General features: G+C 42.1%; 1 non-coding gene across 1 annotated transcript; it reads left to right on the top strand.

Annotated features, from left to right (window-relative positions):
* The first annotated feature begins 8357 nt into the window (after nt 1–8357).
* Trnas-cga lies at nt 8358–8432 on the top strand. The gene has a single exon. It is a non-coding gene; the product is annotated as a tRNA-Ser (tRNA).
* Nucleotides 8433–64001: the final 55569 nt, after the last annotated feature.

Raw genomic sequence — 64001 nt, 5'->3', positions numbered from 1 at the left:
AAAACGTCGTAGCTTTCTGCAATAATTTCAAAACCTAAAAAATATTCTCTGCTCATTTCAGTAGTGTCATCTACCTCAAACATACCTTAAAAATCATGATCCCATACTAAATGCGCCATTCAAAGCTCTCATAGTATCACAATGGTTCCAAAAAATATGAACAGTTCACAAAGTACAGACGAAATACAATTTCAGAAGTGTGAAGTTTTTCCAACTGTGTAATTGTGTAAACATCTGTCACTGATGTAGTAAAAAATAATGTTTGTTTCTCTGTTAAATGATCAGATAGCTGTGTAATTCTGTGTTAGAGGAATATGGTACCGATGTGTAAAGTTGTATAAGCAAATACCATATTAGCTAGGGCTCCTTGTGCTTGCCAAACACATGGTACACAAAGTAGGCATGTACCCCCCTGAGGATTAATGCAATTATACCCTCAGTTGTTACAGATTGCAGCAATGGAATGAAATGTATCACAGAAAACTTTCTTTGTAATTCAAAAATCTTCAAAAAGTAAAAGTTTTAAGTACAAAATTAATCACTCAAATACGTGTACTGTAGCGCTAAACTGTGCGCATTGTTGTAAGATAATCTCTGTGGAAGTGTCGTAGTTATTGTCCTCTGTAAGCAAGTTCTGCTGAAATCAACGTACTTACCTCATCATAAACGAAAGTGAAATACTTTGCGTATAGATATCTTACTTATTACGCTTATTGCCGTGATGAAGAAAGCACTGTGCTGTAACATATTGTTGTGCTACGGAAAAGGCTGTCTCATTGTAGCTATACCACAAAAGTTACTACTAAAACATGTTTTACTTTCCAGAATAATACAGAAAAACTGTGCAGATATAAACCAGAAACACCGCAAAAGCAACATTGTAAATGTGATAAAATCGTGTAGCTGTCACATAAACTAACCACTGTGTCATCTGGTATCTCACAGAAAGTACTGTAAATCCAGAATGTATTTTCAAGTAAACCAAAATGTTGCATTAAAATCTCATTAGCAGCATACGAGGTGCGGCTAGAAAAAAACCGGACTGATGCTGGAAAAAAGATTTATTTACAATTATTTACAATTTCATGTTATCTCCTTCAATGTACTCTCCTCCTCGGTCTCTACACCGCTCCATACGAATTTTCCACTGTTCATAGCAATGCTGCATATCATTTTCGGTAAGTCCATACATTTCTTCCGTCGCTTTTTCTTTTACTGCTTCAACAGTCTCAAATCTAGTTCCTTTCAAAGCTGACTTGACTTTAGGGAAAAGAAAAAAGTCACAGGGGGCCAAATCAGGTGAGTAGGGTGGATGATCTAAGATGGGAATGTTGTGTTTTGCCAAAAACGTCTTCACTGACAACGCACTGTGAGCTGGGGCATTGTCTTGGTGAAGGATCCATGACTTTTTTCTCCACAAATCGTTCCGTTTTCTCCGTACTCGCTCACGTAGGGTAGCCAGGACGCTAATGTAGTAATGCTGATTCACTGTTTGTCCCTCTGGTACCCAATCAATGTGCACAATCCCTTTGATGTCAAAAAAAACAATCATCATTGCCTTGAATTTCGATTTTGACATTCGTGCTTTTTTTGTCGTGGAGAACCAGGAGTTTTCCAATGCATCGATTGGCGTTTAGTTTCGGGATCGTAAGTAAAAAACCACGATTCATCGCAAGTAATAACATTTTGTAAGAAGGTGGGATCACTTTCAATGTTTTCCAGGATGTCAGAACAAATCATTCTTCGGCGTTCCTTCTGTTCAATTGTGAGACACTTTGGAACCATTTTTGAACACACTTTGTTCATATTGAAACTTTCATGAAGAATCTGCCTAACACTTTCCTTGTCAACTCCTGTTAACTCAGACACTGCTCTGATTGTTAAACGGCGATCTTGTCGAACAAGTTTACCGATTTTTTCAATGTTTGCATCAGTTTTTGCTGACAATGGTCTGCCAGTGCGAGTGTCATCACTGGTGTCTTCGCGGCCATCTTTAAATCGTTTAAAACACTCAAACACTTGTGTTCGCGGTAAATAATCATCGCCGTACACTTGTCGTAACATTACAAACGTTTCACTTGCAGATTTTCCTAGTTTGAAACAAAATTTGATGTTAACACGCTGTTCTTTCTGTACACTCAACTTTTTCCGACGCACAGACAAAACGTCAACTACTTAAAACAGACGCCACGGGCAGACTGAGTGCAGGAGGCAGATGAAACTCGAGCAGTAGGCGGAGCGAGAGTCACGTGACAGGCCACGCGACTTTCAGCCTTATTGCATTCGTTTTATTGTTTCACCAGTACTAGTCCGGTTTTTTTCTAGCCACACCTCGTATGTTCTAAGTATGTAAGCCTGATAGTCGTTACGTAATCGTGCAACTAACAAGCAAGAATGTACAAATAACAACACTGTGTCGTCTGTTCACTATAACAATGCATTCTTAATTTCTGTTGAAATAAGTTCTCTTGGTTCTTGACTGGATATTTAACTTCAAACATTGTTTCATGTTAACAGATTCTAAGTCTGACAAAGTGTACTAGTAATGTGAAGTGAAAAATTTTATAGCAAAGACGAAGTTAAAAAAACATATTAGCTCTCAGTAAGCGGTTTTTCATGTGAAGTGTGGAGCAATCCTTTACTCTTCATAGTACTCAGAGTTTGAACTTGAATGCAATTATCATGCGGTATACGTCGGTAAGGAATGCTAAAATATATCTCAAGGTTACGTCTATGTCATTTTTCGCTGACCCAGCTGGCCACGTGGCTACCTGCGATGCGAGTCAATGTCTGTCTCTTTGTTGGCGCGCGCCGTTATTGGGATTATGAGACCTAACTTCTACAAATTCACGTTGTCGAAAGTGCCCTGCTCTGTTTGAATCCCGCCAGTTCTGATGCAATTCAGGTCTGTCGTTACGATCATATCGTCTTTCGTCATGTCGGTAGATTCCATAGTTTCTTTCTTGTCGGTCACGTGGTGGAGAATTGCTCCCTGAGTCGTAACTGTGCGCCGAACTGTTGCATCTGAAGTTATTCTGCCTCCCTTGATAATAATTGTTTTGGTTCCCATATTGTCTGTTTCTCTGATTGTCTCTGTGATAGTCATTACTACGAAAATGCGATCTTTCTCTGTAATTATTACTACTCTGCCAACGATTGTCGTACGGGTGGTGTCTATTTTGGTCACGATATACTTTATAAGAATAGCCTTGTCGTGTATTATTTCTGTCATCGCGGAATTGTGACGGATGTGACCTGTAATTGTTGTGTTCCTGTTTTCGCGTTCCGCAATTGTCAGTGTCAATTTCCAATTCTTGTAACAGTCCCTGAAAAGCTTCAATGTGGTCCTGCCAAAATAATGTGTCGTAAATGTTCAGGCAATTTGACTAAGCAAATGCGGATGAGTTCTGGGGGCTGTATGGGTTTGACAGGTACTGATTCTTCTGCAACATGTCTTCAAAATATTTCACAAGACTGGAAAATTCAGATTGTTCGAAATGTTTCATCATTATGATGCTATGTTTTACTCGGTCTTGTGTAGCTTGAGACCAATATGCTGAGAGGAAGGCGTGGTAAAATTCTCCTTCACTGTGACAATCGTGAATGATCGATCGCATTCTTACAGCTGGTTCATTCTCTAAATAGCCACACATAAATTCTAATCTGTGCACTAATGACCAATTGGGGGGGAAACAATGAGAGAATTGTTGAAGCCATGCTTGTCGATGAATGTCGTTGCCAGAATTCTTAAATGTTTTGAATTTACGTGTAGTAATGAACAGCTTATAGTCAAAATCATCGTGTCGGCGAGTCGCACATCGCTCGTTGTTACTTCGTTTCAGCGGTTCCATCTCATAATTCAATGCGCCTTGCCAATTTTTTTCATAATTTCCGAAGTGTCCTGTGTTATTATTTTGTGGTTGTTCCGTATTTCTGTGTCCCTCTTCCTGTACTGGAGCGTGAGTGCCTCTGAAATATGTAATTCTTGTATTACTTGTGCCAACTGATCTTGTACTTCCCGGATTTCTCTTTTGTACAGTGTATTGATTTGATTTTGATTTTGTTTGAATTTTCTAATTTGTTCATACTCTTTAGTGTCAGTGAAGGCTACAGGTCTTGTGTCATTCAGATCATCATCTACCTTTGTAGATAAGTTAGTGAACTGATCTGAAAGTTCGGCTACTTTATCCGATAGTGAAATTATTTCCACTGTGTGTTTTTCTGAACCAAGTTTCAGAGTGTCCATTTGCGTTGAAATCGTATCTACTGTGCCCTTTAAGTTTTCCTGAGATTTTGCAAGTTGCGTATCTGAATCAGTAGATGCAACTGAGTCAATTGTAACTTGCAAGGTGTCGTGATTTTCATGAACAATAGTTCGCAGTTCTTTTATGGCTGCTTCATGATTCTGTAATGCATTTTCATGACGCGAAAAAATAGGTTGGAAATGCTCACAAATTTGTGTCTTTACGTCATTGCAGACTTTTTGACATTTCGATTCGATTTTATGTAACTCAGTAGTTAAATCTTCATGTGTTTGTTCAAGCGTATGTTCCACTGAGTCTAACTTTTGAAGCTTTTGTTCCATTCCGTCTAACTTTTGAAGACTTTGTCCCATTTGTTTCTGATTTTGTTCAAGCATTCTGTCTAACTTTTGTAGCCTTTGTCCCATTTGTTGCATTAACTGTAATAACAATGCACTGGTGTCTGAAACATGTTCCTCAGTGCTATTCGGCAGTGCATTTGAACTGGCAATATTCGCAGTTTCAAAAGCAGAAAATGTGTCTTGATTTATTTCAGAAAATGGTGAGGACGCAAAACCTGAATCTACAGTATTTGCAAGATTGTGTCCTGTCATTTCGGAATCCTGAGGCGAGCTGTTACCGACCGATCGATCGATAATGCTTCCCTGTTCACTAATTGTTTCACTGTCTACGCCATTATTTGCAGCCCGCTCCATTTCCCTATGCACAATTATCAAATTACTACTTTGAACATTAGTTAATTCATTACACGGTGGCGCTAACACACTGCTTTCGTCTTCACTGTCATTTCTCAGTTTATTTTGGAGCCTAGTATTACGTTGTTCACACGCCATTATTGACACAATATTTCACACGATAACACAGAACAGCACAATTTGAAGAGCAAAAATAAGAGAACACATTAACATAGCACTGAAAATAATATCTAGTTAATTGCAAGCGCAACTGCGAAATACTTGGCGCGTATCTACATGAATGTCACAACTGTTTTACTGTACAACAATGAAAGACTGCAACTACAAAGGAGATTCTCTCTACAATTACGCACTAGCAATAAATAAAAGCTACACTAATTACAAGAACTCCAAGAAAAAATCAGAAGATTCCAGTGAGGTATCCTGGCAGGATGGCCGTATGAAACGTCCTCTTAGAAAAATTATACATGACTGTGCTTAAACTGACACACAATATTTTTAGTGTAACGCAATCTGACTTTCAAAAATCCCTACAAAAGAATGGCCCTGACTAACATTAACCTATACGTTTCACAAATCACTTACCTCACAAAAATCTTTGTTACTCGAACTACTGCAATAAAGCGAGCGCCAATACTGCCAGCTAAATAAAAGATTGAAACTACTGAAGGCACTAACTACTGATGGCACAGTTAGCAAAAGAAAGATTTTGATAGAGAACAAACAATGTATTTACCTTAATAGTCATAATATATATAGCATTTCATGACATCCAGTCTTACAAATGTACTGTTTCTGATGGACACACCTCCAGATTGTCCATTCTCAAAAATCCGCCATCTCACTTCTCCACATCCACCACCGCTGGCGGCTCACCTCCAACTGCACAATGCTACGTGCTGTTAACATCCAGCTGCCCAACACTACAATGGCAGACAACAATGGAAACTAGCCACAACTGCACACAGCACAGCCAGTGATTTTCGTACAGAGCACTACGTGGCGTTACCAATAAGAGAATCTAAACAGCCTACTTACAACATTGACAGGCCAGTCATTTGGTGAGGACCATACCCCCAGTGACCTTCCTGAAGTAATGTCAGCACATGGATTGGAGAGCTTAGGGAACGATCACTCTGGTATCTCCATTATCTTCTTGAAGCAAGAAGATGTCATTGAGAGTGCAAAACTCATATTGCAGTAGCAACAGGACTGAACATCCGGATGTTCAACAAACTTACGATCTGCAGACTAACATTCTTCATCAGTCACATGACTTCTCAGAGGACCAGAACCTCCAGTGGCTGGCAGGTGATGACTGGGGTGTCAATGGGTAAGCTGACCACCATTGCTTCAGTTATAGCATTAGAAGATTAAATTTCAGATGTCGCATAAAATTTAATATGTTGTCCCACTGGGAGTACTCATTGATATGTTGTACTGTACACTGATGCAGGATGACATAGTGGTGTCCCAAGGGGAACAGTAACAATCTCTACAGGCATCAGGCAGTCTTACAATATTATCGTGAACATTTGCTTGTGGTAACAGAGTATTGTGATATTTTATCAGGATAAACCGACATCCATACACATAATCTTCAATGCAGAAATGCTATCTAAGGCTTCCTTATCGATTTGTCTCTAATTTTCCTATATTTGTGTTAACATCTTGGAAAGAAATACAATCGATTGTTCAGCTCCATCAAAACTGTGAGACTCCAACCAGTAGTCAGGTCCATCTGCCACCACCATCAGGGACTTGGAAATGGTCATATGCCATGAGGCACATGGTGCAGAGTAGAGTCTGTTTGAGGTCTCGAAAAGCCTTGTTGCAAAGGAAGGACCATTACCATTAAACATTCTTCAGAAGGTGCTGATGCAGCAGTTTGACTATATCTGCCACGTAAGGATGAATAATCTCTAGTAGTTAACCCAATACTGATTTCAGTTTCTACACATTGCTAGGAGTGGGGTGTATGCCTAATGTCTTGGAGACATGGCCCAGATATTCCACTCTTGGCACAATGAAACAACATTGGAATCTGCCAAACAAGTACTCCAAATTGGTTGTTGAGTCCGGTGCATTTTTTTCCGATGGCGTTGCTTCTGTCCAAATTATTTGCTGTCCCAAGAACATCAAATATGAGGTGTTCCAAGCAGCTTAGGAATATGGCTGCGCGCTGGCGATTCCGAAGAGCAGACGATTACACCGAAAAAGATCAAATGGCACGTTGATGTCCAGAATGTTTCTGAGGCTTCATCCAATGGTAGCTGCAAATAAGCATCCTGTCGGTAAATTTTTGCAAAAATTTTACCCCTGGCAGGACACGCCATGTTATCCTCCTCTTTAGGAATAGTGTATGCATCGATGATGGGCTGTGAACTGATGGAGATCTCAAACTCCCATTAATTCTTAATGATTCACTTGATTTTTCCATGATCACAGTAGGTGTGGATCACAAACTCATTGTAATGGGGCTCTGAATTCCTTCTTCAGCGCAGTTCAAGATGAAGTTTTGATGAGCAGATCAAAGGGAACATTCAATGTCTTGAAAAACTTGTGCATCACCAGAGACAGTATAGAGATGTGTGCTTCAGAGTCAGTGTCGCTAGTTGATAGATGTGAGAAAACAGTCGTATTTGGAGCAAATATCCAACCCTAAAATATTTGTGGCCTCCATTGCATTGACCATGACGATGCAGACTGACAGGTACACTGCTTAGGACTGAACCCAAGTACTGAACTGATCCTTTATCTCAGTGGTGTCGTTGCTCTTGTTTTTCAGCTGCTTAGAAAAAGGCTGTAGTGTAGAGGAGCTCTGGTGGCGATATGTGTCCTAGTTTGCAGCACAGGTTGGAGAGGCAGAGTCAATTTGAAAAATCTCTGGGACAACACTGATGGGCACTTCCAGTGTTTATAACATATTGGTGACAGGGAGGGTGGCCTGGACATGGAGGACATCAGGACCATAGACTCATTCAGCATCGACCAAATCGGAATCCCCTGAGTCCAGTTGGGCACACTCAACAATCATCTTCATGGACCAGAATGGGATTTCCACTCTGCAGCGGAGTGTGCGCTGATATGAAACTTCCTGGCAGATTAAAACTGTGTGCCAGACCGAGACTCGAACTCGGGAACTTTGTCTTTCGTGGGCAAGTGCTCTACCAACTGAGCTACCCAAGCGCGACTCACGCCCCGTTCTCACAGCTTTACTTCTGCCAGTACCACGTCTCCTACCTTCCAAACTTAACAGAAGCTCTCCTGCGACCCTTGCAGAACTAGCACTCCTGAAAGAAAGGATATTGTGGAGACATGACTTAGCTACAGTCTGGGGGATGTTTCCAGAATGAGATTTTCACTCTGCAGTGGAGTGTGCGCTGATATGAAACTTCGTGCTCGGGTAGCTCAGTTGGTAGAGCGCTTGCCCGCGAAAGGCAAAGGTCCCGAGTTCGAGTCTCGGTCTGACACACAGTTTTAATCTGCCAGGAAGTTTCATCTTCATGGACGATTGCCACACTTCAGCTTTGCATCCATTTTTTTCTCACAGGTTGACCATTTTGCCCTATGAGAGTAGCACTACCGGCGTTGATGCATTACAAAATAATTACTGCATGAAGGTAATTGCTGGATGTGCCATCAATCTGCAGCATCTTTCCCTGAGTCAGAGCTTGGTCAGTGAAGCAGGTCAGCTTGGGGGATGGAATTGAGGCAGGATCTGGCGAGTTGGATGGATGGCAAACACCTGCCATAGGTTCTGCAGAGCTGCTGAAGACCTTACGGACTGGTGAAACCCCTGGATGAGGGGAAGGTGCGTAGCTAAAGATGGGTCGGTGAGCTTTAAGAGGTCATCTGCAGAATGGATAAGAACCATTGGCCCTATCCAGTGATTCCATGTCATCCTCTGAGCTAAGGTATAGAACATTGGAAAGGCCTTCCAGCTGAGGCATCCTCTCGCTGTACGACTTCCCACTTTGTTTATGGTACTTGAAAACCTTATCCTGAGTGGCTGCCTCATGCACTTGGGCATCAAAATTTTTCACCAGCAAGGAGTTTAAACTTTCATAAGGTGAAGCCTGGTGCTCGACCTCAGGATTGAGCTGCTGCGAAAATTCTCCTCCCACACAGCCCAGAATAAAAGCGCGCTGCTGGACACCAACTGAAACCACATGGACGATGAAGCGCTGTTCAAGGCAGGTCACATAGATGGCACATGGCTCTACTGGCTCTACCTTTTTATCGAACGCCTGCAAGTGGATCCCTTTGCCAATGAGTCAATGTGAGACAATTGTGTGGAGATTTCCAATGTCTACATCTACATCTACATCTATACTCCGCAAGCCACCTGACGGTGTGTGGCGGAGGGTACCTTGAGTACCTCTATTGTATCTCCCTTCTATTCCAGTCTCGTATTGTTCGTGGAAAGAAGGATTGTCGGTATGCCTCTGTGTGGACTCTAATCTCTCAGATTTTATCCTCACGGTCTCTTCGCGAGATATACATAGGAGGGAGCAATATACTGCTTGACTACTCGGTGAAGGTATGTTCTCGGAACTTCAACAAAAGCCCGTACCGAGCTACTGAGCGTCTCTCCTGCAGAGTCTTCCACTGGAGTTTATCTGTCATCTCTGTAACGCTTTCGCGATTACTAAATGATCCTGTAACGAAGCGCGCTGCTCTCCGTTGGATCTTCCTATCTCTTCTATCAACCCTATCTGGTACGGATCCCACACTGCTGAGCAGTATTCAAGCAGTGGGCGAACAAGCGTACTGTAACCTACTGTGGTGGTTAAGGCAGCCACCTTGTTTAACATCAACTCCTGAACCTGTTGTACGTTTTGGAGAAGCAGTAAGACTTGAGCAGTCATGTCTACAGGTGTATGCGCACCAGAATGAATAAGAAACGTTAGTCTGCCAGAAACTTGGAAAATAGACAAAGACACATTGAAACGTCCCCTTTGGAAAATTATGAATTACTGTGCTGGTAAACTTATACATTATTTGATACAGAGACAGCTGAGTAAAACTCAGCGTACTCAGACATTTTTCTCTTTACTTATTCTGATCATCACTAAACTGACACACAATATTTTCAGCGCAACGCAATCTGACTTTCAATAATTCCTACAAAAGAATGGCCCTGACTAACAATAACCTATCATGAATCACTTACCTCACAAAAATCTTCGTTACTCGAACTACTGCAATACAGCAAGTGCCAATACTGCCAGCTAAATAAAAGATTCTGTTACTGAAGACATTAACTATTGAAAAAATTTTGATAGAGAACATACAATGTATACCTTAACAATGTTCACCTCCAACTGCCCAACGCTACGCGCTGTTCACATCCAACTGCCCAACAATACACTAGCGAATATTCCAACAATGAGTCCAACCATCCACAGACTGCACACAGCACAGTCAGCGATTTTCATACAGAGCGCTACGTGGCGTTACCAACATAAAAACCTAAACAGCCTACTTACAGCAGACAATATCTTCTTCGTAGAAGGATAAAGTCATGGCATGTTAAGAAATTTACACACTGTATGTGATTTATTTAAAAACACTATTTGTCAATTTAGAATAACGAATCACTCCTGTGTATATCTTGCGCTAGCAGCAACGAGTATGAATAAAATCCTATATAAAAAACATTCAAAAAATGGTTCAAATGGCTCTGAGCGCTATGAGACTTAACATCTACGGTCATCAGTCCCCTAGAACATAGAACTACTTAAACCTAACTAACCATAGGACATCACACAACACCCAGTCACCCAGTCATCACGAGGCAGAGAAAATCCCTGAGCCCGCCGTATAAAAAATATTACCTGTAAGTTTATATATATATATATATATAGTTGTTTTTTGGGGAAGGAGACCAGACAGCGAGGTCATCGGATTAGGGAAGGACGAGGAAGGAAGTCGGCCGTGCCCTTTCAGAGGAACCATCCCAGCATTTGCCTGGAGGGATTTAGGGAAATCACGGAAAGCCTAAATCAGGATGGCCGGACGCGGGATTGAACCGTCGTCCTCCCAAATGCGAGTCCAGTGTTTAACCACTGCGCCACCTTGCTCGGTCATATATATATATATATATATATATATATATATATATATATATATATATATACATATATATGTATATATATATATATATATATTCCATGGCATGCGAGATCACCTGACCTGCATCCTCTCGATTTTTAACTACGAGAATATCGAAGCTCACTTGTGTATGAGCACCAGTGGATACGGAGATGTAATTAGTTGCCAGAATTGTAACTGCCTGTGATGTGATCCCACCAGGGATATTCGTCAGGCTGCGTCAGAGTTTTGAAGTTCTGGCCGCATGTAAAATCAGTAAGTGGGTCAAAATCATCTACTGGCACCGAAAGATAACAGAGAGAAGGGCGAAATACTGAATCCGGTCTTCCGAAATTGGTTCACTAGGGAAGATCGTAACATGATCCCTCCTTTCAACCGTCGTACGAACGTCGAAATGGCAGATATTGAGATAACCGATCGCGGAACACAAAAACAACTACAATCGCTTAGCAGTGGAAAGGCGTCAGGGACAGGTGACATGCATATAAAACTCTACAAAGACTGCCGGCCGCGGTGGCCGAGCGGTTCTAGGCGCGTCAGTCTGGAACCGCGGGACCGCTACGGTCGCAGGTTCGAATCCTGCCTCGGGCACGGATGTGTGTGATATCCTGAGGTTAGTTAGGTTTAAGTAGTTCTAAGTTCTAGGGGACTGATGACCTCAGAAGTTAAGTCCCGTAGTGCTCAGAGCCATTTGAACCATTTTTTTTATGACAAGCCACTGGAAACAGTATCTGCCGTAAAATATTTAGGTGTAAGTATACTTTTGTGTTAGCAGAAGAGCCAACATCGTGTTCCGAGTGGAGGCCGAAATGCACGCGTTTTAGCTCACGCAGGCTGGCGTGAGGAGGGAAGAACTATACTGATGTGAGGTCTGGAACATGACGAGGAATTAGAATTCAGAAAGCGGACGTAGCTAGTTTGATACTTAACTTTAATCCATTTATGATGAACGTCGCTTTTGACGGTACATGCATGATTCACAATATTATCTGTTCAGAAGACATATAGTAATTGAATATGGCGCCTTGCTGGGCCGTAGCAAATGACGTAGCTGAAGCCTATGCTAAACTGTCGTCTCTGCAAATGAAAACGTATGTAGTCAGTGAACCATCGCTAGCAAAGTCGGCTGTACAACTGGGGCGAGTGCTAGGGAGTCTCTCTAGACCTGCCGTGTGGCGGCGCTCGGTCTGCAATCACTGATAGTGGCGACACGCGGGTCCGGCGTATACTAACGGACCGCGGCCGATTTAAAGGCTACCACCTAGCAAGTGTGGTGTCTGGCGGTGAAACCACATATACAAAGCAACCTTAAGCGGAATGACCGTATAAAATAGTGGGAGATGCCGATGCCAGACTCACATTCATAGGATTACCCTTCAGAAAATGTAACTCATCCACGAAGAATCATAGGAAGATTCATAGGAAGAATCTTCAGGAAATGCAGCTCAGCCACGAAGGAAGTGGCTTATAAGGCGCTTGAGTACTGTTCGTCTATATGGGATCTCTACCAGGTAGAACTGATAGCAGAGATTGAGAAAATCCAACGAAGAGCTGCACGTTTCGTCACGGGACCGTTTAGTCGGCACGAGAGCGTTACGGATATGCTCAACAGACTCCATTGGCAGACGTTACAGGAGAGGAATTGTACATGACGGAGAAATGTACTACTGAATTTTCGAGACAGTGATATGTCTCGCGTAATGACCGCGAGAAGAAAATTCGAGAAATTAGAGCTAATACAGAGGCTTACCAACGACCACTCTTCCCACGCGATATTCGCCTTTGGAACAGGGTTGGAGGTCTCATTTAGTGGTACAAAAAGTACGTTCCGCTACACACCATTAGGTGGGTTGCGGAGTATGATGTACATCTACATCCACATGTCTACTCTGCAATTCACATTTAAGTGCTTGGCAGAGGGTTCATCGAACCACAATCATACTATCTCTCTACCATTCCACTCCCGAACAGCGCGCGGGAAAAAGGAACACCTAAACCTTTCCGTTCGAGCTCTGATTTCTCTTATTTTATTTTGATGATCATTCCTACCTATGTAGGTTGGGCTCAACAAAATATTTTCGCATTCGCAAGAGAAAGTTGGTGACTGAAATTTCGTAAATAGATCTCGCCGCGACGAAAAACGACTTTGCTTTAATGACTTCCATCCCAACTCGCGTATCATATCTGCCACACTCTCTCCCCTATTAAGTGATAATAAAAAACGAGCTGCCCTTTTTTGCACCCTTTCGATGTCCTCCGTCAATCCCACCTGGTAAGGATCCCACACCGCGCAGCAATATTCTAACAGAGGACGAACGAGTGTAGTTGAAACGTCCCCTTAGAACAATTATACAAGACTGTCCTTAAACTGACACACAATATTTTTAGCGCAACGCAATCTGACTTTCAAAACTCCCTACTAAAGAATGGCCCTGACAAACATTAAACTATACCTTTCACAAATCACTTACCTCACAAAAATCTTCGCTGCTCAAGCTACTGCAATACAGCGAGCGCCACTACTGCCAGCTAAATAAAAGATTCAAACTACTGAAGGCACTAACTACTGATAGGGGTAGTTAGCAAATGAAAGATATTAATAGAGAGCAAACAATGTATTTACCTTAATATCATCACAAATCATAATATATATATATCAGTTCATGACAAACTGCAAACCTCCGCCATCTCTCTCCCCACATCCACCACTGCTGGCGGCTCACCTCCAACTGCGCAACGTTACGCGCTGTTCACAGCCAGCTGCCGCTGCCCAACACTACAATGGCAGACAACAATGCAAACTAGCCACAGACTGCACACAGCACAGCCAGTGATTTTCATACAGAGGTGGCGTTACCAATAAAAAAGCTAAACAGCCTACTTACATAAAGAAAACATAAACAGCCTACTTACATAGCCCCCATGCTCCCCACGAAAAATTTTACAAATTTTTTTGGGCAGTGCCCAATAATGATTTGATAAAATTTTTCATAATTACAATAACAAAGATATCAAATGCACACACTTATTGATACAATGTTGGTCAAAAGCTAAAATTTTCTCACAGTCTATAAAGACAGTCTTGATCATTCATCACAGTGGAACTGCCGTTTCTTTTTTCAAAGTCTGAGCAGTAAAAGACAATGCACAGAAGTAGTGGATTTCCATGCAGTCTTGAAGAAGTAGTGTTGTCCTTCCAACGGAAAGACAGTGCTGACTCTTGACATGCTGACAGGTAATGGGCCACAACAGAGCAAACCCACAGCAGAGTTCATTCGACGTTTTGAAGAATATTGTTAGGTAGGTCATCACAGAGCAGACCCACTGGAGTCCTGGTAGAGATTGTGGTATTGGTGGGCCACCAGAGGTGCAGACCCACTGCAGTCCTTGTAGAAATAATGGCGTTGGTAGGTCATCATAGATGCAGACCCACTGTAGTCCTTGTAGAGATAATGGTATTGGTGGATCATCAAAGATGTAGACCCACTGTAGTCCTTGAAGAGATGGCCAGCAGCCATCTGTTGTGACTGTGCAGGTGCACAATCACCATTGAAGAGTCTTGCGGATAATATAGCAAGTCCATAAACCACCACTTGTGCACTCACAAAGTTTTTGAAATTGTCCTTAGAACCAGCAATGCTGTTATCCAGTCCCTTGCTGAGTTATTAACACACGTGCAAACACTAACAGTCCCTACTTCTCACATATTGTCCACATACTATGACCAACAGAAACGTGTGCAGTGAAATGTAACTAACAAGTTAATAATGTCATGAACTGGTGACAATTACAATTTTATAACATAAGAATACAATTACAAAGGTACAAAATACATCATTAAAAACATAATAATACAGATAACATTTGTAGTACAGGCTTTACAAAAGAATAGAAATAAACATATACATCAGTGTTACAAAAATAGTGACATAAGTACATACATAAAATAATGAGAATAGTTTTCGAAACATTAATTTCACACATGAACATTGAAACAGAACAGAATTGTAAACAACTTTACAAAGAAAATAACATATTATTAATGCAACTTATATTTGAGGATAACAGTATTCCTCCTCATAGTGAATATAGCTTAGTATTAGAAGAGAAAAAAATTCTATGAAACAGTACACAGAGACAGGAAGAAAACAAATACTCAAGGGTACACAAACACATAGTGGGATAACACCAATAGGAAAGGACAGGGTTCGTTTTCAGTGTAACATTTGGTACTGCAGTCCAACCCAAAACTTCATATGTCTTTCCTCTTATTTCATCCTTTGTTTCCACCAAAAAAAATTCTATCTAAGCATGCTTTCTGTATTTATATGTTCACACATTTCTTACCTCAACATTTATTTCCAAGAAAATCCTACCTAAACCTGTTTTCTCAATGCATTTCTTCCAATTCATCGCAACTCATTCTCTTAGAGGCTACCCCCTCTTAAGCTAACTTAAATCTACTGAGCTCAGATGCTAAACTAAGGGACGAGGCAATGCAGCATCACATAACAAATCAACACAAACAGCAATGCAAAAAAAATGCAAATTGGCAAAGCTAGCAGCATAAATGAGCAAAAGTCAAATTCAATAACACTATGCCTGGCAAACAGCAGCAACTTATACCTAAACATGACATAGCGCAAGCAGAAAAAATATTACAGTAAAAACAACCATGCAGATAAGGGAAATGTATAATCACATCTTAATGTCTATGTAATTAAAGTGGTGCACCACAAGAAGTTATTCTACCAAAAAGTTACCAATTACTTGAAAAGAAAATTATGAATGCAGTTACTAGTTCCTTCTTATTGTTCTTTCCTTTCCAAGTGCTCCTTTTTTAAAGAATGTGGATCATAAAATAATTATTTAATAGATCTGTTGACAGAAAGTGTTCACATTAGCAAATGCATTTCATTTTATAAAAGCAATGCTGCAACACAGCTGGAAACCAGATATCAAGTGAAATAAGCAATTACGCAAACCAAAGCATAAAAACATCATTCAATAGTCATGTGGCATTTCGTAAGTCAGTAGCTCTCAACTCTCATAGAAAGACACTTGTCATAATCAGGTGTGCAGATGTACGAATATTTCCCATCAATTCATAAGCATTTCAGCAATTAGCACAAAGTGCGAGTAATCATATGCTTTCAAGTAACGAGGGTGTCGCATGAGCGATGAAAGGCACACCCTAATGGCTCGTTCTCCAGGTGTTTTCCTGTGCTCTGAAAGGCACGCGCTAATGGCTTTTTCTCCAGGCGTCTGACACAGCTGGGTGCCCACGACGCATTATGTGTAGGTGGTCCGTTAACTTTCTTACGGAAATATTTACGACAGCAGTTTCCGCTACAGAGACAGTCGCACATAAAAATATTTCACAGGTCAAGAATTAGCGTTGCAAATCTGTAGAAACAAAATCCTATAAATATAAGTGTCCAAAAAAAATATTGGTCAGCATTGTGATACAGTCACACATTTCATAACTCTTAAAGTACGATTCTTGGTTTCCAACATCCTGTTTCACAAGTCAAGAGTCCCTACCCACTATTCATTACTCCTTACCTTATTACACATATACATATCCATCGACACTCGTCAATATTTCGTCATTATAAATATGAAGCATAATCAAATAACTCATGTAGCCTCAGCCTATTAATCATAAACATACCTCAGCAGCATAATACACATCGTCGTCGTAAAAATAACATCATAACACCTCAGTCAAATCTCAAAATCGTCGTAGCTTCCTCCAATAATTAAAAAAATTCTCTGCTCATGTCAAAAGTGTCATCTGCCTCAAACGTACTTTAAAAATCATGATCTCATACCAAATACATCATTCAAAGCTCTCATAGTATCACAATGATTCCGAAAAAATATGAACAGTTTACAAAGTACAGACAAAATACAGTTTCATAAGTGTGAAGTTATCCAACGGTGTAATTGCGTAAACATCTGTCACTGATGTAGTAAAAAACATGTTTATCTCTCAGTTAAATGATCAGATAGCTGTGTAATTTGTGTGTTAGAGAAATATGGTACCGATGCGTAAAGTTGTATAAGCAAATACCATATTAGCTAGGGCTCCTTGTGCTTGCCAAACACATGGTACACAAAGTAAGCGTGTACCCCCCTGAGGATAAACGTAATTATACCCTCAGGTGTTACAAATTACAGCAATGGAATGAAATGTATCACGGAAAACTTTCTTTGTAATTAAAAAATCTTTGAAAATAAGTGTTTTAAGTATAAGATTAATCACTCAAATGCGTGTCCTGTAGCGCTAAATGCGCGTCTTGCTGTAAGATAATTCTGTGGAACTGTCGTAGTTATCGTCCTCTGTAAGCAAAGTTCTGCTAAAGTCAATGTACTTACCTCATGATAAACAAAAGTAAAATGCTTTGTGTATAGATATCTTAGTTATTACGCTTATTGCCGTGATGAGGAAAGTACTGTGCTGTAACGTATTATCGTGCTACGGAAAAGGCAGTCTCATTGTAGCTATACCACAAAAGTTACTACTAAAACATGTTTTTCTTCCTAGAAGAATTCAGAAAACTGTGCAGATATAAAACAGATACACTGCAAAAGCAACATTGTGAATTGTCACTCATTAGTAGCGTCGTGATAAAATCGTGTAGCTGTCACATAAACTAACCACTGTGTCACCTGGTATCTCTCAGAAAGCACCTTGAATCCATAATGTATTTGCAAGTAAACCAAAATGTTGCATTAAAATCTCATTAGCAGTACCAGTATGTGTCCTAAGTATGTAAGCCTGATAGTCGTTACGTAGTCGTGCAACTAACAAGCAAGAATGTACAAATACAACACTGTGTCGTCTGTTCACTATAACAATGCATTCGTAATTTCTGTTTAAAAATGTTCCCTAGGTTCTTGATTGGATATTTAACTTCAAACATTGTTGTATGTTAACAGAAGTCTGACAACGCTTACTAGCAATGTAAAGTGAAAAGTTATATGGCAAAGACAAAGTTAAAAAGCAGATTATCTTTCAATAAACGGTTTTACATGTGAAAGGTGGTGTAAACCTTTACTCTTCCTAGTGCACAGAGTTTCAACTTCAAAGCAATTGTCATATGGTATACGTCGGTAAAGAATACTGAAATTTTTCTCAAGGTTAGCGTCTGTGTTATTTTTCTCTGAGCCAGCCGGCGCAGGTGGCTGCCTGCGGTGCGGGTCATTGTCTGTTCCTTTGTTGGCGCGCGTCGTTATTGGGATTAGGAGACCTAACTTCTACAAATTCGCCTTGCCGAGAGGGCCCAGCTCTGTTAGAATCCCGCCGGTTCTGATGAAATTCACGTCTGTCGTTTTGTCGGTAGTTTACATAGTTTCTTGTTTGTCGGTCATGTGGTGGAGAATTTCTCCCTGAATCGTAACTCTGCGCCGAACTGTTGCGTCTGAAGTTATTCTGCCTCCCTTGATAATAATTGTTTTGGTTCCCATATTGTCTGTTTCTCTTATTGTCTCTGTGATAGTCATTACCACGGAGAGGTGACCTTTCCCTGTAACTATTATTACTCTGCCAGCGGTTGTCATATGGGTGGTGTCTGTTTTGGTCACGATTTGCGTTGTAAGAATAGCCTTTTCGTGTCCAGTTATTGTTTCTGTCATCACGGAATTGTGACGTATGTGACCTGTAGTGATTGTTTTCCTGTTTTCGCATCCAGCGACTGTCTGTGTCAATTTCTAATTCTTGTAGGAGTCCCTGAAATGCTTCAATGTCGTCTTTGCAACGTCCTGCCAAAATAATATGTCGTAAATGTTCAGGCAGTTTGATTAAGCAAATGCGGATGAGTTCTGAGGGGCTGTATGGGTTTGAAAGATATTGATTCTTGTGCAACATGTCTTCAAAATATTTCACAAGACTGGAAAATTCAGATTGTTCGAAATGTTTCATCATTATGATGCCATGTTTTACGCGGTCTTGTGTGGCTTGAGACCAATATGCTGAGAGGAAGGCATGGTAAAATTCTCCTTCACTGTGGCAATCGTGAATGACCGATCGCATTCTTACAGCTGGTTCATTCTCTAAGTAGCCACACATAAATTCTAATCTGTGTTCCAACGACCAGTTGGGAGGAAAACAATGAGAGAATTGATGGAGCCATGCTTGTGGATGAATGTCGTTGCCAGAATTTTTAAATGTTTTGAATTTACGTGTAGTAATGAACAGCTTATAGTCAAAATCATCATGTCGGCGAGTCGCATATCGGTCATTGTTAGGTCGTGTCGGCCGTTCCATCTCAAAATTCGGTGCACATTCCCAATTTCTTTCATTACTTCCGAAATGCCCTGTGTTATTATTTTGCAGCTTTTCCGTGTTTCTAAGTCCCTCTTCCCGTGTTGGAGCGCGAGTGTCCTCTGAAATACGTAATTCTTGTATTACCTGTGTCAGCTGATCTTGTACTTCCCGGATTTCTCTTTGGTGTTGTGTATTAATTTGATTCTGATTTTGTTTGAATTTTCTTATTTGTTCATACTCTTCTGTGTCAGTGAAGGCTACGGGTCTTGTGTCATTCAGATCATCATCTACCTTTGTAGATAAGTTAGTGAATTGATCCGAAAGTTCGGCTACTTTCTCTGATAGTGTACTTATTTCCTCAGCGTGTTTTTCTGAACCAAGTTTCAGAGTATCTACTTTGTCCTTTAAGTTTTCCTGAGCTTTTGCAAGTTGCGTAACCGAATCGGTAGATGCAACTGAGTCAAATTTAGCCCACAAGGTCTCAAGATTTTCATGAACAATGGTTTGCAGCTCTTTTATGGCTGCTTCGTGATTCTGTAATGCATTTTCATGCCGCGAAAAAATAGGTTGAAAATGCTCACAAATTTGTGTTTTTACGTCTTTACAGACTTTTTGACATTTCGATTCGATGTTATGTAACTCAGTGGTTAAATCTTCACGTGTTTGTTCAAGTGTAGTGTCTAACTTTTTGAGATTTTGTTCCACTGTGTCTAACTTTTTGAGATTTTGTTCCACTGTGTCTAACTGTTGCTGTGTTTGTCTCTGGTGTTGTTCCATTGTGTCTAACTTTTCAAGCTTTTGTCCCATTTGTTGCATTAATTGCAATAATAATGTATTAGTGTCTGGAATCTGTTTCTCTACGCTTTTCGGCAGTGCATTTGCACCGACAACATTCACATTTTGACAAGCAGAAAATGTGTCTTGACTTATTTGAGAAAACGGTGATGACCCAAAACCTGAATCTACAGTATTTGCGAAATTGTGTCCTGTCATTTCGGATTCCTGAGGCGAGCTGTTGCCGACCGATCGATCGATAATGCTTCCCTCTTCACTAATTGTTTCACTGTCCACGCCATTGTTTGCCGCCCGCTCCATTTCCCTATGCACAATTACCAAATTACTACTTTGAACATCAGTTAATTCATAACTCGGTGGCGCTAACACACTGCTCTCATTTTCACTGTCATTTCTCAGTTTACTTTGGAGCCTAGTATTACGTTTTTCACACGCCATTATTGTCACAGTATTTCACACGACAACACAGAAAAACACAATTTGAAGAGCAAAAATAAGAGAACACATTAACATAACACTGAAAATAATATCTTGTTAATTACAGCTGCGAAATACTTGGTGCAAATCTATATGCATGCCACAACTGTTTTACTGTACAACAATGAAAGGCTACAACTACAAAGGAGATTCTCTCTACAATTACGCGCTAGCAATAAACAAAAGCTACACTAAATACACAAACTACAAGAAAAATCAGAAGATTCCAGTGAGGTATCCTAGGCTAAGGGTCGACATATGAAACGTCCCCTTAGAACAATTATACAAGACTGTCCTTAAACTGACACACAATATTTTTAGCGCAACGCAATCTGACTTTCAAAACTCCCTACTAAAGAATGGCCCTGACAAACATTAAACTATACCTTTCACAAATCACTTACCTCACAAAAATCATCGCTGCTCAAGCTACTGCAATACAGCGAGCGCCACTACTGCCAGCTAAATAAAAGATTCAAACTACTGAAGGCACTAACTACTGATAGGGGTAGTTAGCAAATGAAAGATATTAATAGAGAGCAAACAATGTATTTACCTTAATATCATCACAAATCATAATATATATATATCAGTTCATGACAAACTGCAAACCTCCGCCATCTCTCTCCCCACATCCACCACTGCTGGCGGCTCACCTCCAACTGCGCAACGTTACGCGCTGTTCACAGCCAGCTGCCGCTGCCCAACACTACAATGGCAGACAACAATGCAAACTAGCCACAGACTGCACACAGCACAGCCAGTGATTTTCATACAGAGGTGGCGTTACCAATAAAAAAGCTAAACAGCCTACTTACATAAAGAAAACATAAACAGCCTACTTACATAGTGTAAGCTGTCTCTTTAGTGGACTTGTTGCATCTTCCAAGTGTCCTGCCAATGAAACGCAACCTTTGGCTCGCCTTCCCCACGATATTATCTATGTGGTCTTTCCAACTGAAGTTGTTCGTAATTTTAACACCCAGGTACTTATTTGAATTGACAGCCTTGAGAATTGTACTATTTATCGAGTAATCGAGTTCCGACGGATTTCTTTTGGAGCTCGTGTGGATCACCGCACACTTTTTGTTATTTAGCGTCAACTGCCACCTGTCACACCATACAGCAATCTTTTCTAAATCGCTTTGCAACTGATACTGGTCTTCGGATGGCCTTACTAGACGGTAAATTACAGCATCATCTGCGAACAACCTAAGAGAACTGCTCAGATTGTCACCCAGGTCATTTATATAGATCAGGAACAGCAGAGGTCCCAGGACGCTTCCCTGGGGAACACCTGATATCACTTCAGTTTTACTCGACGATTTGCCGTCTATTACTACGAACTGCGACCTTCCTCACAGGAAATCACGAATCCAGTCGCACAACTGAGACGATACCCCATAGGCCCGCAGTTTGATTAGAAGTCGCTTGTGAGGAACGGTGTCAAAAGCTTTCCGGAAATCTATAAATACGGAATCAACTTGAGATCCCCTGTCGATAGCGGCCATTACTTCGTGCGAATAAACTGCTGTGGTCATCAGTCCCCTAGAACTTAGAACTACTTAAACCTAACTAACCTAAGGAAATCACACATATCCATGCCCGAGGCAGGATTCGAACCTGCGACCGTAACGGTCGTGCGGTTCCACACTGTAGCGCCTAGAACCGCTCGGCCACTCCGGCCGGCTACAGTTTACATCACTTCTCGTTAACTCCATAAGTCAGAGAGTAAACACCATTTTCTTTTAGCTTCGTAAGGCATATAAATTTCCTTGAGAAAAAAACACCGCTATTTCTGATCTTCACCCACAAAAAAAAAAAAAAAGTGTGTGAAATCTTATGGGACTTAACTGCTGAGGTCATCAGTCCCTAAGCTTACACACTACTTAACCTAAGTTATCCTAAGGACAAACACACGCACCCACGCCCAAGGGAGGATTCGAACCTCCGCCGGGACCAGCTGCACAGTCCATGACTTCTTCACGCACAACTCACTATAAACAAACTGGAGTCACCATTCTTCAAAGTAATTAATTCTTTAACCCTTTTCTTTTTAGAAGACACAAACATTTTATTTCGTAACAACATCCAAAGATGGCTGCTACACAAGTATCTCAATGTACATCTGCAAGCAACCGTGGCTCTTACAAAACACCAAATATCGAACTCCGACCTAGGACTAAAGTTACAACATTACATTTTCGTTCGCGAAACGTAATTTCAATAGTTAAAAAAAATGAGGAGTCAGGCACGGTGACGGTCTCTCGCCATTTCTGTTCAACATAGTACTGGACAAAATAGGGAAGGAATCGGAAAAGACACAGAAAGGAGTCCTGTTAGAAAAAGTAAGAGTCAAGTGCCTAGCGTTCGCAGACGATTTAGCCATCGTAACGGTACGAGAAACAGAACCAATAAGAGCCATAGAGGACCTACACGAAATCGCAGCCAAGACCGGACCGGAGATGTCATACGAGAAAACACAGTTCATGAGACCCAAAAATACCCATCACTACGCAGAAAATATGAGGCAATACACAGAACAGAAAATTTCAAGCACCCAAAAACACTCATCACTACACACAAAAGGTGGGACAATACACAGAACAGAAAATTTCAAGTACCTAGGAGGAACAATACAGATTATAGGAAGAAACAAGGCATTTAATGAACACAGAAGAGCGAAACTAGAGAAGGCCCACAAACTGACTCGGAATCACTACAATGAGAAAGCTACAACACTACGAGACGGTGGTGCTACCAGGAGCGGTATACACAGCCCAGACCACAGTAGTATAAGGACAGACACGAGCCAAACAGACAGAGAAGACGGAACGAAAAATACTCAGGAAAATATTCGGGGCGACGCAAAAAGACAGGGTATGGAATACGAACACACAGAGAAAATAACAGACCAAATTAGGAAACGAAGCGTACAGTTTTACGGACACCTCAGCAGAATGGTACCACATAGTATAACGAGACATATTTTAGACTGGATTAGCACAAGGGAAAACAACAAATGGTTGAATGAAGTAAGAAATGACATCACCCAGGAAACAATACAAAATTAAAGGTTCCTTGGGAACCTGATCAGAAAAAACAAACTACAAGACACGCCACACAACAAACCAACACAATGGACCGAACAGAAATGACAAGAACACAGATAACAAGGAAATGGACACAAAATTTTTACCGCTGGATATATTTCGTAAACCACATCAAATACTGACGAATCGATTCCACAGATCGAATGTGAGGAGAGGGGCTAGTCTAATTGGTTAATACAAACCATAAAAAAATGCACGGAAGTATGTTTTTTTAACACAAACCTACTTTTTTTTAAATGGAACCCCGTAAGTTTTGTTAGTACATCTGAACATATAAACAAATACGTAATCAGTGGCGTTTGTTGCTTTGTAAATTGTTAATTACATCCGGAGATATTGTATCCCAAAGTTGACGCTTGAATACCATTCCTCTGCTGTTAGATCGTGTGTATCGGAGAGCACCGAATTACTTAGGGATCCAAAGGGAACGGCGATGGACCTTAGGTACAGAAGAGACTGGAACAGCACATTACGTCCACATGCTAACACCATTTTATTGGTCTTTTTCACTGATGCACATATACATTACCATGAGGGGTGAGGTACACGTACACACGTGGTTTCCGTTTTCAATTACGGAGTGGAATAGAGTGTGTCCCGACATGTCAGGCCAATAGATGTTCAATGTGGTGACCATCATTTGCTGCACACAATTGCAATCTCTGGCGTAATGAATGTCGTACACGCCGCAGTACATCTGGTGTAATGTCGCCGCAGGCTGCCACAATACGTTGTTTCATATCCTCTGGGATTGTAGGCACATCACTGTACACATTCTCCTTTAACGTACCCCACAGAAAGAAGTCCAGAGGTGTAAGATCAGGAGAATGGGCTGGCCGATTTATGCGTCCTCCACGTCCTATGAAACGCCCGTCGAATGTGTACCTCACCCCTCATAGTCACGTACATGTGCGTCAGTGAAAAAGACCAATAAAAAGGTGTTAGCATGTGGACGTAATGTGCTGTTCCAGTCGCTTCTGTACCTAAGGTCCATCACCGTTCCCTTTGGATCCCTACGTAATTCGGTGCTCTCCGATACACACGATCGAACAGCGGAGGAGTGGTACTCAAGCGTCAACTTTAGGTTACAATATCTCCGGATGTAATTAACATTTTACAATGCAACAAACGGCACTGATTACGTATTTGTTTATATGTTCAGATGTGCTAACAAAACTAACGTGGTTCCATTTAAAAAAAAATGTAGGTTTGTGTTAAAAAACATACTTCCGTGCATTTTTTTTATGGTTTGTATTAACCAATTAGACTAGCCCCTCTCCTCACGTTCGGTCTGCGGAATCGATTCGTCAGTATTTGATGTGGTTTACGAAATATATCCAGCGGTAATGTTAGGTGACTCACCCTATATATATATATATAAGGTGGAACAATAAAGTAAAGAGACTGATTTTCTTTGCGAGATGTGGCAACCCTGCAGGCTTGCGTAGGCATAATATCTTTGACCTCGGTCTATGAGCTGCTTCTAGTCCAAGCGGCACATCGATGCAACAGCTCAGTCCTGAGTTGTGCTGTAATAAGTTAACACTTGTTTGTGTCTCTCGTCACGGAAATAGAACCGCATAATATTGCGCAACGGTATGCCGTTTCTTTTTGCGTTAAACTGGGTGAATTAGCGACGACAACTTATGGTAACCTTCAGAAGGCTTTTGGAGAGAAGGTTATGTCAAGAGCTCAAGTTTTTCGTTGGCATAAAATGTTTAGTGAAGTCAGAACGAATGTTGAAGACCGCAGTGGAAGACCATCAACCTCACGGACGGATGTCAACTTGGCCAGGGTGCGTGAACTCGTACCATCTGATCGAAGATTATCCGTGAAAATGATTGCAGAAGAGCTGAACGTCGCTCGAGAAACGGTTCGTCTAATAATAACTGAAGATCTTGGTATTAGAAAGATTTATGCAAAAATGATCCCCAAAAATCTCACACCACAACAGCGAGAAACAGGGGAAAATGTGGCAGCCCATCTGTTAGAGCAAACGGAAAACAATCCAGAATTGTTGAGCCGTGTTATCACTGGTAATAAAAGTTGGTTTTTCTCAGTACGATGCAGAGATAAAACGCCAAAGTTCGCAATGGTGCTCAAAGGGATCACCCAGACCAAAAAAAGCTCGCATATCTAAGTCAAAAGTGAAATGCATGCTTGTGTGATTCTTTGATTCCAAGGGAATTGTTCATAAAGAGTGGTTGCCTCCTGGACAAACAGTTAACCAATATTACTACAAAGAAATTTTAGAAAGACTTCGTAAAAAGAGTTCTTCATGTCCGTGCCAACATAGCTGATAATTGGATTATGCATCAGGATAATGCGCCATCACATACTGCTCTGTCAGTACCGCAATTTTTAACCTCAAAATAAATTTCAGTGCTACCACAGCCACCTTATTCACCAGATATCGTTCTGTGCGACTCTTTTCTATGTCCAAGCGTCAAAATGGCGGTCAAGGGACACCATTTTCGAACAACACAAGATGTCGAAAAAGCTGTGACGAGGGTCTTGGAGGATATTACAGAAGATGAGTTCCAGAAATGCTACCATCAATGGCAGAAGCGCTGGAGAAAGTGTGTGCAATCAAAAGGGAACTACTTTGAAGGAGACAACACCAAACTTGACTAAAACGGTGAGCAACATTTTTTTTTCATATCCGTCCCATTACTTTATTGTCCCACCTCATATATATATTTTCTAAAAAAAAGTTCGAGGGTACTCTGACACTGGATGTAATGCAGTGAAAATTACTTATAACTCAGGCTTGGGATACCACGCGTCTGGCCGACCAGAGTGGACGAGCTGTTCTAGGCGCGTCAGTCTGGAACCGCGCGACCACTACGGTCGCAGGTTCGAATCCTGCCTCGGGCATGGATGTGTGTGATGTCCTTAGGATACTTAAGTTTAAGTAGTTCTAAGTTCTAGGGGACTGATGACCTGGGAAGTTAGGTTCCATAGTGCGCAGAGTCATTTGAACCATTTTGAACCACCCGTCTGGTTTTAGCCATGACATCATCAACATCATCATGATCATGGTAGCGGTACCGTAGAGACATCGATCGGTAGCTCGGCGTTAGAGCGTACGCACATCCGTTTAGCACTACCATCGCCCACTATTAGCGGCCGAGGGCACTACATGCTTGTCGAACTGGCTGCCAGCGATTCAGTTGTCGAGAATGATTGCCGCAGCTTCGAAATGCTTGAAACAGTCAATGACCCACCAAAAACTGCACTGGTGTTACAAAAAGGTACGGCCAAACTTTCAGGAAACATTCCTCACACACAAATAAAGAAAACATGTTATGTGGACATGTGTCCGGAAACGCTTAATTTCCATGTTAGAGCTCATTTTTGTTTCGTTCTTCCACCTACGCTCAATGGAGCACGTTATCACGATTTCATACGGGACACTCTACATGTGACTTTACAAGTACGACACAACATGTGGTTCATGCACGATGCAGCTCCTGCACATTTCAGTCGAAGTGTTCGTACGCTTCTCAACAACAGATTCGGTGACCGATGGATTGGTAGAGGCGGACCAATTCCGTGGCCTCCACGCTCTCCTGACCTCAACCCTCTTGACTTTCATTTATGGGGGCATTTGAAAGCTCTCGTCTACGCAACTCCAGTACCAAATGTAGAGACTCTTCGTGCTCGTATTGTGGACGGCTGTGATACAATACGCCATTCTCCAGGGCTGCATCAGCGCATCAGGGATTCCGTGCGACGGAGGGTGGATGCACGTATCCTCGCTAACGGAGGACATTTTGAACATTTGCTGCAACAAAGTGTTTGAAGTCACGCTGGTACGTTCTGTTGCTGTGTGTTTCCATTCCATGATTAATGTGATTTGAAGAGAAGCAATAAAATGAGCTCTAACATGGAAAGTCAGCGTTTCTGGAAACATGTCCACATAACATATTTTCTTTCTTTGTGTGTGAGGAATGTTTCGTGAAAGTTTGGCCGTACCTTTTTGTAACACCCTATATATATATATATATATATATATATATATATATATATATATATATATATATATATACACTCCTGGAAATGGAAAAAAGAACACATTGACACCGGTGTGTCAGACCCACCATACTTGCTCCGGACACTGCGAGAGGGCTGTACAAGCAATGATCACATGCACGGCACAGCGGACACACCAGGAACCGCGGTGTTGGCCGTCGAATGGCGCTAGCTGCGCAGCATTTGTGCACCGCCGCCGTCAGTGTCAGCCAGTTTGCCGTGGCATACGGAGCTCTATCGCAGTCTTTAACACTGGTAGCATGCCGCGACAGCGTGGACGTGAACCGTATTTGCAGTTGACGGACTTTGAGCGAGGGCGTACAGTGGGCATGCGGGAGGCCGGGTGGACGTACCGCCGAATTGCTCAACACGTGGGGCGTGAGGTCTCCACAGTACATCGATGTTGTCACCAGTGGTCGGCGGAAGGTGCACGTGCCCGTCGACCTGGGACCGGACCGCAGCGACGCACGGATGCACGCCAAGACCGTAGGATCCTACGCAGTGCCGTAGGGGACCGCACCGCCACTTCCCAGCAAATTAGGGACACTGTTGCTCCTGGGGTATCGGCGAGGACCATTCGCAACCGTCTCCATGAAGCTGGGCTACGGTCCCGCACACCGTTAGGCCGTCTTCCGCTCACGCCCCAACATCGTGCAGCCCGCCTCCAGTGGTGTCGCGACAGGCGTGAATGGAGGGACGAATGGAGACGTGTCGTCTTCAGCGATGAGAGTCGCTTCTGCCTTGGTGCCAATGATGGTCGTATGCGTGTTTGGCGCCGTGCAGGTGAGCGCCGCAATCAGGACTGCATACGACCGAGGCACACAGGGCCAACACCCAGCATCATGGTGTGGGGAGCGATCTCCTACACTGGCCGTACACCACTGGTGATCGTCGAGGGGACACTGAATAGTGCACGGTACATCCAAACCGTCATCGAACCCATCGTTCTACCATTCCTAGACCGGCAAGGGAACTTGCTGTTCCAACAGGACAATGCACGTCCGCATGTATCCCGTGCCACCCAACGTGCTCTAGAAGGTGTAAGTCAACTACCCTGGCCAGCAAGATCTCCGGATCTGTCCCCCATTGAGCATGTTTGGGACTGGATGAAGCGTCGTCTCACGCGGTCTGCACGTCCAGCTCGAACGCTGGTCCAACTGAGGCGCCAGGTGGAAATGGCATGGCAAGCCGTTCCACAGGACTACATCCAGCATCTCTACGATCGTCTCCATGGGAGAATAGCAGCCTGCATTGCTGCGAAAGGTGGATATACACTGTACTAGTGCCGATATTGTGCATGCTCTGTTGCCTGTGTCTATGTGCATGTGGTTCTGTCAGTGTGATCATGTGATGTATCTGACCCCAGGAATGTGTCAATAAAGTTTCCCCTTCCTGGGACAATGAATTCACGGTGTTCTTATTTCAATTTCCAGGAGTGTATATATATATATATATATATAGAGAGAGAGAGAGAGGGGGGCAAGGGGAGGGAGAGGTAGAAATCCAAAAGAGAAGAGATACGACTGCCAGCAAAAGTTAATACTGTTGCCACGCGCGTCTATTATTACTTTTTTCTCTTTACGACCAGTGCAGTTGGCAGCGGGTTTTCAAAACAGGGGCCTAACTCTACGCCGAGATACGACTGTGGCGCGAGAGCCAAGGTGCGGAATCAAAGGAATGTCTCGCAGCGCCGGGAGCAAATAAAAGGCCCCCCCTCCCCCAACCCAAACTCACCAAGGAACACACACACACACACACACACACACGGGGACTAACACGGTAGCTGGGAGAAGGAATGTCGCGAACCAGAAAGGCACGGGCTGTGGTGGGGAGGGGCGGTGCTGGAGATAAAATATGGCGACCCCCCCATCCTGAGCTCTCTCTACTGTGGCAGCAGTCCAGAGGCGCCGGATTATCCACGGCGCGGCCCGGACAGGTTTGACGGCTACGGCGCCATTTCTCGCGCCGCACCGAAATACGCCCCGTATATCTGCCGCGCGGTACCGCCGGCGGTCATATCTCCGTGTTTACGGCGCTGCCCGATACCTCCGACCTCCCTCGCCGGCGTAAAAATAGCCCCGAATAGGCGGGCCGCGCGACGGAAGAGGCGTCCAATATCATAAAGGCTTTCGTCGGCGGCGCGGCGCGCTTCGAGACCCCCACTGTTATATTCTCGTCGCTGTGGACGTCCGATGGCGGGACCTGGACGAGACGTACACGGGCAGTCCCAATAGCGGCTGGAGAGCGCTCGCGGACGATCAGTCGCAACGTGATAGTCACCGGCGGCAGAACACAGCGGCACACTTTCGATTTCAAATAATGATGCATTTGTTGTCCATTCAACTTAGACATGGATATCTAGGTTAAAGGGCGTTCTGAGGAAGAACTGAATTGACTGGAGGAACAGAAGGCTGATTTAAGGCCAGTTCACACTGTCCGCCACGTCACATCACGTCACGTCCCATCACATCAAAACATTCTGCAACGCATTTCAAATGGCGGCATCCACAATGACCGTCCCGTCACGTCAAGTCACGTCACGTCACATTACGTCACGTCATACCCCATATCATCAAAACATACTGCAATGCATTTCAAATGGCAGCATCCACAATGGCCGTCCCATCAAGTCAAATCACGTTACGTCATGTCACGTTCCATCACATCAAAATATTCCGCATTGCAGTTCAAATGGTAGTATCCACAATTGCCGTCCCGTCACGTCACGTCACGTCACATCATGTCACGCCATGTCCCATCACATCAAAATATTCTGCAATGCATTTCAAATGGCGGCATCCACAATGGCAAGTCACGTCACATCACATCCCATCACATCACATCCCATCATGTCAAAACATTCTGCAATGCATTTCGAATCCACAATGGCCGTCGTCTGTGAAGTCAAGGCACGTGACATCACGTCATGTCCCATCACGTCAAAACATTCTGCAATGCATTTCAAATCCACAATGGCCATCCTCTGTGAAGTCAAGTCACGTTACGTCACTTCACATCCCATCACATCAAAACATTCTGCAATGCATTTAAAATAGCGGCACCCACAATGGCCGTCCCATCAAGTCAATTCACGTCAGGCATGTCATCTCACGTCCCATCACATCAAAATATTTTGCAATGCATTTCAGATCCACAATAGCCGTCCTGTGTGAAGTCAAGGCACACGACGTCACGTCACGTCCCATCACGTCAAAACATTGTGCAATGCATTTCAAATGGCAGCATGCACAATGGCCATCCCATCACATCAAGTCACGTCACGTCATGTTATGTCACTTCACATCCCATCACATCAAAACATTCTGCAATGCATTTCAAATGGCGGCGTCCACAATGGCCATCCCATCAAGTCAAGTCACGTCATGTCATGTCATGTCACGTCCCATCACATCAAAATATTCTGCAATGCATTTAAATGGCGGCATCCACAATGGCCGTCCTGTGTGAAGTCAAGTCACATGACATCACGTCACGTCCCAGCACATCAAAACATTCTGCAATGCATTTAAAATGGCAGCATGCACAATGGCCGTCCCGTCAAGTCACGTTACGTCACGTCACGCCCCATCACAGCAAAACATTCTGCAATGCATTTCAGATGGCGGCATCCACAATGGCCGTCCCATCAACTCAAGTCACGTCACGTCACGTTACGTCACGTCACATCCCATCACATCAAAACATCCTGCAATGCATTTCAAATGGCGGCATCCATAGTGGCTAGCCTGTCAGGTCAAGTCAAGAGAGGTCACTGTTCGTTGTAATTGATGGAAAGTCATCGAATAAAACAGAAGTGATTTCTTGCGTTCCCCATGGTAATGTTATAGGCCCTTTGCTGTTTCTTATCTTTATAAACGATTTGGGAGACAATTTGAGCAGCCATCTTCGGTTGTTTGCAGATGACGCTGTCGTCTATCGACTAATAAAGTCATCAGAAGGTCAAAACAAACTGCAAAACGGTTCAGAAGAAATATCGGAATGGCGCGAAAAGTGGCAGCTGACCTTAAATAACGAAAAGTGTGAGGTCTGCCACATGAGTGCTAAAAGGAACTCGTTAATCTTCGGTTACACGATAAACCACTTAATCTAAAAGCCACAAATTCAACTAAATACGTAGGTATTACAATTACGAACAATTTAAATTGGAAGGAACACACAGAAAATGTTGTGTGGAAGGCTAACCAAAGACGGCGTTTTATTGACAGGACACTTAGAATATGTAACAGACCTACTAAGGAGACTGCCTTGTCCGTCCTCTTTTAGAAAACTGTTCAAATGGCTCTGAGCAATATGCAACTTAACTTCTGAGGTCGTCAGTCGCCTAGAACTTAGAACTACTTAAACCTAACTAACCTAAGGACATCACACACATCCATGCCCGAGGCAGGATTCGAATCTGCGACCGTAGCGGTCAGTCGGTTCCAGACTGTAGTGCCTAGAACCGCACGGCCACTCCGGCCGGCTAGAATACTGTTGCGCGCTGTGGGATCCTTACCAACTAGGACTGACTGCGTACATCGAAAAAGTTCAAAGAAAGGCAGCGTGTTCTGTATTATCGCGAAATATGGGACAGAGTGTCACAGAAATGATACAGGATATAGGATGGACATTATTAAGAGAAAGGCGTTTTTCGTTGCGACGGAATCTTCTCACGAAATTACAATCACCAACTTTCTCCTCTGAATGCGAAAATATTTTGTTGGCACCGACTTACATAGGGAGGAACGATCACCAAGATAAAATAAGGGAAATTAGAGCTCGTACGGAAAGATATAGGTGTTCATTCTTTCCGCGCGCTATACGAGATTGGAATAATAGAGATTTGTGAAGGTGGTTCGACGAACCCTCTACCAGACACATAAATGTGATTTGCAGATGTAGATGTCACGTCATGTCATGTTACGTCACGTCACGTCCCATCACATCAAAACATTCTGCGACGGGCTGGCGGTGGTCTAGCGGTTCTAGGCGCTCAGTCCGGAACCGCGTGACTGCTACGGTCGCAGGTTCGAATCCTGCCTCGGGCATGGATGTGTGTGGTGTCCTTAGGTTAGGTAGGTTTAAGTAGTTCTAAGTTCTAGGGGACTGATGACCACAGATGTTAAGTCCCATGGTGCTCAGAGCCATTTGAACCATTTTGAGCCATTCTGCGACGCATTTCAAATGAAGGCATCCACAATGGCTGTCCGGTTACGTCAAGTCACGTCACGTTCGATCACGTCAAAACATTCTGCAACGCATTTCAAACTATGGCATTCACAATGGCCGTCCCGTCACGTCAAGTCACGTCACGTCAGGGCAACGTTGGGATTTCTCTGGAGGGAAGTTTTGACAGCTGACGCCATCCGTCCATTGGCTCATCATGTGACCCACAAGCTCATTTCCTGCCGATACACGGCCACGTTCACATCTCCATATTTCATTCCGTCGTGCTTTTCGTGGTTGATATCAGTTGTTTTTTTTTTTTTTTTTTTTGTTCGTTTCATGCTGAAAATTGTTTCATTTCGTTATTTCTTTTGTTAAAACAAATAAGTAATAAATGAGGACAAATTAACTGAAGCAGTGAGACAGCAGTCTGGACTGTACGACATGAGTGTAAATTGCTTTCCCTCTGCTGCATTTATAAAGTGGATTTTTGTAGATACCAGTACAACGTATTTTATATTTTACAATGCAATGGATTGCAAAATGGCTGCAATCTGAAGTGAAAAAAGTACTCTGGGTACCATCAGATTGATTCGTAGGTGGAATTTACTTGTATGTCGTCAGGCATTTGCAATGCCCTGAAACCGTCAGACACTGCAAGTTGTTTGTTTAAATATGTATTTGTGGCAGGCTTGTTGTTAAGTAGCTCTCTGAAATGGTTCAAATGGCTCTGAGCACTATGGGACTTAACAGCTGTGGTCATCAGTCCCCTAGAACTTAGAACTACTTAAACCTAACTAACCTAAGGACATCACACACATCCATGCCCGAGGCAGGATTCGAACCTGCGACCGTAGCAGTCGCACGGTTCCGGACTGCGCGCCTAGAACCGCGAGACTGTAGCTCTCTGAATTGTCTGTGTAACAGTGGTCAATATTTATTTGGTTTCACTAGATAACCACAGAACAAATAAGGCGCTTGAACTATTAAAAGCCAAATACAACAAAGCATAACCTGTATATCTTGAAGGGAAAGATATTCAGGGAGATTACGACCGCTGCAAAAAAAAAAAAAAAATTGCACTGGACTAGCAATGCAATAGCAGCTAAAAAATTTTCGTTGCCCCAGGTTCTGCTTACTGACGTACCCGCTGAGGTGGAAGTGCGCCTCATCTGAAAAAGTTGTTCTTTTTGTGAAGTTCTCGTTCTCTGCTTGTCGAGCCGAGACCCACTCAGCAAATCGACGTCTCTTTCCGTGATCTGCAGGCTTCAAGTCTTGTGTAACTTTAAACTTGTACGCATGTATTTTCAACTGTTTAGAAAGGATTTCATGAAGTGAACTTAGTGATAAATTCAGTTATTGAGCTCGTCGGCGAACCGATTCTCTGGGGCTTACGGTCACATTGTCACGCACGACTACATTGTTTTCTTGTGCTCGAACAGAACGCGGTCATCCTGTTTTCCTAACGTTTGAAACAAAACCCGTTGTCTCAAACTTCCGAATCAACTTCCGAACTGATGATTTGGTTGCAGCAGCATTACCTCACAAACGGCTGCCGTGGGACTTCCACTGTGAGCGGTCTAAGGCGCTGCAGTCATGGACTGTGCGGCTGGTCCCGGCGGAGGTTCGAGTCCTCCCTCGGGCATGGGTGTGTGTGTTTGTCCTTAGGATAATTTAGATTAAGTAGTGTGTAAGCTTAGGGACTGATGACCTTGGCAGTTAAGACCCATAAGATTTCACACACATTTGAACATTTTTGAACTTCCACTGTTTCTGTAATAGTCAGTTGGATACGTAGCTCAGTTGTCATGGGGCCTATGACGAAAATAAACACCAAAGAAAATGCTCACCACACAAAAGCTGTCAGGCTATCAATGGGAAGGACCGCAGGTAACAAACATTTAAAAAAAACTACGGCTGCCAACCGTTATATGACAAACTGGCGCAAAATTCAAATTCGTTCTTTCTTCCCGGACATCCGGTATATGGCGCTATGAATCTGTCACCGAAGTGATCCTGATAGATCACCTCCATGATTGCTGGAGGATTTGCATCTGCCTACAGGTTCATACCGCAATAATTTAGTTGTTATCTCTTGTGTACGACGTGGCACTACGCCCTTTTCTATGGATCGTGCGAGTGTATGTTACCGCAAGGTTTCATGGGCTACAGGTTGGTTGAAGAGTAACATGGCCTCCCCGTTCACCGGACTTGGTTTCGCTCTATATTTCCGGCTGAGGGGACATTTAAGGGTATCTGTTGCATGGGGGATTAATTAAAAAGGGAAAAGGGACTAATATTAATGAATAAATGCAATACTTTTAGTAGCTGTGTGACCGGTTACGAAGTCTCGTATCCGGTTGGCCCTGACTAGTATTAGCACGCAGTCTGACTGCATAGAATAAAAATAAAGAATGACAAGAAATTTCCATTAGCACAATTGATTAATCAAGTCCCCTGCAACTATAAAAGCTACGAAACAACACAGCACAACTGTATTCTGTGTGTGGTAGTATGCCTCAACGTACATGTATCTGGCTCGGTTCTTTCTCAATACGACAAAATATTTTAAACACCATTTACAGTGGACTAATTGAAAAACCAGAAAAACTATAATTGCACATAGGAACCAGAATTACAAGTCTAATAAATGAACACGAGCCAGATGCTTTGTTGACTATACCTGTGAGCAAGAGGGATTGTTCAAAAAATGGTTCAAATGGCTCTGAGCACTATGCGACTTCACTTATGAGGTCATCAGTCGCCTAGAACTTAGAACTAATTAAACCTAACTAACCTAAGGACATCATACACATCCATGGCCGAGGCAGGATTCGAACCTGCGACCGTAACGGTCGCGCGGTTCCAGACTGTAGCGGCTAGAACCACACGGCCACTCCGGCCGGCTAAGAGGGATTGTCATTAAAGAAAGCTGTAATACCTTTTCACCTCATTATATATAGACGAAAATATTCCATTACACTAGCATCATCAATCAAAAGCCCATCTCCTTTCTCAAATATATTCTGACAATTCACTGGACTCGCATTCGGGAGGACGACGGTTCAATCCCATCTCCAGCCATCCTGATTTAGGTTTTCCGTGATTTCCCTAAATCGTTTCAGGCAAATGCCGGGATGGTTCCTTTCAAAGGGCACGGCCGATTTCCTTCCCCATCCTTCCCTAACCAGAGCTTGCGCTCCGTCTCTAATGACCTCGTTGTCGACGGGACGTTAAACAACACTAACCTAACCTAACCTATTCTGACAATTGCAACATCTTCCATCTATACATTACACCAACCGAAGAGCGTCTACTCTCTCGCCCAACAGAACAACAACTGCCCTCGACATCCTCTGAACTACTACTGCACCAGTGGAGGCGGCGTGTAATCCCCTGACACAGTACTCGTTAAAGCCTGTGCTATGGTAAGTGAGCGGGATTCACCTTATGACAAAGGATTTTCGTATAGTTATCGACCGCGTGTACCTGAATGGTGCGAAATCAGACTTACATCCACTCTGTAATAACAATGATCCGTCAAGTAAGTTCGAACTGCAATTACACGTCAGGATGGATCAAAAGCAACCCAGAAGATGCTACCAATGAGATGATAATACGGTCGCCAGCCTAATTAGGCATTAACTGAGTTTCTTCCCTGTACAAGTTGGTAAATATTCATGCAAAACAACAAGTAGTAACACTGCATAATATAGTAGAATTTTAGAATCAGAAAATCTATTGAACTGATAGTTTCACGTTCTGTACTGATATGGAAAAACCATGAATACGTAACACTACACTATAATGTATACTGCAAAACTTTATACTGTCTATTAATCTGATTAAAATCGGGCATAGGTTACCCTAGAAATTGCACTTTCGTGCCACACACAAAATGTCAATTTTGGTAAAGATAAAACACTGATAAATTTTGACTTTTATATTGACTTTAACTTTTGCTGGTCAAACCAATTTAGAACAGTTCAGAATTCAAATCAAAGAGGGGGGACCCTGAAACTGTTATGATCGCTGTATTTAAAAAATTGATTACTGAGTTTATTATGCGTTCAAGATTTCCAGTATATAAGTTACTACTCTTTTCATCTTATTTACTGCTCATTTAAATGTCTTTAAATCTGTCTCGAAATAATAAACTTCATTACTATATCAATACTAAAGTTATCTTTCAACTTCGTTAGACCTTCGTCATTCATTTACTGGTTCATTAACAAAACATTTCTTTAAACACCATTCTGCAAATAATTATTATTAACACAAATTTTAATTTTCATTTCGGGACACTCGGATTGCACAACATTTGGAAAGGACCCTGTCTAGGTTAGTTGTGAGGATAATTAAATGATGTGAAAGTTCTGGTAAAATGTAGGTTATTATTGCACAGTTCACTCTCTGATCCACACGAATGCAGTACTAAAAGTTTCAACCTGCTAGTATCGATGCGGCGGTTGGCGAGCGGCGAGATGGCGAGGCACAGAGCACACAAACAACCACAGCTATGGCTCTTGATGTATCGGCACTTTAATTCTTCTTGGCGTCGCAATACTTTTCCATTTAGTGCCTATGGAATTTTGCCATGCTGTGTGGGCGTTGGAACGGCATACCCGAGGCCCAGTGAAGCTACGTCTTCCAGGAGAGCCTCATCGCTCCAGAAGGTGTTGCTCAGACCAATGCCCAACTCCAACTACTACTGATGCTGAGCCCGTTGTGCCGTGCAGTGCCCGTGTGCATGTTCCCGCGCTCGCCTGCCATCCACCTTTTACCGCTCCCTGACAGACCGGGTATTCACCCGAGGTTTTGCATTGTACATATCCTAACACATTGCCTACGTATGGACCAGACGCACAGTTACAATTTTAAACATCTTACAACAGTCTCAATATTTGTTGCATTTCAAAAAAATGGTTCAAATGGCTCTGAGCACTATGGGACTTAACTACTGTGGTCATCAGTCCCCCAGAACTTAGAACTACTTAAACCTAACTAACCTAAGGATATCACACACATCCATGCCCGAGGCAGGATTTGAACCTGCGACCGTAGCAGTCGCGCGGTTCCGGACTGCGCGCCTAGAACCGCTAGACCACCGCGGCCGGTCTGTTACATTTCAATTCTATTACAATATTACTTGACATTTGACATCAACATTAATATTCACATTGAAACTTGTTTACAGTTTTCTTAACACAATGGCGTGAAACAAAAAAATTGAAATCAGAACATCAATTACACAAGTTTATCGAAAAATCAGATGGGAATAATTACTTATATGCACAATATTACAGAGTCGTTGTTGTTACAGGCGGAATGATAATCTTTGGCGCAATCTCTGGCGCTGTGACTCAGTGTAGCCACCTTTCACTGTGTATGACCAACCCATCGACAATGTGCAGATACTACATGAGCTTGTCACCAATGCAACCGTAATGTAGGCAGGTGTATTTGGAAGAGTGAGGATTTTACTGCAAAGAAGGGCTGAAGGTTGCGTCAGGATGTGTGGTAACCACATGCAGCAGTGACTGTAGAGTCCAAATGGATCTGAGCACTATGGGGCTTAACTGCTGAGGTCATCAGTCCCCTAGAACTTAGAACTACTTAAACCTAACTAAGGATGTCACACACATCCATGCCCGAGGCAGGATTCGAACCTGCGACCGTAGCGGTAGCGCGGTTCCAGACTAGCGCCTAGAACCGCTCGGCCACCCCGGCTGGCACTGTCGAGTCCAATTCTACCGCACAGACCAATAGGAATGAGAGGACAGCAGGTATTTGAGCAGGTATCGATATCCTGATGAACCTCCATGGCTCGCGTTTATTCCATTTATTGCTGTCATCTTCAATTACGGTACTGCCGCCTCTTTTTCTTATTCCATTTACTGGTGTCACTAACTTCCTGCCTTATTTGCCCGTGAGCGGCACGTGTCGATAAGTGCAGTGTCGTACCATCTCTGGAGCGACCGAGAGTGTTTCCAGGTCGTGGTGTGTCTGGCAGTCAGTTGGATCAGCAGTGCAGTCGGGACGCAGCAGCAGTGAAGTCGGGGACGGAGCTCCGGTGAGGCGCCGACAGCCAGTGCTCGCCGACTGCTGGCGACACACATGAAGTGTCCGATGGAGAGAGATTGGAGGGATGACCGTTGGTTGGTCGTTCGGTTGGTCGTCTCATCGGCCGACGTATATTTGGTTTTCACCGTTTCCGAGCCTGGGCAGTTGGCCGGTTGGCGTGGAGCAGCGAGGAAACGGCGCATGTCTGGCCGGGGCCGCTGGCGGTCTCTACGCGGTGCTGGAGTGTGACGGCCTGTTCCCATTGCTATGAGCTCCGTGGCTCACCGATCCCGGACACCAAAGTTGAGTCTTTACTTTACCTACCAGCCACTCCCAACTGTTCATACTGTGTCGTTTGGATTTCGTTGTGGGCCGTTAGGACATTCCCGTGAGCAACAACATGTGTTTTCAAGTTGCCGAAATTCCAGCCGCCCTGCTGTCGAGTTTAACTTGATTATTTTTGAACTGAAGTGCACCAGCGGAATCTTCTGCCTTGTGGCCGTTAACGTTCCAGTTATCTGCCCTGGCTGTTGACGTAAATTCAAGCAGTGTATTTTTCTCGTCGTGTTATGGCTGTCCAGCACGGTGTGTGGTTTGACAGATGAATGTGTAATTTGTTGTGGGCGTCGATACCTTCAGCATTGTTCCATTGAACTCCCTGTTGTGAGCTGGTCGGCTGGAGCGGAAGCTATCCTTTCGCTTGGTCCGTTGGCTGGCTGTCTGTCGGTTGGGACGCCGGCGGATTGAGAATTCTTGGGTCGACTGCCTGTCTCATTCTGACGGTACGTCACATAAATATTGACATTTTTAGCGGTTGTAAATCGTAGTTTACGTATTTTATGAATATAATTAGTGTAAAAGATATAGTTAATGTTCTTGAAACAACTGATATACAGCGATAGCAGCTTTATTTGAGGTCTATGAAAATAAAAAAGGATCAAAGGAGACGCGATTGTACGGCCGAGGAGGAAGGACGTATTTTGTGGCACACACACCCTGTTTTGTTTCGCTATACTTGAAGGCAGCCATTGAGCGGCTACACATATTTTATGTGAGTTATTCGTATTTCTGCTTAAATAAAGTTGTTATTATTATTATAAAATGAATTTCTTTCTAATAGTTGTCACCTCAAATGCTCGCAGTGGCTAATTATTTTTAATAAGCATTCTTTCAGTAATTTACGCTGCGAGAAGTTCATCTTCTGATGCGGCCTCTGGGCGGCCATTACGCGCCGAAGTATTAATTTATTTATCAAAGTGTTAACAGTAAATGTAAATGCGAGAGATTTTGCTATAAGAACCTTTTTAAATTGCAACAGATAATTAATTTACGTTAAAGTTCATGTTTTTAAGCTATACAGATTCCATGAGTTCAGTAAGTTTTATCTTGGCCGCTCCACGGCAACAATCGAAATTCTCTCAAGCCTTGCTTTGCAATCAATAAATAGAAATTAACAAAATTACATTCAGTTCAGTTAACGACAACTATATTTTAGTCATCACGTTCAAAATCTGAAGTTGCTACATGAATAACTGAAGCTCTTCAAGAACCCGTTTCATATTTACTTGTGCACGTACGTAGAAGTGATAAGAGAAGACAATATCCCTGAGAAAAAGAATCATGCTGATAAATTAAAAAGAAAAATATATAAAATATATATGTAATAATTTTTTTGTATGTGACTTAACAAATACCAACGGACGCCACATCACCTAAGCGAGCTTTAATGTTAGTATTCCAGGCTGACCCTTGGAAAATTCTGAGCCCCGTTTGATGTGCTGCCTTTTCTTATTTGTCCTTGTTGTTTGTTTATGTATGGCTTCTTGCCGATTTTAAATTAAAGTTGTTTTGCCGTTAAGGCGTCAGATTGTTTGGGCGTTCAGCCTAAATTAGAGAAACATTTTAAGATAAGACCTTCTGCCTTTTAAATTCAAATCCATGTTTTTCAGTCTTAAGTCATTGGCTTTCAGCCGATTTTAAATTAAAGTTGTTTTGCCCTTAAGAGGTGAGATTGTTTGGGCTTTCAGCCTAATTTAGAGAAATGTTTTAAGATGAGGCCTGCTGCCTTTCAAAATTGAAATTCTTGTTTTGGAGTCTTAAGTGATTGGCCTTCAGCCGGTTTTAAATAAAACTTGTTTTGACCCGAGGCGTGAGATTGAATGGCGCATTTTGCGCGGGAATTAAGTTATAAAATTAATATTTGGCTTGCTCTGTTTTAATGTTTTCTTTATTCTTGTAATGTTTGTCAAATGAATAAAGTAGTACGTTCGAGTGCAACTGACAGCCTCTCATTTTGACCCCTTTCCACAAATTAAACTACCTGTCCTGTCCTGGGGGTATAGCAGGGGATCTCAGAACCCGTGTATTAACGTTTCTTCTAGTTTTGCCCAATTGGCATACATGCGATAGCATGCTTACCGGCATCTTCAAAAACGCAGCGCATAAAATCAGTATATTTCCGCGGCTCGTAAATTGGTTTCTGTCGCTGAAAGAAAGGTAGCAACTAGCGTTTTGTGTAGAGCCCTTGGACTACGGACTATTCCTGTACCCAACAGAAGGATCGTCTACGGTAGAGGGGCAAAGTATGAATATTACACACTTTACCCAGCTGAGGAAAATGGAGCAGATGCTTTAGTTCTCTTTTCCATTAGATGTTCTCTACTGTGGACCTACAGCGGCTTGTGGAGGCAACATTAGTTTAGTGACGCTTTCTTAGAGAACCTGAAAGAAAAGCTTTTTACGATTCTTTTCGCACCAAAAGGCAGATTCCAAGACGACTATGCACAGCAAATCGAAGACGCCAATGCACAGAAAATGGGAAACATTTTTACGATGTATCACAAACTTTCTGATCTCGAACAAACTTGAAAATGTTGCTGATACCCTTATCAAAAAAATTCAAATGGCTCTAAGCACTATGGGACTTAACATTTGAGGTCATCAGTCCCCTAGACTTAGGCGCTTCAGTCTGGAACCGCGCGACCGCTACGGTCGCAGGTTCGAATCCTCCCTCGGGCATGGATGTGTGAGATGTCGTTAGGTCAGTTACGTTTAAGTAGTTCTAAGTTCTAGGGGACTGATGACCTGAGATGTTAAGTCCCATATTGCTCAGAGCCATTTGAACCCTAGACTTAGAACTACTTAAACCTAACCAACCTAAGGACATCACACACATCCATGACCGAGGCAGGATTCGAACCTGCGACCGTAGCAGCAGCGCGGTTCCGGACTCAAGCGCCTAGAACCGCTTGGCCAAAGCGGCAGGCTTGTCTTTATCAGTTTCCGAGATACAGAGGTTCAAAGTTACCATACGTCTATACGTAAAATACACACGTAAAATCTGATGTGAGGTGCAAAGGTAGTTTGTAAAGCGATGTAGCATGGAGAAATCGTATGCTGTAAAAGTGTGTCGGTTATCACCATAAGGGTTTGGGAAGTAAATGTCATAATACTGAAACAACTCCTACATTTTTGTGCTCGTAAAATCTGTTCTCAGGCATAAAATTATTTTGCGTTATTTCACTCACATACACTTTGTAATCAAAAGCATCCGGACACCTGGTTGAAAATGACTTATAAGTTCGTGGCGTCCTCCAATGGTAATGCTGGAATTCAGTGTGGTGTTCGCCCATCCTTAGCCTCGATGACAGCCTCCACTGTCGCAGGCATACGTTCAGTCAGGTGCTGGAAGGTTTCTTGGGGAATGGCAGCCCATTCTTCACGGAGTGCTGCACTGAGGAGAGGTATCGATGTCTGTCGGTGACGTCTGGCACGAAGTTCGCGTTCCAAAACATCCCAAAGGTGTTCTGTAGCATTCAGGTCAGGACTCTGTCCAGGCGAGTCCATTACAGGGATGTTATTGTCGTGTAAGCACTCCGCCACAGACCGTGCATTACGAACAGGTTCTCGACCGTGTTGAGAGATGCAACGACATCCCCGAATTGCTCTTCAACAGTGGGAACCAAGAAGGTGCCTAAAACATCAATGTAGGCCTGTGCTGTGATAGTGCCAGGCAAAACAACAAGGGGTGCAAGCCCCCTCCATGAAAAAAACGACCACACCGTAACACCGCCGCCTCCAAATTTTACTGTTGACGTTCATGCAGTTTGGAATTCCTGTGTGATGGTCTGGATAGATGTCTGCCTATTACACATTACGACCCTCTTCAACTGTCGGCGGTCGCTGTCAGTCAACAGACGAGGTCGGCCTGTACGCTTTTGTGCTGTACGTGTCGCTTCACGTTTCCACTTCACTATCACATCGGAAACAGTGGACCTAGCGATGCTTAGGAGTGTGGAAATCTCGCGTACAGACGTATGACACAAGTGACACCCAATCACCTGACCACGTTCAAAGTCCTTGAGTTCCGCGGAGCGCCCCATTCTGCTCTCTCACGATGTCTGATGACTACTGAGGTCGCTGATATGGAGCACCTGGCAGTAGGTGGCAGCACAATGCACCTAATATGAAAAAGTATGTTTTTGGGAGTGTGCGGATACTTTTGGTCACATGCGTCTCGTTAAATTTCATGCCACCACTTCAGCTGACTCCATCCCAGCATTAAATTTACCATGGAGGTTGAAAGTGATGAGCTGGTTGCATTCTGGGACGTGATGGTCTACAAAAGACCAGATGGTACTCTGGGACATAGTGTTCACGGAAAACCGACGCACACAGATTGGTATCTGCAAGCTAAGAGCTGCCATCCATCATACCAACGCAGTGGCGACCTCAGGACTCTGGTACGCAGAGCATTTGCCATTTCCGATGCGGACTGTTTAACCCAAGAACCTGGACATTTCATGCCTGTTTTTAAGGAAATTGGATACTCTGAGTGGCAGATTCTTCGGGCTATGGAGTTTAGACCATCCTTGAAAGTGCACGAAGAGGAGCTTAGATATGTGGCCTTTATTCCTTGTGCTGGGGGCATATCGTTTAAGATTGGAAGAATTTTAAGGAGTGTAATTTTTTTCTGTTTTTCGTCTTTCCCTTAATTCCTCCAAATTCGTGTAGGTATGTACCGTCTATGCAACTAAATGAAGGCAGTTTGTTTGTTGCTATACGCGTTTCGCTTCTTCTATTTGGGAAACATCATCGGGGCCTGAAATACATGTGCCCTTTTATACACTCAATAAACGTATTATGTGGTAGATATAATACGCTGCTATATTACATTTTGTCGTGTTTTCTCTTTTTTTTACGTTAGAAGCAACTTTTGAAGCACAAGTTCCGTGTTGTGAATGTATCGTTCGGTGTTGCTCACGATTTCCGGCGCTGTTAACTCATATGTGTGGTCCTGGAGGTGTATTTGTTAGTTTTCGTATTCCTGCTGGTCGATTTCTGGCGTTCTTTCACCCACATTTGCCACATCGCATACATCACTTGCACTTTCCATTTTGTGATCAACATATGTGCGTTTTCGGTGTGTAGTGTTCCCAATCCCAACTGTTGTTTGTTTGTATCGTGTTGTGGTTTGATATTTTTCATTTGTTGTGTGTGTGTGTTTGTGTGTGTGTGTGTGTGTGTGTGTGTGTGTGTGTGTGTGTGTGCATGCGTTTGTGCGTGTATTATTCTGATTTTTTAAAATATGAATTTGTGTGTGTGTGTGTGTGTGTGTGTGTTTTGTCTTCATTTGTTTATTTTTTATTTAAAAATGAGTTTATGTGTGTTAGGGCAGGGGGGAGGGGAGAGAGAGAGAGAGAGAGAGAGAGAGAGAGAGAGAGAGAGAGAGAGAAGAGGGAAAGGAGATTGGAAAATTTTTGAAATTTATGGTAAGGTCTTATGGGACCAAACTGCTGAGGTCATCGGCCCCTAAGCATACGCACCACTTAATCTAATTAAACTAACTTACGTCCGCAGCTCGTGGTCGTGCGGTAGCGTTCTCGCTTCCCGCGCCCGGGTTCCCGGGTTCGATTCCCGGCGGGTTCAGGGATTTTCTCTGCCTCGTGATGACTGGGTGTTGTGTGATGTCCTTAGGTTAGTTAGGTTTAAGTAGTTCTAAGTTCTAGGGGACTGATGACCACAACCGGTAAGTCCCATAGTGCTCAGAGCCAAACTAACTTACGCTAAGGACGACACGCACACCTATGCCCGAGAGAGGATTCGAACCTCGGACGTGGGGAGCCGCCCGTACCGTGACAAGACGCCCGAGGCCTCGCAGCGAGCCCGGCTGCCGGAAAGGAGATTCATTGGTTGTTTATCCCGGTTACATTTCGGTTTGTTATTCTTCCGATGGCTAGCATGGTCAGAGAATTATTGCTTACATCGATTTGGTCGTTGAGTAGCTTCTCTTCGATTGCAATAGCTCTTTGTATGTACAGGAGCTTTTTGTCGCGAATGTTCACTGTGATAGGTGTCATGTCACATTCCATGTTGGATGGTTCATGTCTTTTTTTTTTTTATCAGGTCTTTGGCGACGGTAGAATGCCTTTTTTCATATTTCCAACTTCTTATATGTTCTTTGTATCTAGTTTTGAAGTTCCTGCTTATCATCTTCACAAGGGAACCTCCCCATCGCACCCCCCTCAGATTTAGTTATAAGTTGGCACAGTGGATAGGCCTTGAAAAACTGAACACAGATCAATCACGAAAACAGGAAGAAGTTGTGTGGAACTATGAAAAAAATAAGCAAAACATACAAACTGAGTAGTCTATGTGCAAGATAGGCAACACAAGGACAGTGTGAGATAAGAAGCGCCGTGGTCCCGTGGTTAGCGTCAGCAGTTGTGGACCGAGGGGTCCTTGGTTCAAGTCTTCCCTCGAGTGAAAATTTTAATTTTTTTATTTTCGCAGTTATTATCTGTCCGTTCGTTCATTGACGTCTCTGTTCACTGTAATAAGTTTAGTGTCTGTTTTGCGACCGCACCGCAAAACCGTGCGATTAATAGACGAAAGGACGTGCCTCTCCAATGGGAACCGAAAACATTTGATCGCGAGGTCATAGGTCAACCGATTCCTCCACAGGAAAACACGTCTGATATATTCTATACGACACTGGTGACGGCATGTGTGTCACATGCCAGGAATATGTTGTCGACTCACCTAACTCGTACACTTGGCGAATGGGTAAAAAGATTCTTCTACCTTGCCTGATTTAGGCTTTCTTGTGGATGTGATAATCACTCCCAAAAAGTGATGGAAACATAAGTTTGTCACATAAACTGCAACAAATGAATGCAACAGTTTCACAGTCGCACAGTTTTCCCTGTGCTCTGTCAAAACATATGTTTTTAACTTCTTCAAATTTTTCCGTGTGTAGACCTTCATATCCTGCATATGTCCAAGCAAATCTGAACATGTCCTGGAATTTTGGAGAGCGAAGTTGATTGTGTGTGAGTGCATGAACTTTGATAATTGTCTGAAAATAAAAAATTAAGATTCTCACTTGAGGGAAGACTTGAACCAAGGACCTCTCGTTCCACAGCTGCTCACGTTAACCACGGGACCACGGCACTACTGAGCTCATTTTCTTCTTAATGTTGCTTATCTTCGGCATGGACTATTCAGTTTGTATATTTTGCTTATTTTTTTCATAGTTCCACACAACTTCTTCCTGTTTTCTCGATTGATCTGTGTTCAGTTTTTCAAGGCCTATCCACTGTGCCAACTTACAACCAAATCTGAGGGGGGTGCGATGGGGAGGTTCCCTTGTCAGATATATTGATTTACATTCTTGACACTCTAGCTGGTATGTACCTGCTACTTGGTATTTATCTGGTTTGTCTGTTGTTTGTAAATGTGATTGGAGTGTGCTTCTTGTTCTGTAAGCTATGTGTAAACCCTGTTTCTTTAGAATATTTGCTATCTTTTGTGTTTGTATGTAAGAGTGTACTATTTTTTTCTGCTATTCATGTCATGAGTGTTATTGTTGTGTGTTTCAGCGTATGTTGTAGTGTCTGTGGGGTTATTTGGTGTTTGTGTTCCCTGATTGTTTTGATTTTTCTTTAGTTGCGTTTTAATTTTTTGGCTTAGTTTTTGTACACTACATAGTTTTCTTTGCTGAGTGGGATGTTATTTAGTCTGTGTAACATGGGTCGTAGGACCGCTAATTTTTTATGTCCGTCGTGGTTGGATGAAGCATGTATAATTATGTCTGTGACTTTTGGCTTTGTGAAGATGTCAAATGTGTGTTTATTGTTGTCTCTCTATATTGTTATATCCAAGAAATGTAACTTCTTTTGTGTTTCTTTTTCGATGATGAACTGAATATTTTTATATTTGTTTTTTATATCTGTATGAAGTTTATCAATTTTCTCTGTTGGTTCATCTACCATAAAGGTTATGTTGTCCAGATATCTGTAATATCTGTAGCAGTAAACAGTTTTGTATCCTTTCTTTGTGATGACTGTATCAAAGGCTGTGTTTTCTATTGGTTGATGAATATGTTTGCCAGTGTTCCTGAAACTGGGGATCCCACTGGTAGCCCATCTTCTTGTAAGTAAAATTCCTTTTCAAACTGGAAGTAATTTTGGGATGCAATTGCTTTGAAGGTTTTAGTTATTTCATTAATATTGTCTGCAGGTAGTTTCTTGTATGTCAGTAAGTTTTCTTGGAATGGTTCAAATGGTTCTGAGCACTATGGGAATTAACTTCTGAGGTCATCAGTCCTCTAGAACTTAGAACTACTTGAACCTAACTAACCTAAGGACAATACATACATTCATGACCGAGACAGGATTCGAATCTGCGACTGTAGCGGTCGCGCGGTTCCAGACTGTAGCGTCTAGAACCGCTCGGCCACCCCGGCCGGCAAGTTTTCTTCAGTTAGTTTTATTGTGTCTGCGGTGGGTACTGAGGTGCACATGTTCTCTATGCCAAAAGAGATGAGTGATGCTGTTTGTGGGATTTGTAAGTCTTTTATTTGTGTTATAAGTTCACTTCTGTTTATCACTGTTCTGCTGTTTTTTATTTCATTATGCTGCCGTTCCCCGAAGACGACGAACACTTGTAACGCCGAAATACTGAATCGAGTTGATTTTAGGATACGGCAGAAAATCCGAAGAGACTTTCAACACTTATTACGCCGGGAGAGCCTTCGAAGTTACATGTACCTCTCTTCGTTCCAACTTCACGTTTCGACGATGTTGCAGTTCGAATGGCCGACAGATAAAGAGGACAGTTGGCATGAATGTTGCGGATTTATTGAGGCTAAAGACACAGGGTGGGACTGCTCTGCAAGTCGTTACTGCTCTCCCTCTGAAACGAGGAAGAGGCGATTGTGGCTGAGAGACGTTTACACACTGCCGGCGACAGCTCTTTCTGCGGCGTGCACAACTTTAGAACGCCTGCGCTCCCCTCAAGGTAACTACACAGTGTATTCCCACCCGGGGCCGGGCTCGTAATGTGTGCAGACGCGCTGCGTGTGGGCGGAAGCTGGGCGCGTATATCGGCCGCTGTTTGGCGTTCCACACGTCACAACAGAACTCGCTCACACCGACCGATGTGGTGTGTGGGTGCAGGCAGAGTTCTGTCTCTCCCCCGTCTCAACAGGCAGCTCCGGTATTCGGGAGGGGATGACCCTAAAATACTCACCTTGTGCCCCAAAACGAAGCAATCAAACGTCATGAAACGTCACAGGTTTACGCTTCATTTAACTAACTGATTAATTTCTACATCATCATCATCATCATCATTTAAGACTGATTATGCCTTTCAGCGTTCAGTCTGGAGCATAGTCCCCCTTATACAGTTCCTCCATTATCCCCTATTCAGTGCTAACATTGGTGCCTCTTCTGATGTTAAGCCTATTACTTCAAAATCATTCTTAACCGAATCCAGGTACCTTCTCCTTGGTCTACCCCGACTCCTCCTACCCTCTACTGCTGAACCCATGAGTCTCTTGGGTAACCTTGCTTCTCCCATGCGTGTAACATGACCCCACCATCTAAGCCTGTTCGCCCTGACTGCTACATCTATAGAGTTCATTCCCAGTTTTTCTTTGATTTCCTCATTGTGGACACCCTCCTGCCATTGTTCCCATCTACTGGCACCTGCAATTATCCTAGCTACTTTCATATCCGTAACCTCAACCTTGTTGATAAGGTAACCTGAATCCACCCAGCTTTCGCTCCCAAACAACAAAGTTGGTCGAAAGATTGAACGGTGCACAGATAACTTAGTCTCGGTTCTGACTTCCTTCTTGCAGAAGAGAGTAGATTGTAGCTGAGCGCTCACTGCATTAGCTTTGCTACACCTCGCTTCCAGTTCTTTCACTAGGTTGCCATCCTGTGAGAATATGCATCCTAAGTACTTGAAACCGTCCACCTGTTCTAACTTTGTTCCTCCTATTTGGCACTCAATCCGTTTATATCTCTTTCCCACTGACATTACTTTCGTTTTGGAGATGCTAATCTTCATACCATAGTCCTTGCATTTCTGATCTAGCTCTGAAATATTACTTTGCAAACTTTCAATCGAATCTGCCATCACAACTAAGTCATCCGCATATGCGAGACTGCTTATTTTGTGTTCACATATCTTAATCTCACCCAGCCAGTCTATTGTTTTCATCATATGATCCATAAATAATATGAACAACAGTGGAGACAGGTTGCAGCCTTGTCTCACCCCTGAAACTACTCTAAACCATGAACTCAATTTACCGTCAGCTCTAACTGCTGCCTGACTATCCATGTACAGACCTTCAATTGCTTGCAATTAATTTCTACATGTTTAATAATTCATTTTACGCCGAGAGCGTCCTTTCAATGTTTCGCCTAGTTAATTAACCTCTGTATTCAAGAATGCTTCCGTGTATATTTTTTCTTCTGTTGGTATCACACCTCCTTTGATCCCGTGATGTATGCGGATGGATAAACGCAATTATGCATGGAATATATAATAATCTGGGTTAGTCAAAGACGGTCGCAGTAGGGTACTTTAGCACCAACATAACAACGTGAGTAGATTCGGCAGAGAGTTCGTGATTCCAAATATAGTGAGGATCAGCAGGGCAGAGATTGTGAGGTTGGTTCTCACTGAGGTCCTACACCCACAACCAGTTTTTTTGAACGGTTGGCGGTTGGTCCTGGAAGGCGCCATGTTAGGACACTCTGGGGCCGCCGATTGAACGAGACGGACGCAGGGGTGCGGCGTTCGTCATGGATGGTGAGAAAAGTTAAAATGGTTCAAATGGCTCTGAACACTAAGGGACTTAACATCTATGGTCATCAGTCCCCTAGAACTTAGAACTACTTCAACCTAACTAACCTAAGGACATCACCCAACACCCAGTCATCACGAGGCAGAGAAAATCCCTGATCGCGCCGGGAATCGAACCCGGGAACGCGGGCGTGGGAGGCGAGAACGCTACCGCACGACAACGAGCTGCTGACGAGAAAAGTTATTCATAATGTAGGTCTTTTGGGGTAACATTGATTATGAAACATGTTCAGGTGTGAATTAACACCGGGAAACGTTCAGCGATATTGCATTTGTAGAAATTTTTCAGATTAATGTGTTTCAACTAGCGGACTTGGGCGCGAGGTGATTGAGGGCATGAACCAACGGTGCTTGTTCTTCGGTCAATAGCAGGTAGGTTCATTAATGTTTCATTTGTTGCATAGTTAAGTTCCAGAAACAAGCAATATAAATTTTCCATGATTCAACGTTTTATTTTACTCGTTTCGTTGTTGTCGAACTTGGCCACGTGTTGCCAGCATTCATAACGGTAGTCACTAGATTTGCCTTTCGTTAATCATAGCATGAATAACGTGGAGTCATGAAGCCTGGGCTGGTTTGCTCACGTTGCATAATACGCGGTTTCAACATGAACTTATCCGCATGGTACTGCATGTGGAGTAACACAAGTAATGTTTGAGAGAGTGAAAGGTGGTATCCTACCCTACTCCGCGCGTTAAATAGGTGTGACAATAACTAAATGGTGTTAAGAGGCCACCACTCAGTAACATTCATTTTTACCCATTTTAATCATTGTTGTTGTGGTCTTCAGTCCTGAGACTGGTTTGATGCAGCTCTCCATGCTACTCTATCCTGTGCAAGCTTCTTCATCTCCCAGTACCTACTGCAACCTACATCCTTCTGAATCTGCTTAGTGTATTCATCTCTTGGTCTCCCTCTACGATTTTTACCCTCCACGCTGCCCTCCAATACTAAATTGGTGATCCCTTGATGCCTCAGAACATGTCCTACCAACCGATCCCTTCTTCTAGTCAAGTTGTGCCACAAACTCCTCTTCTCCCCAATCCTATTCAACACCTCCTCATTAGTTATCTGATCTACCCATCTAATCTTCAGCATTCTTCTGTAGCACCACAATTCGAAAGCTTCTATTCTCTTCTTGTCTAAACTATTTATCATCCATGTTTCACTTCCATACATGGCTGCACTCCATACAAATACTTTCAGAAACGACTTCCTAACACTTAAATCTATACTCGATATTAACAAATTTCTCTTCTTCAGAAACGCTTTCCTTGCCATAGCCAGTCTACATTTTATATCCTCTCTACTTCGGCCATCATCAGTTATTTTGCTCCCCAAATAGCAAAACTCCTTTACTACTTTAAGTGTCTCATTTCCTAATCTAATTCCCTCAGCATCACCCGACTTAATTCGACTACATTCCATTTTCCTCGTTTTGCTTTTGTTGATGTTAATCTTATATCCTCCTTTCAAGACGCTATCCATTCCATTCAACTGCTCTTCCGATTCCTTTGCTGTCTCTGACAGAATTACAATGTCACCGGCGAACCTCAAAGTTTTTATTTCTTCTCCATGGATTTTAATACCTACTCCGAATTTTTCTTTTGTTTCCTTTACTGCTTCCTGAATATACAGATTGAATAACATCGGGGACAGACTACAACCCTGTCTCACTCCCTTCCCAACCACTGCTTCCCTTTCACGTCCCTCGACTCTTATAACTGCCATCTGATTTCTGTACAAATAGTAAATAGCCTTTCGCTCCCTGTATTTTACCCCTGCCACCTTTAGAATTTGAAAGAGAGTTTTCCAGTCAACATTGTTAAAAGCTTTCTCTAAGTCTACAAATGCTAGAAACGTAGGTTTGCCTTTCCTTAATCTTTCTTCTAAGATAAGTCGTAAGATCAGTATTGCCTCACGTGTTCCAGTATTTCTACGGAATCCAAAATTGATCTTCCCCGAGGTCGGCTTCTACCAGTTTTTCCATTCGTCTGTAAATAATTCGTGTTAGTATTTTGCAGCTGTGGCTTATTACACTGATTGTTCTGTAATTTTCACATCTGTCAACACCTGCTTTCTTTGGGATTGGAATTATTATATTCTTCTTGGAGTCTGAGGGTATTTCGCCTGTTTCATACATCTTGCTCACCAGATGGTAGAGTTTTGTCATGACTGGCTCTCCCAAGGCCGTCAGTAGTTCCAATGGAATGTTGTCTACTCCGGGGGCCTTGTTTCGACTCAGGTCTTTCAGTGCTCTGTCAAACTCTTCACGCAGTATCGTATCTCCCATTTTATCTTCATCTACTTCGTCGTCCATTTCCATAATATTGTCCTAAAGTACATCGCCCTTGTATAGACCCTCTATATACTCTTTCCAGGTTTCTGCTTTCCCTTATTTGCTTAGAACTGGGTTTCCATCTGAGCTCTTGATGTTCATACAAGTGGTTATCTTATCTCCAAAGGTCTCTTTAATTTTCCTGTAGGCAGTATCTATCTTACCCCTAGTGAGATAAGCCTCTACATCTTTACATTTGTCCACTAGCCAGCCCTGCTTAGCCTTTTTGCACTTCCTGTCGGTCTCATTTTTCAGACGTTTGTATTCCCTTTTGCCTGCTTCATTTACTGCATTTTTATATTTTCTCCTTTCATCAATTAAATTCAATATTTCTTCTGTTACCCCAGGATTTCTACTAGCTCTCGTCTTTTTACCTACTTGATCCTCTGCTGCCTTCACTACTTCATCCCTCAAAGCTACCCATTCTTCTTCTACTGTATTTCTTTCCCCCAGTCCTGTCAATTGTTCCCTTATGCTCTCCCTGAAATTCTGTACAACCTCTGGTTCTTTCAGTTTATCCAGGTCCCATCTCCTTAAGTTCCCACCTTTTTGCAGTTTTTTCAGTTTTAATCTACAGGTCATAACCAATAGATTGTGGTCAGAGTCCACATCTGCCCCTGGAAATATCTTACAATGTAAAACCTGGTTCCTAAATCTCTGTCTTACCATTATATAATCTATCTGATACCTTCTAGTATCTCCAGGGTTCTTCCATGTATACAACCTTCTATCATGATTCTTAAACCAAGTGTTAGCTATGATTAAGTTGTGCTCTGTGCAAAATTCTACTAGGCGGCTTCCTCTTTCATTTCTTACCCCCAATCCATATTCACCTACTATGCTTCCTTCTCTCCCTTTTCCTACTACCGAATTCCAGTCACCCATGACTATTAAATTTTCATCACCCTTCACTATTTGAATAATTTCTTTTATTTCATCATACATTTCTTCAATTTCTTCGTCTTCTGCAGAGCTAGTTGGCATATAAACTTGTACTACTGTAGTAGGTGTGGGCTTCGTATCTATCTTGGCCACAACAATGCGTTCACTATGCTGTTTGTAGTAGCTTACCCGCATTCCTATTTTCCTATTCATTATTAAATCTACCTCTGCATTACCCCTAATTGATTTTGTATTTATAACCCCGTAGTCACCTGACCAGAAGTCTTGTTCCTCCTGCCACCGAACTTCACTAATTCCCACTATATCTAACTTTAACCCATCCATTTCCCTTTTTAAATTTTCTAACCTACCTGCCCGATTAAGTGATCTGACATTCCACGCTCCGATCCGTAGAAGGCCAGTTTTCTTTCTCCTGATAACTACATCCTCTTGAGTAGTCCCCGCCTGGAGATCCGAATGGGGGACTATTTTACCTCCGGAATATTTTACCCAAGAGGACGCCCTCATCATTTAATCATACAGTAAAGCTGCATGCCCTCGGGAAAAATTACGGCTGTAGTTTCCCCCTGCTTTCAGCCGTTTGCACTACCAGCACAGCAAGGCCGTTTTGGTTATTGTTACAAGGGCAGATCAGTCAATCATCCAGACTGTTGCCCCTGCAACTACTGAAAAGGCTGCTGCCCCTCTTCAGGAACCACACGTTTGTCTGGCCTCTCAACAGATACCCCTCCGTTGTGGTTGCACCTATGGTACGGCTATCTGTATCGCCGAGGCACGCAAGCCTCCCAACCAACGGCAAGATCCGTGGTTCATGGGGGTAGGTTTTAATCATTAGTGGATGTAATTGACAACGAAGTGTTGTCAATGTTTCCAGTATGACGAGATGCAAGAGATAGTGAGTGCTTCATGAAGGTTTTGTCACTGAGAGTGGTAGTTTTCTCAAATATAATAGACTTCATGTATGTTTTGTCACAGAGAGTAATAGTTTTATTAAATATTATCGGAATAAATCAGAATGATAATTGAAATTCTCTCTTAGCGTTATTTAGTATCCTTCATCCATATCACTGAGATAATGACCAAATTCTATGAATTTTCAATCCAGGCATATTCATTGTATGCATTATGCACTTCATGCTACTAACTGAATCCATAGTATCAAAAAAAAAGAGTCTTACACTACCTAAAGTGCACGTATTGTTCCATGGCAATTCACCGTTGTTGCGTTATCCGTTGCTTCATTTTTAAATTAGAATACTATCTTTCCTAGCGGGTTTGATTACCCACATCTCGATTTATCGGGCCTAATTGAAAGAATTAGACACATTGCGGTAGAAATGGGAACCATGGAGCACTGCATCCGCTTGTATTAAAGGGAGATACTTCTAACATGAAAATTAATCAGCTTAATAAACGAGGGGTAAACTTTCAGTCATTTGTCATGTAAGTAGGCTGTTTATGTTTTCTTGTTGGCAACGTTACGTAGCGCTCTGTATGAAAATCACTGGCTGTGCTGTGTACAGTCTTTGGCTGGTTCGCATTGTTGTCTGCCATTGTAGTGTTGGCCAGTTGGATGTTAACAGCGCGTAGCGTTGCGCAGTTGGAGGTGAGCCGCCAGCAGTGGTGGATGTGAGGAGAGAGATGGCGGAGTTTTCAAATTTTTAAAACTGGATGTCATGAACTGATATGTATATTATAAGTTTTCAACATTATTAAGGTAAATACATTGTTTGTTCTCTATTAAAATCTTTCATTTGCTAACTATGCCTATCAGTAGTTAGTGCCTTCCGTAGTTTGAATCTTTTATTTAGCTGGCAGTAGTGGCGCTCGTTGTAATGCAGTAGTTCGAGTAACGAAGATTTTTGGTGAGGTAAGTGATTTGTGAAATGTATAGGTTAATGTTAGTCAGGGCCATTCTTTTGTAGGGATTTTTGAAAGTCAGATTGTGTTGCGCTAAAAATATTGTGTGTCAGTTTAAGGACAGTCATGTATAATTGTTTAAAGGGGACGTTTCATATGTCGACCCTTAGCCTAGGATACTTCACTGGAATCTTCTGATTTTTTTCTTGTAGTTTGTGTTATTAGTGTAGCTATTGTTTATTGCTAGCACATAATTGTAGAGAGAATCTCCTTTGTAGTTGCAGTCTTTCATTGTTGTACAGTAAAACAGTTGTGGCATGCATGTAGATTTGCACCTAGTATTTCGCAGCTGCGCTTGCAATTAACTAGATATTATTTTCAGTGCTATGTTAATGTGTTCTCTTATTTTTGCTCTTCAAATTGTGCTTTTCCGTGTTATCGTGTGAAATATTGTGACAATAATGGCGTGTGAAAAACGTAACACTAGGCTCCAAAGTAAACTGAGAAATGACAGTGAAGACGAGTGTAGCTTACCAGCACCGCTGTGTAATGAATTAACAGACATTCAAAGTAGTAATTTGGTAATTGTGCATAGGGAAATGGAGCGGGCGTCAAATATTGGTGTAGACAGTGAAACAGGTAGTGAAGCATTATCGATCGATCGGTCGGCAACAGCTCGCCTCAGGATTCCGAAATGACAGGACACAATATTGCAAATACTGTAGACTCAGGTTTTGGGTTCTCACCGTTTTCTCAAATGAGTCAAGAAACATTTTCTGCTTGTCAAAATGTGAATGTTGCCGGTGCAACTTTACTGCCGAAAAGCACTGAGGAACATGTTTCAGACACCAGTGCATTGTTATTACAGTTAATGCAACAAATGGGACAAAGGCTACAAAAATTAGACACAATGGAACAAAATCTTCAAAAGTTAGACACCACTCTTGAACAAACACGTGAAGGTTTTACTAGTGAGTTACATAACATCAAATGGAAATTTCAAAAAGTCTGTAGTGACGTAAAAACACAAATTTGTGAGCATTTCCAACCTATTTTTTCGCGTTATGAAAATGCATTACAGAATCACGAAGCAGCCATAAAAGAACTGCAAACTATTGTTCATGAAAATCACGGCACCTTGCAAGCTAAAACTGACTCAGTTGCATCTACCGATTCGGTTACGCAACTTGCCAAAACTCAAGAAAACTTAAAGGACACAGTAGATACGATTTCAACACAAATGGACACTCTGAAACTTGGTTCAGAAAAACACACTGAGGAAATAAGTACACTATCGGAGAAAGTAGCCGAACTTTCGGATCAGTTCACTAACTTATCTATGAAGGTGGATGATGATCTGAGTGACACAAGACCTGTAGCCTTCACTGACACAGAAGAGTATGAACAAATTAAGAAATTCAAACAAAATCAGAATCAAATTAATACGCAACACCAAAGAGAAATCCGGGAAGTACAAAATCAGTTGGCACAAGTAATACAAAAATTTCATATTTCAGAGGACACTCGCACTCCACTACGGGAAGAGGGACTTAGAAATACGGAACAGCCACAAAATAATAACACAGGACACTTCGGAAATTATGAAAGAAATTGGCAAGGCGCATTGGATTTTGAGATGGAACCGCCGACACAACGTAACAATAACCGATATGCTACTCGCCGACATGATGATTTTAACTATAAGCTGTTCATTACTACACGTAAATTCAAAACGTTTAAGAATTCTGCCAACGACATTCATCCACAAGCATGGCTCCATCAATTCTCTCATTGTTTTCCTCCCAACTGGTCGTTAGAACACAGATTAGAATTTATGTGTGGCTATTTAGAGAATGAACCAGCTGTAAGAATGAGATCGGTCATTCACGATTGTCACAGTGAAGGAGAATTTTACCATGCCTTCCTATCAGCATACTGGTCTCAAGCTACACAAGACCGAGTAAAACATAGCATCATGATGATGAAACACTTTGAACAATCTGAATTTTCCAGTCTTGTCAAATATTTTGAAGACATGTTGCATAAGAATCAATATCTTTCAAACCCATACAGCCCCTCAGAGCTCATCCGCATTTGCTTACTCAAACTGCCTGAACATTTACGACATATTATTTTAGCAGGACGTTGCAAAGACGACATTGAAGCTTTTCAGGGACTGTTACAAGAATTAGAAATTGTCACAGGCAGTCGCCGGATGCGAAAACAGGAAAACAATCACTACAGGTCACATACGTCACAATTCCGCGATGACAGAAACAATAACTGGACACGACAAATCTATTCTCACAACACATATCGTGACCAAAACAGACACCACCCATATGACAACCACTGGCAGAGTAATAATAGTTACAAAGAAAGATCACATTTCCGTAGTAATGAATATGACAGAGACAATCATAGAAACAGACAATATGGCAACCAGAACTATTATTATCACGGGAGACAGAATAAATTCAGACGCAACAGTTCAGCGCGCAGTTACGATTCAGGAAGAAATTCTCCACCACATGACCGACAAGAAAGAAATTATGAAATCTACCGACATGACGACAGACGAGATAATCATAACGACAGACCTGAATTTCATCAGAACTGGCGGGATTCAAACAGAGCTGGGCACTTTCGACAACGTGAATTTGTAGAAGCTAGGTCTCCTAATCCCAATAACGACGTGCGCCAACAAAGAGACAGACAATGACTCGCACAGCAGGCAGCCGCGTGCGCCGGCTGGCTCAGAGAAAAATAACATAGACGCTAACCTTGAGAAAAATTCCAGTATTCTTTACCGACGTATACCACATGATAATTGCGTTGAAGTTGAAACTCTGCGTACTAGGAAGAGTAAAGGTTTACACCACATTTCACATGTAAAACCGTTTATTGAAAGATAATCTGCTTTTTAACTTTGTCTTTGCTATATAACTTTTCACTTTACATTGCTACTATGCTTTGTCAGACTTAGAATCTGTTAATATGCAACAATGTTTGAAATTAAATATCCAGTCAAGAACCAAGAGAACTTATTTAAACAGAAATTACGAAGGCATTGTTATTGTGAACAGACGACACAGTGTTATTGTGTGTGTACATTCTTGCTTGTTAGTTGCACGATTACGTAACGACTATAAGGCTCACATACTTAGAACATTTACCAGTAATGCTAATGAGATTTTAATGCAACATTTTGGTTTACTTGAAAATACATTCTGGATTTAAAGTACTTTCTGTGAGATACCAGATGACACAGAGGTTAGTTTATGTGACAGCTACACGATTTTATCACGACACTACTAATGAGTGACAATTTACAATGTTGCTTTTGCAGTGTTTCTGTTTTATATCTGCACAGTTTTCTGTTTTATTCTGGAAAGTAAAACATGTTTTAGTAGTAACTTTTGTGGTACAGCTACAATGAGACAGCCTTTTCCGTAGCACAACAATACGTTACAGCACAGTACTTTCTTCATCATGGCAATAAGCGTAATAACTAAGATATCTATACGCAAAGCATTTCACTTTTGTTTATCATGAGGTAAGTACATTGACTTCTGCAGAACTTAGCTTTCGGAGGACGATAACTACGACACTTCCACAGAGATTATCTTACAACAAGACGCAGTTTAGCGCTACAGTACACATATTTGAGTGATTAATTTTGTACTTAAAACATCTATTTTTAAAGATATTTGAAGTACAATGATACAAGGGTTTTCCGTGATACATTTCATTCCATTGCTGTAATCTGTAACACCTGAGGGTATAATTACATTAATCTTCAGGGGGGTACACTCTTACTTTGTGTACCATGTGTTTGGCAAGCACAAGGAGCCCTAACTAATATGGTATTTGCTTATACGACTTTACACATCGGTACCATATTTCTCCAACACAGAATTACACAGCTATCTGATTACTTGACAGAGAAACAAACATTCTTTTTACTACGTCAGTGACAGATGTTTACTCAGTTACACAGTTGGATAACTTGACACTTATGAAATTGTATTTTGTCTGTACTTTGTGAACTGTTCATATTTTTTTCAGAGCCATTGTGATACTATGAGAGGTTTGAATGATGTATTTGGTAAGGGAGCATGATTTTAAAGTACGTTTGAGGTAGATGACACTATTGAAATGAGCAGAGAATTTTTTTTAGGTTTTGACATTATTGCAGAAAGCTACGACGATTTTGAGAATTGACTGAGATGTTATGATATTATTACGACGATGATGTGTATTATGCTGTTGAGATATGTTTATGATCAATAAGATGATGCTACCATATATGAGGAATTTGATTATGCTACGTATTTCTTATGATGAAATATTGAAGAAGTGTCAACACAAGATTGACGTGTCGATGAATATGGATATGTGTAATAAGGTAAGGAATAAGGAGTAGTGGTTAGGGACTCTGGTTTGTGAAAAAGGATGTTGGAAACAGAGAATCGTACTTTAGGAGTTATGAAATGTGTGTATATGTGTGAATGTATCACTATGCTGGCGAAAATTTTTTGGACACTTTTATATTTACAGGATTTTGTTTATACAGATTTGAAATGGAAATTCTCGACCTGGGAAATTTTTATATGAGACTGTCTCTGTAAGCAAACTGGTGTCGTAAATATTTCTGTAAGAAAGTTAAGTGACCACCTGCACTTAATGAGTTGTGGGCACCCAGCTGCGCGACAGTCGCCTGAAAAAAAGCCATTAGTGTGTGCCTTTCAAAGGCACAGGTGGAAAAAAAAGGGGGGCCATTATCCTTGCTATTGACATTCCTTTGTAGAAAGCATCGCAAATACGACACGCTCAAACTTGAAAACATATGATAACACTGTGGAGCTCTTAATTTATGATATTTACTGCAATGCCTAATGAAATGACGAGAAATATTTTATGTCTATACACCTGATTATGACTACTGTCTTTCTAGTTGAGAGATTTTCTGTGCTATCTTATGAAATGCCATATGGCTAATGAATGATGTTTCATGCCTTCCTTTGTACATAATTGCTCATTTTGTTTAATATCTAGTTTCTAGCTGCACTGCAGCATTGGTTAAAATAAAATTTTATAGATGTACAAATATAGATATCTTATGCCTACAGATCCAGTAAAAAAATAACTTTATGATTGATGTACTCCAAAAAAAATGAGGGAGCACAAAAAGACATTTCCACTTCACAGGAATTACATACATAATTTTTGTCAGTGACTTGGTAACTTGTCTGCTAGAGCAAGTTACAGTGATGCATCACTATAGTGTTAAGATGTGACATAGGTATTAGACATGGCCATTTTTAGTGTAATATTTTTTCTGATTGAGCTTTGTCATGCTTAGGTATAAGTTATAGCATTTACTGCTGCTGTTTGCCAGGCATAGTGCTATTAAATTTCACTTTACATTACTCTGTTAAGCCAGTTTTACTACTGATTTATTTTTCTTGTTTGCTGCTCATTGCGTTATATTAGTTGTAATATTGCTGCTTGCTTGGCCAATTTGAATATTTTGTCATTGCTGTTTGTGTTAATTGTTTTGTACTGCTGCATTGCCTCGTCCCTTAGTTTAGCATCTGAGCTCAGTAGATTTAAGTTAGCTTAAGAGGGGGTAGCCTATAAGAGAATGAGTTGCGATGAATTTGAAGAAATGCACTGAGAGGCTATACGAGAAAAGTACGGAAAGCAGGTGTGGATAGGACTTTTGGAAATAATGAAGAACGAAGGGAGATCTCTGAGAAGTAAAGAAAGTTTTGTTTGCAAAATACTGCAGTAAAACAAATCCTGTCCTTTCCTTGTGTTATCCCACTATGTGTTTGTGTACCCTTGTGTATTTATGTTCTTCCTGTCTTTATATGTCTATCTGATAAGACTTATGTTGTAGAATTTTTCTAATGCTCAGCTACATGAACTATGATGAGGAATACTGTTATCCTCAAACATAATTTGCATTAATAATATGTTATTTACTTTGTAAAGATGTTAGACATTATTAATTCTGTTCTGTTTTAATGATCATGTGTGAAGTTGATGTTTCAATAATTATTCTGATCTTTTATGTATGTACTTATGTCATCTACATCTACATCTACATCTATACTCCGCGAGCCACCTTATGGTGTGTGGCGGAGGGTACTTATTGTACCACTATCTGATCCCCCCTTCCCTGTTCCATTCACGAATTGTGCGTGGGAAGAACGACTGCTTGTAAGTCTCCGTATTTGCTCTAATTTCTCGGATCTTTTCGTTGTGATCATTACGCGAGATATATGTGGGCGGTAGTAATATGTTGCCCATCTCTTCCCGGAATGTGCTCTCTCGTAATTTCGATAATAAACCTCTCCGTATTGCGTAACGCCTTTCTTGAAGTGTCCGCCACTGGAGCTTGTTCAGCATCTCCGTAACGCTCTCGCGCTGACTAAATGTCCCCATGACGAATCGCGCTGCTTTTCGCTGGATCATGTCTATCTCTTCTATTAATCCAACCTGGTAAGGGTCCCATACTGATGAGCAATACTCAAGAATCGGACGAACAAGCGTTTTGTAAGCTACTTCTTTCGTCGATGAGTCACATTTTCTTAGAATTCTTCCTATGAATCTCAACCTGGCGCCTGCTTTTCCCACTATTTGTTTTATGTGATCATTCCACTTCAGATCGCTCCGGATAGTAACTCCTAAGTATTTTACGGTCGTTACTGCTTCCAATGATTTACCACCTATGGCATAATAGTACTGGAATGGATTTCTGCCCATATGTATGCGCATTATATTACATTTATCTACGTTTAGGGAAAGCTGCCAGCTGTCGCACCATGCATTAATCCTCTGCAGGTCCTCCTGGAGTACGTACGAGTCTTCTGATGTTGCTACTTTCTTGTAGACAACCGTGTCATCTGCAAATAGCCTCACAGAGCTACCGATGTTGTCAACTAAGTCATTTATGTATATTGTAAACAATAAAGGTCCTATCACGCTTCCCTGCGGTACTCCCGAAATTACCTCTACATCTGCAGATTTTGAACCGTTAAGAATGACATGTTGTGTTCTTTCTTCTAGGAAATCCTGAATCCAATCACAAACCTGGTCCGATATTCCGTAAGCTCGTATTTTTTTCACTAAACGTAAGTGCGGAACCGTATCAAATGCCTTCCTGAAGTCCAGGAATACGGCATCAATCTGCTCGCCAGTGTCTATGGCACTGTGAATTTCTTGGGCAAATAGGGCGAGCTGAGTTTCACATGATCTCTGTTTGCGGAATCCATGTTGGTTATGATGAAGGAGATTTGTATTATCTAAGAACGTCATAATACGAGAACACAAAACATGTTCCATTATTCTACAACAGATTGACGTAAGCGAAATAGGCCTATAATTATTCGCATCTGATTTATGACCCTTCTTGAAAATGGGAACGACCTGCGCTTTCTTCCAGTCGCTAGGTACTTTACGTTCTTCCAGCGATCTACGATAAATTGCTGATAGAAAGGGGGCAAGTTCTTTAGCATAATCACTGTAGAATCTTAAGGGTATCTCGTCTGGTCCGGATGCTTTTCCGCTACTAAGTGATAGCAGTTGTTTTTCAATTCCGATATCGTTTATTTCAATATTTTCCATTTTGGCGTCTGTGCGACGGCTGAAGTCAGGGACCGTGTTACGATTTTCCGCAGTGAAACAGTTTCGGAACACTGAATTCAGTATTTCTGCCTTTCTTCGGTCGTCCTCTGTTTCGATGCCATCGTGGTCAACGAGTGACTGAATAGGGGATTTAGATCCGCTTACCGATTTTACATATGACCAAAACTTTTTAGGGTTCTTGTTTAGATTGTTTGCCAATGTTTTATGTTCGAATTCGTTGAATGCTTCTCTCATTGCTCTCTTTACGCTCTTTTTCGCTTCGTTCAGCTTTTCCTTATCAGCTATGATTCGACTACTCTTAAACCTATGATGAAGCTTTCTTTGTTTCCGTAGTACCTTTCGTACATGATTGTTATACCACGGTGGATCTTTCCCCTCGCTTTGGACCTTAGTCGGTACGAACTTATCTAAGGCGTACTGGACGATGTTCCTGAATTTTTTCCATTTTTGTTCCACATCCTCTTCCTCAGAAATGAACGTTTGATGGTGGTCACTCAGATATTCTGCGATTTGTGCCCTATCACTCTTGTTAAGTAAATATATTTTCCTTCCTTTCTTGGCATTTCTTATTACACTTGTAGTCATTGATGCAACCACTGACAATTCTTGTAACACTGATGTACATGTTTATTTCTATTCTTTTGTAAAGCCTGCATTACCACAAATGTTATCTGTATTGTTATGTTCTTTAATGATGTATTTTGTACCTTTGTAATTGTATTCTTATGTTATAAAATAGTAATTGACACCAGTTCATCAAATTAATTAACTTGTAAGTTCCATTTCACTGCACACGTTTGTGTTGGTCATAGTATATGGACAATATGTGAGAAGTAGGGACTGTTAGTGTTTGCATGTGTGTTAATAATTCAGCAAGGGACTGGATAACAGCATTGCTGGATCTAAGGACAATTCCAAAAACTTTGTGAGTGCACAAGTGGTGGTTATGGACTTGCTATATTATCCGCAAGACTCTTCAATGGTGATTGTGCACCTGCACAGTCACAACAGATGGCTGCTGGCCATCTCTACAAGGACTACAGTGGGTCTGCATCTTTGATGACCCACCAGTACCATTATCTCTACAAA

The sequence above is a fragment of the Schistocerca piceifrons genome, chromosome 11 (genome assembly GCF_021461385.2).
Source record: "Schistocerca piceifrons isolate TAMUIC-IGC-003096 chromosome 11, iqSchPice1.1, whole genome shotgun sequence".
In the NCBI taxonomy this organism is placed as follows: Eukaryota; Metazoa; Arthropoda; class Insecta; order Orthoptera; family Acrididae; genus Schistocerca; species Schistocerca piceifrons.
This window is presented reverse-complemented; position numbering and strand designations above follow the sequence as displayed.